This window comes from Carya illinoinensis, chromosome 11 (assembly GCF_018687715.1).
Source record: "Carya illinoinensis cultivar Pawnee chromosome 11, C.illinoinensisPawnee_v1, whole genome shotgun sequence".
In the NCBI taxonomy this organism is placed as follows: domain Eukaryota; kingdom Viridiplantae; phylum Streptophyta; class Magnoliopsida; order Fagales; family Juglandaceae; genus Carya; species Carya illinoinensis.
In genome coordinates, this window is record NC_056762.1 from 41,687,348 (window position 1) to 41,756,765 (window position 69,418).

General features: G+C 35.6%; 7 protein-coding genes, 1 long non-coding RNA gene and 1 other non-coding gene across 20 annotated transcripts; 4 read left to right on the forward strand and 5 right to left on the reverse strand.

Moving 5' to 3' along the window:
* Nucleotides 1–2,837: 2,837 nt before the first annotated feature.
* On the forward strand, nucleotides 2,838–4,762 carry LOC122281490. Its single transcript, XM_043093005.1, has 2 exons — nucleotides 2,838–3,654; nucleotides 3,991–4,762. Exons 1-2 carry the CDS (start codon nucleotides 3,030–3,032, stop codon nucleotides 4,368–4,370), a joined length of 1,005 nt encoding a protein of 334 aa, XP_042948939.1. The 5' UTR covers nucleotides 2,838–3,029; the 3' UTR covers nucleotides 4,371–4,762.
* A 397-nt stretch (nucleotides 4,763–5,159) lies between these two features.
* LOC122281489 (cytochrome c-type biogenesis ccda-like chloroplastic protein) lies at nucleotides 5,160–11,113 on the reverse strand. Of its 6 annotated transcripts, XM_043093004.1 has the most exons (13): nucleotides 10,818–10,865; nucleotides 10,596–10,686; nucleotides 9,764–9,910; nucleotides 9,073–9,128; nucleotides 8,257–8,387; nucleotides 8,076–8,161; nucleotides 7,935–7,966; nucleotides 7,490–7,651; nucleotides 7,126–7,198; nucleotides 6,923–7,023; nucleotides 6,119–6,211; nucleotides 5,741–5,787; nucleotides 5,160–5,335 (listed from the first exon to the last, which is right to left on the reverse strand). In XM_043093004.1, exons 1-13 carry the CDS (start codon nucleotides 10,848–10,850, stop codon nucleotides 5,263–5,265), a joined length of 1,125 nt encoding a protein of 374 aa, XP_042948938.1. In that variant the 5' UTR covers nucleotides 10,851–10,865; the 3' UTR covers nucleotides 5,160–5,262. The 6 variants fall into 6 exon arrangements, with proteins under 6 accessions (XP_042948938.1, XP_042948934.1, XP_042948933.1 ...); XM_043093000.1 differs by lacking the exons at nucleotides 5,160–5,335; nucleotides 5,741–5,787 and adding an exon at nucleotides 5,795–6,024 and having other exon boundaries at nucleotides 10,833–10,865; XM_043092999.1 differs by lacking the exons at nucleotides 5,160–5,335; nucleotides 5,741–5,787 and adding an exon at nucleotides 5,795–6,024.
* A 3,252-nt stretch (nucleotides 11,114–14,365) lies between these two features.
* On the reverse strand, nucleotides 14,366–15,972 carry LOC122280691. The gene is made up of 3 exons (XM_043091672.1): nucleotides 15,809–15,972; nucleotides 15,624–15,678; nucleotides 14,366–14,825 (listed from the first exon to the last, which is right to left on the reverse strand). Exons 1-3 carry the CDS (start codon nucleotides 15,891–15,893, stop codon nucleotides 14,666–14,668), a joined length of 300 nt encoding a protein of 99 aa, XP_042947606.1. The 5' UTR covers nucleotides 15,894–15,972; the 3' UTR covers nucleotides 14,366–14,665.
* Nucleotides 15,973–22,642: 6,670 nt separating this feature from the next.
* Nucleotides 22,643–36,488, forward strand: LOC122281022 (myosin-2). Of its 2 annotated transcripts, XM_043092213.1 has the most exons (25): nucleotides 22,643–23,238; nucleotides 23,364–23,923; nucleotides 24,659–24,754; nucleotides 24,856–24,999; nucleotides 25,092–25,242; nucleotides 25,351–25,378; nucleotides 25,538–25,712; nucleotides 25,909–25,972; nucleotides 26,108–26,121; nucleotides 26,203–26,287; nucleotides 26,383–26,486; nucleotides 26,587–26,725; nucleotides 27,534–27,652; nucleotides 27,789–27,941; nucleotides 28,021–28,110; nucleotides 28,710–28,787; nucleotides 28,908–29,066; nucleotides 30,487–30,687; nucleotides 30,924–31,129; nucleotides 31,211–31,346; nucleotides 33,029–33,155; nucleotides 33,472–33,582; nucleotides 33,662–33,777; nucleotides 34,728–34,940; nucleotides 35,629–36,488. In XM_043092213.1, the coding sequence occupies exons 2-25, from the start codon at nucleotides 23,492–23,494 to the stop codon at nucleotides 36,097–36,099; spliced, it is 3,612 nt and encodes a 1,203-aa protein (XP_042948147.1). In that variant the 5' UTR covers nucleotides 22,643–23,238; nucleotides 23,364–23,491; the 3' UTR covers nucleotides 36,100–36,488. The 2 variants fall into 2 exon arrangements, with proteins under 2 accessions (XP_042948147.1, XP_042948146.1); XM_043092212.1 differs by having other exon boundaries at nucleotides 22,643–23,923.
* A 382-nt stretch (nucleotides 36,489–36,870) lies between these two features.
* On the reverse strand, nucleotides 36,871–38,328 carry LOC122280854 (chlorophyll a-b binding protein 13, chloroplastic). The gene is given in 4 exon segments (XM_043091920.1): nucleotides 36,871–37,500; nucleotides 37,819–37,980; nucleotides 38,063–38,143; nucleotides 38,146–38,328. Coding segments are annotated over 4 exon segments (825 nt in total). The 5' UTR covers nucleotides 38,218–38,328; the 3' UTR covers nucleotides 36,871–36,990.
* Nucleotides 38,329–38,643: 315 nt separating this feature from the next.
* On the reverse strand, nucleotides 38,644–38,716 carry TRNAF-GAA. The gene has a single exon. It is a non-coding gene; the product is annotated as a tRNA-Phe (tRNA).
* Nucleotides 38,717–39,803: 1,087 nt separating this feature from the next.
* Nucleotides 39,804–44,239, forward strand: LOC122281290. Of its 3 annotated transcripts, none has more exons than XM_043092661.1 (6): nucleotides 39,804–40,066; nucleotides 41,370–41,434; nucleotides 41,545–41,574; nucleotides 41,676–42,552; nucleotides 42,879–43,118; nucleotides 43,931–44,239. In XM_043092661.1, exons 1-6 carry the CDS (start codon nucleotides 40,028–40,030, stop codon nucleotides 43,997–43,999), a joined length of 1,320 nt encoding a protein of 439 aa, XP_042948595.1. In that variant the 5' UTR covers nucleotides 39,804–40,027; the 3' UTR covers nucleotides 44,000–44,239. The 3 variants fall into 3 exon arrangements, with proteins under 3 accessions (XP_042948595.1, XP_042948593.1, XP_042948594.1); XM_043092659.1 differs by having other exon boundaries at nucleotides 39,806–40,066; nucleotides 42,858–43,118; XM_043092660.1 differs by having other exon boundaries at nucleotides 39,806–40,066; nucleotides 42,858–43,112.
* Nucleotides 44,240–44,351: 112 nt separating this feature from the next.
* Nucleotides 44,352–55,055, reverse strand: LOC122281288 (double-strand break repair protein MRE11). 4 transcript variants are annotated; one of them, XM_043092656.1, is made up of 23 exons: nucleotides 54,967–55,055; nucleotides 54,379–54,454; nucleotides 53,268–53,403; nucleotides 52,570–52,727; nucleotides 51,620–51,710; nucleotides 50,921–51,040; nucleotides 50,743–50,811; nucleotides 50,558–50,649; nucleotides 50,275–50,377; nucleotides 50,081–50,188; nucleotides 49,926–49,988; nucleotides 49,783–49,854; nucleotides 49,555–49,632; nucleotides 48,873–48,935; nucleotides 48,714–48,774; nucleotides 47,696–47,778; nucleotides 47,246–47,359; nucleotides 46,934–47,011; nucleotides 46,292–46,363; nucleotides 45,918–46,165; nucleotides 45,472–45,592; nucleotides 44,991–45,191; nucleotides 44,352–44,720 (listed from the first exon to the last, which is right to left on the reverse strand). In XM_043092656.1, exons 2-23 carry the CDS (start codon nucleotides 54,399–54,401, stop codon nucleotides 44,688–44,690), a joined length of 2,187 nt encoding a protein of 728 aa, XP_042948590.1. In that variant the 5' UTR covers nucleotides 54,402–54,454; nucleotides 54,967–55,055; the 3' UTR covers nucleotides 44,352–44,687. The 4 variants fall into 4 exon arrangements, 3 of the variants coding, with proteins under 3 accessions (XP_042948590.1, XP_042948591.1, XP_042948592.1); XM_043092657.1 differs by having other exon boundaries at nucleotides 54,930–55,001; XM_043092658.1 differs by lacking the exon at nucleotides 54,967–55,055 and adding an exon at nucleotides 54,820–54,841.
* LOC122281291 lies at nucleotides 45,524–47,387 on the forward strand. The gene is made up of 2 exons (XR_006230193.1): nucleotides 45,524–45,664; nucleotides 45,776–47,387. It is a non-coding gene; the product is annotated as an uncharacterized LOC122281291 (long non-coding RNA).
* Nucleotides 55,056–69,418: the final 14,363 nt, after the last annotated feature.

Genomic DNA, 69,418 nt, shown 5'->3' on the forward strand with positions numbered 1-69,418 from the left:
AATTTTTTTAAATTCTCATATAAAATATAATAAATAATTTAATTTTTTTAAATTTTAATATAAAATTAATATTAAAAAATTATATTATAATAATATTTTATTCATTATTATTTAAAACATTCCATCTGTGTAACCAAATGAGACTTTAAATCTCATGCGTAACACTTATCCAAGCAGTAAATGAATTGTAATATTTTTCTTAATATTGATTGCATTCTGCATTTTTTTTCCCTGGTCACGTGTTTATTTGGCCTAACACGTTTGAAACATATTCATAATAACTAATGTATCTTCAAGCCTTTAAAGTAGAATTTTCCTTCCGGTAGGCGACCCCCATAGTCCACGTGTCCAGGCTCCCTGCCAATTGAATCTGAGCTTCGGCTTGTTCGTTGGTCTACTCTGGATTGAAGTTAGGCACAAATTATTGGAGCTGGACCTTGGAAGAGAGTCGGAAAAAAAAAAAAAAAAAAAGAACAAATCGAAGTGTCGTTTTGGATAAGTAAAAAGAACAAGTGAATGACCCAGAATTGGCAACTGGTGGCAGGCTTTGACTAGTAACCGGTAGGAAGGTGTGACTGCTTATGTGTCACCAATCCCTCCATTAGGCGGTTTTATCTGATCGTACGTTAAAACTATGTTTGGACTGTCGTATGATTAATTGTACCTAATGCTTACCTAAATAACATTGCTGTCATTGTAAAATAAATAAAACCAATGAAAAACCACCACGACTTGACCTTCCACATTTACTTGCCTGGGGTAGTGGGCGGGTGCTGAAGTCAAATTTGGCGAGTAAAGTGGACCCAGTACCTCTAGTTTTTAGACAATTTCTGAACATATTAGATGTTATATTGTAATTTTTTATGATCTAAAATACGAAGCATCACATTAAATTTTTTAATATATATATATATTTTTTTTGTAAATCTAATACTTCTAATTATTGAAGCCTTAATTTGTTAGTTCTTGGAGGAATAAAAATGATTTTTAAGCAGGAAAAGCATAGTTGCGATTGTAAGATTATGACTGATCTTTCCATGAGCAACTGACTACAAGAATAGAAGAACTCAGTTAAATTTATTTTGTTCTTCGTATAATATTTGCAAAGGGTGTGATGCAATCTCCTCGCGTCGAAAGGGACTACTGAAACATAGCACCTTTTAGCTTTTTATCAATTTTCTAAAAACTTGGAAAATTTATTTTACAATATAGATTTATCATAGTTTTCCTAATTTACATCCTAAAGTAATTAAAATGTCAACTTCTATTATAAACTACTAAATAAGGATAATTTAGACTTAGTTTAGATACAGAAATATGGTTTCATCTCATCTCATCTTATCATTATAATTTTCTTATATTTTTACATAAAATATAATAAATAATTTAACTTTTTCAAATTTTAAAATAATAATAATATTAATTTTTTTACAAGTATAGTAATATTTTTTTTAATTTTTATTTAAACCTACTTGATCTCATCTCGTTATTCAAACTATACTTAAAACTCTATATTATGATTTGATTGATCAAATTGATGAAGTAACACAAGGTGATACAAATTTTCCTAATTTTGAAAGTTCCATGAGAATGGTTGGCGGAAAAGGTCTTAATAAACATAATTGAAAGGGTCATTTCATTTCGTGTGGTAATCCTATTTGGAAAATGAAAATCAAGTCGGCTTGCTCTCTCAATTTCCACGGCCCACAATATTTGTACCGAAATTATAATGAAAGCAAACAAAATGGGAAACAATCTATGAAATGAAATTTTGGTCTATTCCGTCTTCTATTTGATATTTGTTAATGTCTTCTCGTTTTGAGTATTTATCTTTAACTCAATTAACTCGGCTTACAAATATAACAACTTACGACTCTCAACGTTTCAAATGTATGACTTGGGAGAAGCAGAAATGACTTCGACTGTATCAGGAAAAAAAGAAAAAAAGAATTAGAAAGGGGGAGTAGCAGTGTACGTTCTTATCCAAAACCTCAGAGTAAATTCTATAAACATTTCGTTAAGAGAGACTGTTGCTGTTACCACAACTCGTGACTTAGAAGCCGCCACATGTGCATATATGTATATGCATGTAGATCCGTCGCCTACAAGCAAAAATCAGCCACCATCCAATCCATGTATTACTGTCTAATGCGTGCTCGTGTGGCTCGTCTTTTCTGTCAAATACCTCCCGAAAGTCGAAAGTAAAGGCAAACTTGGTGGTATTAGGGTGGTCGGTCTTTTTAGGATTAAGACAATGGTGACGGCTATAAAAAGGGAACCTTCTTTTTACTAATATTTTTTTAAAATTTAATTAAAGAAAAAAAACACAACGTCATTAAAAAATATTTTCTTAATTATTAAATTAAAAAAATCGAAATCCAAACATAGGACTCCACATTTTTCTTTCACGGTATATGAATGAAACATCATTTTTTATCCAATGACTCGATTCGATAATTCTTTCATAAAACACAATTCTTAATTGTTTCACGTTTTGGTCGGTTTTTTTTCATCTTTTCTTGTTTAGAATTTTGTCGCGAGTGTCGTCGGCTAGGTGTGCAGCCTCTACGGTGAAGGCAAGTGGGGAGCCATTGGCTGTGGGAATCGAGGATCCTGATACAGCTCCCGGAGTTGACGGTCAAATAATATAGCCGTTTGAGAAATCAGGTTTGTTTTAAAAATAAAGAATTCAAAATAGCTTTCGCGTTCTGACAACATCCCACTGAACTTTGCTCCAGGTGGACTATTCTTCCACGTGGAAACCCTCTCGGGCCGCACCTGCCTCCCTCAACCCACTGGTCCACGATCTCATTATAAAATGCCTTCACCCGAAGTAATCGAATCCGTCCACACCTTCTATTAAATAATTTAAATGTCTTTTCTCCTTGATCTGATGGCCGAAATTTCACCACGTCTTCTCTGGCCGCTCCTTTATAAATATCCCCTCATATCCTTAGCACTGTCAAGCTCTCTCACTCTTTGATTTCCAGGAAAAAAAAAAAAAAAAAAAAAGAATCTCACTGGTTCAAATGGCATACGTCCCAGCAAATTCGAGCAATAACTGGATCCTCTCTCTGAAGCTTGTTTTGATCTCGACCGGCGTGTTATCCCTGGCTGTGATGTTGAAGTTCTCGCTTCCAGTGGTATCTGATTTCATTGCCTATGAAATCCCTTCCATCTGGAGCTTCTTGCTGTCGTGGTTGAGGCCTCCGTACCTCTACATCGTAATTAACTTCATCATTATCAGTATCGTTGCCTCCTCCAAGATGCAACAGAAAACGGACTATCCGGAGCCTGAGATGCCGGTGGTTCAACCGCCGCACGAGGAGGTCTCCAGGGACGTGCAGGAGGACTCTGTTGTCTACGGAGACGGAGTCATTTTCGGGGGCCCAGATTACGACATGGCAAAGGTTTCGGTGCCTGAGGTGCAGGTTGTGGATTCGGAAGGAGCGTGCGAAGGAGTGGAGAAGAAGGCCGTGAGCGACGTGTTGTTGATGAACGGTAGTGAGGAGGCCGTGTTAACGAGGTCAGCGTGGACTGGGGGTCTGCAGAGGAAAGATTCTTTGGAGGTCTTTCTTTCGAATAATGAGAATGAGAAACCACCGGTTTCTGTGAGATTCGCTCATCGAAGACCTTTGAAAGCCAGCCCCGAAGGTACTCCCTCTCTCTCTCTCTCACGCGTTTTCAAAGAGTCTCTTCTGCTTCGGCGCATGTTATCAAATGTGAATATGACCGTCGTATTCACTGAGGTAACGGGTGCGATTCAATCGAACTTTTACTGGGAAATAATTACACTAGCTGTGGTCCTGTGGAATTGTTTCAATTTAAATATGCGAATACAAAATTCGAAAAGTCGAACTCGACGTCGCCAAATGTCGAGATTACCCTCATCTTTTCAGCTAGTTTGAAATTGCCCCCAACTTTTCTGGTAGGTAATGGCAGAAGGGTGGGTAAGTTGAATTTGGTTTTTACGTTTGGTTCATAATGCAGCCTTGAGAGTGTCGAAGCCAAAGCGGCAGGAGACGCTGGAGAACACGTGGAAGACGATAACCGACGGCCGTTCAATGCCGTTAACAAGGCACCTGAAGAAGTCCGACACGTGGGAATCACACATGCGGCACAACCAGCCGACGGACGAGAACACCCCTCCCAGGATGAAGAAATCCGAGACGTTTAGCGACCGCAGCGCCAACTCGTCGCTGAGTCCGTCGCCTGTCTCGGGGCGACTGAGGAAGGAACCATCACTGGGTCAGGACGAGTTGAACCGGCGAGTGGAGGCGTTCATCAAGAAGTTTAACGAGGAAATGAGGTTGCAGAGACAGGAATCCTTGAATCAGTACCATGAGATGATCCGCCGTGGCGCCCACTAGAAACTTCGAGAGGCCACAGTCTGTTATTTTTTTTTCCTGGGCAATTCGGTAGGTTTGCCCGCATTCTCTCCTTTGGGGTGTCGTATTTGATGATAATTTGGAGTAAGGTTTGTAAAGGTGGAAATTTTTAGAAATTGTTATCGTCCCAAATTTTCATTGGGAGGAAAAATTAAAGGGCTTTGGAATGGCAAGAAACCAGTAAGGTTTTGTTTTTGAAGTTGGTCGGTTGCATTTGTTGGAATTGGCTAACGATTTTAGCCTTGATAAATGACTTGTGATGTAATGAATGTAAGCATCTCGTCGTCAATACTAGGAATGATTAGCAGACGACAATATTTTTGAGTTGTGAAAGTAATAAGAAAGGAACAGCCACTCGTGGGTAATTGAATTTTGATTTTTGTCCGTTCTAATAAACATTTATCCCATTGCAAGGTAACTCTTTTCAAGCTGAAGACTTGGAGGAGCGGGGAGTGTCATTTTCTTCCAAGACCAACTTTTGCTTGTTAGAATTATGGCTCTCTCCATTATATATAAAAATCATTACCTTTTATCCCGAAGGAAGTTAAACTCTTTTCAAGCTGAAGAGACTTGGAGGAGTGGGGAGTGTCATTGTTTTCAAAAACCAACTTTTGCTTGTTAGAATTATGGCTCTCTCCATTTTATAAAAATCATCACGTTTTTCTTAAGCATTCCTACCCTATATTATAATGCTAGTGCGTTAGATTCCACTTTTTTCATACTGACTATTATTCCTACTTATAATTATTTCTTGACAAAAACCAATAATAATGTCACTGTAAGAATTATTATTTTTTATTAACGTGACGATGTCCTCACATTACTACTATACTTAATTTCCTTTACTTTTTCCCATACATCAACAAGCAACTCTTTACATTGCCATCGTTACTGGAAAAAGCCTATCCAAGAAAGTATAAACACCCCCTCCTAACAGAAGGGCGCCACTGCAAAAACAATCAATACAAAGCTGTATTAGAAGCACGGAAACGGCAACAAATCTGAGCAACGTATGAGAAGACAGCCAATGGAATATGCATGTGATGGTCATGCATAATCGTAATGTGCTGATAGAAGCATGCTGATAGTGATCGATACGAGCCACAGATCAAGTCTAACCACTCTCGTGATCAATGACTAATGACAAAGGTGAAGAGAAGTGCTAAAGCTACAAAGATATCCCACAAGTAAACTCGTAAATTTACATAATTTCATACGATACATTATATCTATTTTACAATAAAAATAGATTTTGTGAGAGCTCTTCATGACTAAGCATTTCTCAATGTTGAATGACGAGTATTACCCATTTGGAGAATGCACACACATATAAGATCTTTTCAATTAACTACCTGATTGGGTTGATCCATGCTGAGAACTTGCGAAACGAAAGCAGGCTCTGCAAATATCTAAGCATTAATATTTGTTGCGAAAATTTTCGAGCAGAATGCAATATGTTTTGTCGACTTTAATAATCCAAAAAATGAAGTAGAGAGCAGCAATCTGTTGTAACTATGGTTTGAGCCAGTTGCCAGAATTTCCAGAGTGTACACTTCATAAATTTGCAAACCGTGACACAAATGCAAGTCACCATGATTTGGGGCCAGACCGTGGCATGTGCAGTTGGGCATGATATCTATGCCAGAAAGCAAATGGAAGCTTTTGTTTGTTCTCCCACCCTTGCACTAACAGAAATAATACAACCTGTACCATAAAAGAACCATATATACCTGCAATGCTCCAGCGAAAGAAGCAGCAAGAAGTAGAGGAGCAACATAGCCAGTTGTGTATGTCAACAGTAGGCTGCCCCCTATAACTGGATCCTGTTATATATAGTGAAGGAGTCCTGTTATTCTGTTTGTTAATCTTGACTATAAGTGTAAAAACTGCAAAGGAGTCCTGTTATCCGTTAGTTAATCTTGACTACAAGTGTAAAAAATGCAATCCATGTTGACCACACCTAAAGACTGATGATTAATAGTCCAAAGCATCAATGTGCATATAGTCCCCTATTGAGTAAGGTCTTTGTTCTTTTCTTTTCTTTCTTTTTTTCTCTGACATATTTGTAATGTTTGTATGACGTTACATTCAAGAGATATTTCCCGAAAGCTCTTTTTTGAACTCTGTGAAATGATTAAAAATGTCAGTAAGAATCAGTCTAAAATAGTAAATGTTTATATTCCATAATTTCTGTGATATAAACTCTATCCAGAGAGAGGGCGAGCTTGAAAAAAAAAAGGAACTTAATAACCTCCACCAAATAAAGATGTTCACTCAAAGAACAAAAAGACCTATAATAATCTACTCATTAGCATAATTTGGTTTCCCCAAGCAATAGTGAAGCACTTGGATTAAGTCCTAATTTTGCAATATCTGGGAGGTAGTGAGTCCTAATCCAGTTCTAAATGCATGGTGACATAATATATAAACAAAAAGAATGCTTAGGGACTAACCACTAGCTTCTTCTCTGTCTGGAGTGGAGAGAACATATACCAACCAAAAAAAATTATAGAACAATAAGCATTTGAAAGTACCTTGGATGTAGCTACATATCCTAGCAGAGTGGCTAATACAGGTGTGCTGCAAGGTGAGGCAGCTAAAGCAAACGTAAGCCCGGCTAGATATGCTTGCACGCCTAAGATGTCACATTTATTCAATTTGAAAACTTGTAAGAGCATTTAGACAATCAGTTTAATGAGTACCCAATAATCTAGGATAAAAGTAAAGAGCCAATTACTTGAAGGGAAGTTAGCAGCCGCAGCACGGGGATCAAAATTGTCAAAAAATGAAGGGAGTTGTAATTCAATTATCTGAAAAAAGGCCATCAGATTATCAATGTAGTACTAGGAAAGAGAAAAATCAGACAAAGTCTTCTAAGTGGTTAAACTATCAAATTCTGTACAAATGCATTTCAAAAATATTGAAGCCTTTGTTCAGGCTTATTTCCAAAACCTGGTCACCATTTGCACTCGAAAATACATAACCCCCTAAACTGACAATTAAATACATCTTTTAAAGACTAAAGCAGTTAAATAAACAACCCAGTTAAGCCAATAGATCTTATGAAGAAGAAGGCAAAAAGATGTTACATGAACACATACCTCAAGGAGATTTAGACCCATAAGAACAGCTAACCCAGAAGCAGCCACAGGTAATCCCTGCCCTATCTGTCCATATGCCTTTCCAGCAAATGAGGCAGCTATGCCTAGGACCGCTAGTGTAGTTGCCAATCCCAATGCAAATGCAATTGAATCCCCAATGACCTGACCAGGAAAAAAATGTCTAGTAATGAGAGAAGGGGAACAGAGCTGCAGCCACATAAGTAGGTGACTAATACATATAACTAAAACAAGTAAGAAAACATGCAATATGGAGAAACATAAAGTGTCAAAGGACAAGCACATAATGATTAAAAAGCTCCAACAACTCAAAGATTCAGCAATGAACAAAGATTCTACAATGTAAAACTAGAACGGAGTAATAAGAGGATATATATGAATCAAGTTGGAAATATGTATCGAGTTGACTCATTTTGCAAGTCATTACCTCCGCTCTACTTTTCCCAGAACCAAATGCTCCTGCACGATTCCAATCAATCAGGAAGCATGCATATGAAGAGATGCAAAACCATGACAATGCATTTTTCAAGGAAGAATTGCCACCATATCTCCAATATAAAATGCTCACCAATGTAACCTAGAGTCAGTGGCAAGACACTTAGTGTACAAGGAGAAAGGCTGGTCACAAGCCCAGCCCCAAAGATAACTGCCAAACTACAAGGAATGAGTAGCAAATTCAGATCAGATACAGAATGGGGAGTGAAATCTCCCAAAACACCAACACAAATTTGTAATATGTAGGACTGAACCTAGTAAAACTGAGAGCCGATAACTGGTCTTGGACAGCTTCATTAGCCTGCTGTCCAGCTGAATATAGGAAACCTCCAAACAAATCTCCAAGACCTCCATCAGCCAAATTATAAACAGAAGCGACTCCTTCCTGAGATTAAGGAAAAATTCAAGTAGATTATTTATAAGAAGCATAACTAGGATGCAAACCTTGAAAGATAGCATGATCTATAACATTCAGAGCAATATTTAAAACCCTGAGAAATTATCGTAAGTATTTATATCAAAATGAGATAGATTACTACCAAAAAAGGAAGAAAAAAAAAGGCAAAGCACACAGGATACCAAGTGTGACTCATATGAATACAGGCTTATCAAGTAATCTGAGGTAAATCTCAGCGTGTGGCAATTTGAAGCACAAATCCTCCCCTAAAGTAAAGTAGCGGAGGACACTAGGGAGTATCTCTTGCACTTATCCTGTGTTTCATATATGTTATACACTAGGAAGTATCTCTTGCACTTATCCTGTGTTTCGTATATGTTATACAACATAAATTTCCAAGGGATATCAAAGTATATAAATATGCTTTGAGAAATTTATTTGGGCAAATAAAATTGTAACGGTTTTTCTCCCCACAAGTATAGTTAGCAAAGAAAAATGCATTGAAACTTTCTTTTAACTTCTTTCGGTTCAACCTATATGGAATATCCAGAACATCTACAATGTAAAAATAAATGGAGCATCCATAAATAAATGTGCTTAAGGAAGAGGAGGAGAGGGCAGGAACTCATAAGGTTAGAGGACACTATTGAATACATAGACAGCATATTCTCACCGATATATTCTTTTCACTTACAGCCCCTGCCGTGTTGGTTCCAACCAAATTCATCGCTGGAAACATCAGAAATAGAAAGCAACGTTCACTGATGCTACCAAGTAGACCAAACAACTATTTGTGAAGGCCATAATTAATCAGAAGTGTGAAAGGAAAAGAGCAAGGGAAACTAAACTATGCAAATCCAATATACATGACCTAATTAATTTTTCCATCCAATATTATAGACACTTCTATGGGTAAAAGAAATTTGACAATGTACTCTGCTTAATCTCATCATACTATGCATCATGCTAATATAATAACTCGCCCACACTGTTTCAATTGTTGAGGTTATTATATTCTCGATTACATAGACAGCTTTTTTGGGCAGAGTTTACATAGGCATTTGGTGGGTCATAAACGACACTCTCCACCTCTTACTTATAAGGGAAGAGAGAAGGGGGAAAGGGGGGGGGGGGGGGGGGGGGGGGGGGGGGGGGGAGATTACTTGGACGATTGAGTCACACAAAAACATAGACAAAAAGAAAATTAAAAAATTAGCGACACTCTCCTCATAATATATCAATCTTTCAGTTGATGCAATGGTGACAGAAATGAAAATACATCTCTATTAAAAAAGTAAAAAGAGTGAAAAACTAATTGTAAAAGGAAAAAAAAAAAAAAAAAAGCGATGCGTAGAAGCCATTACCAGCTATGGCACTTATAAATGTCTTAGCTTGAAAGCTACTGCTTCCAACATTCTTCGACAACAACACATCATCTTTGAGACTGTCCTCGCTCTCAACCCCAGGAGCTCTCTTAAGCATCTTGATTGGCACCATGTATCTGCCTTTACCTTGAAATACATGATTAAGAGGTTCGTATGTTAAATTGTATATTTGTATCAATATTAAAATAAAACAAACATTTTATTGGCAAATACAGATATTGTTCTTAGCATCTATGTTCTGCCAAAAAGGAAATTAGGTCTCGTCTCCTTCACTGTATTCAAAAGCAAGCATAAAACGTTGGCAATCTATCATGACTCCAAAATCCATACATGGTATAAACACACATTAAACAACTATGTAAAAATATACTTCAGATATTACTTTTTTTTTTTTAATAATTAATATGAGATTTATTACCAAGAATATAGCCCAAGTAAGTGTTCCCACTTTACTACTTCAGATATTAAGTTCGGTGAATTATGGCATTGAAATGGTTCACAAGGCCACTGTGGTACCGAAAACTTTTTATGTGCCCATATTGAATGGTCTTAAAGCGATCTTTAGTTGATTTCAAGTATTCTGCTGCTTTAGGAAGATTCAAGAGTCTTTTGTGCCCTCTTTTAGGTGTCTAGACTCCTTTCCCTAAGAATCCCTAACTTTGCACTGTAAAAGGTTCTTCGGAGTCCTAAAACAGCACCTATAGTTCCGTCCAGGATTTGATATGCGTTTGAAGAAACATTAGCAATATAAACCCTTTGTTCAAGCTACAAACACAGAGGAAAAGGAGAAAAAGAGTCGTAATTGGCTCACCATGAATGCTGCTTTTGCTGGCAAGCTTGCAGCTTGAAACTCCGCAAGAGTTGGTACCATAGCTACCGGAGTGGTTTATAACAAAGCTCATCTGCACAGTTTTCAAGGTTAGTCTGCAATTTAGGAGCAAGAAGCGAAAACAAAAAGAGGAGAAGGAACTAAAAGATAAGCTATGTTTGACATAGCCAGGGTGAGGTCTTAATAAATGATAACATAACTAACAAACAAAGACGGGACCGAAAATTTTCTTGACATTTTACACAGTTTTCTCGCCGACCAAACAGAGGACAGAAGAATTTGATGAGTTGAGAGAGCGAGAGAGAGCTCTACCTTGGAGTACCTTAAGCAGAAAAAACAAGCGACGATGCGAATGAGATAACGTCTAAAACGTCCTCAACGAATTTTTAGCTGTCTTTTTGGAGTTCTTTTTCGTAGATCAGAGATTTTTCTTTTTTCTATTTTTTTTTTTCGGATTAAGACAGAGATACGTAAGAGAAAGATCTCGACGTCTATTTCGAATTTTAAGTATGTATTATCTATCTTCGAGTTTAGGTTTATTCAAATAAAAATTGAGCCTTTACATCGTAGTGTAGACAGTTATTTGTAAGGATTAGATAATTCAGACTGAGGGAGCACGCGTGCTACACCCTCGCCATATAAATTCTCCCGAGAATTTCAAATGCTTTTCTTTTATATCTTTAAAAATTTTCAAAATAATCTATAATATCATTAAAAAATATTTATTTAATTATAAAATTTAAAAAAAAAAAAAAAAAGATTAAAAAAAATCTCAAGACCACCTCTCAGTAGCCCAAGCATTTTCTTAGATCTTAATATAGGAAACACTCAGAAACAACACGTGTTAGACACAGAACTAAAATTGTAAAAATAAATCATTCATTTAAATTAAAAATACATGACAAAAATTACAAAACTATCTTTCACTCAAATCACTGCAAGTTTTAAAAAAAAAAAACTAAATAAAATTATAAAACTAAATTATTCACTAGAATTGGTATAAGTTAAAAAAAAATATGGTGCCCAATCAAGATGGTAAGAGTTCGTGGGGTTGAGAGCGATGTATTTTGATGTATTGTATTTTTTCATAGAGATGTATTGTCATATCTGTCACCATTGCATCAACTGAAATATTGATGTGTTGTGAGGAGAGTTTCCCTTATACGTAAGAGGTGGAGAGTGTCGTTTATGACCCACCAAGTGCCTATGTAACATAATCTGCCCAAAGAGAAGGAAACAATTTAGCACATCTGTTAGCAAAGAGTGGTATACAGAGGGATGAGGAACTTTACTGGATGGAAGATGTTCCTGCTGAGTTATTACTTTTTGTAGCAAAGGAGAAACCTTGTAATGAGCCATGCTCAGTTATCACTCAATGAAATGAAATCAGAGTTTGTTTGATCAAAAAAAAAAAAAAAAAAAAAACACATACTCTGCCCCAAAAAGCTGAAAACAAAAGGAGAAAAAATTGTCAATGTAATTGAGAATATAATATAACCTCAACTCTGATTTTTCAGTGATTAAAAATCCATCAACAATGATTAAAAACATAAAATCTACAAATTAAAAAATTAAAAATCAGATTCGAATCAGATTCGGGTGGGCTAATTGCATGTTATTATATTATAGTATTATATGTTATTATATATTAGTCTTTATATATTAGTATTACATGTTATTATAAATTTATACATTAATGTTTATACATTAGTATTATATGTTATTATAAACTTATACACTAGTGTTTGTACATAAGACATTAGTATTAAATATTATTATACGTTAGTTATTATGTATAGTATTACATATTATTATATATTAGTGTTTATACATAAGTATTACATGTTATTATACATTAATGTTACATGTTAGAAATAGTATGGTGTTTATATATACTAAACTATTATTACTCAATTTAGTCTATCTATATTATAGGATAAGCATACTATTTAATAATACTTTACTCATACTAGTATATTATTGAATTTAACTAATTATATAAGTTATAATTGTATAAAATATACATGATTAATATATAAAAAATACATATATATTTTTTTATAAAATATGTACAATATTGAAATTGGAGTCAAAAGACAAAGTCAGAGTCGAATTTTCAAATTTTTACTCAACCTTACTCATATCTCTATCTATTTTTGGATGGGAAACAAGGAGTATAAATGGGATCTAAATTATAGTATTATAAGAATGAATTTTTGTTTTTCCTTTGCCTTAAGCCTTCACCTTGGCTTTGTTCTTGACTATGCTTGACAAGGGATTCACATTTGAGTTTCTTCTTTTTTCTTTTATTATTTCTTTCTCTCTTTGCTTTTTTTTTAAAAATTTTTTTTTAACAATAATGGGCAAAGATTTTTGGGGATGTTTGGGAAAAGAGGGAAGATGAAAAATCTGTAGATAATAATAAAATAATTTGTGAATACGAAATTGTTTTAGTTGAGGTGTTTTATTGGATTTTGAGAAATTAAAGAGAAAAAATTGAATAAAAATATTATGAAATTAAAATGATATTAGAATATTATTTTTATTTTGAAATTTGAAAATGCTAAATTGAAAATTATAATAATTAGATGAAAAAGTTGAAGATTTGAAATTGAAAAATATTTATGTTTGAATGATGTTTGAAAAAGAAATTATGAGAATTTTTAATATGAGATGAGATGTAATGTGTTTCCAAACAATCCCTTAAATTTTTGAAATTGGTTTCTTTTTTCTTTTTTAAAGAAGGGTAGTGATAGGGTTACTACCCATCTACTACTTATGTGTATTTCAGATTTTTTATTTTTATTTTTTTTCATTTTCTTTTAAGGATTTTTTTAACATCCTTAATTATTAAGAAAAAATTAAAAAAATATATAACTTTACTACTATTCACTTTCTTAATCATTAAGTAAAATAAAAAATTATAAAAAAAATTAAATAAAAAAAGAGTAATAAATAAGTAGTAATGGAATGGTAATGCTATCATTTTCCTTAGAAGGGCTGTGTACCCATAGTTTAGCATATGGATAAGCCCCTCTCTACACGTGAATGGGGATTATGCAACTAGACCTAAATTACAAGTTGAAGTTAAACAAGTAGGTAGTACTAATTTCTCAAATTTTAATATGTCCATTACCGTATCAACTAATTTTTGAAATGCCATTGCCACAACAATGGTGATCGACACAGTTTAATAAAAATCTCTCCAGACTTGAGTCAATTCAAAGGAAAATACTTTTTTTTTTTTTTGATAAATTCAAAGGAAAAATACTTTAGACATAAAAAAATAAATTTTGTTAAAGTCAAATACTAATCTGCATCCTAATACTAATTCATTTATATTCAAAATTTAAATTAATAATGTTTTCAATAAAATTTATTTTTTAACAAATCACATTAAATTGGTACATATATTAGTGTATAATTGTACTTGCAACTAGATTTTTTCTAAAAAAAATATACAAAAGTAAATTTACAAACTGATATAACTTAATATGATACGTTAGATTGTAAAGTTACTTTTATTGTAAAATAAAACTAATGAATCTTATGAAATCACATTAATTTGTATATTTGTTTTTATGTAATCTCTTTATTTCAAAAGGGAGTACTATGTAGTGTCTACAGAAAGCATGCCTGCTACAGTTGTCGGGAATGAGGCAGCTAGTCCTAGAAGCCAAGTGGACTTCCCACAGCGCTTTTTTTGCATTTTATAACTGACAATAAATTCAAGAAGAAATAGAGGCACCGGCTTCAGGATTGTAAACTTTTTTTGGTTGAAAAAAAAGGAACAATTTTTATTATTCCATGAGATAAAATACCACGAACCACTGACATATTGACTACAATGAAAATGAAATTCTCATAAGCTGAACTAAAACATACTACCAGTAACCACTCCCAAAAAAACCACTCTAAAGCTAAGACAATAACGTAATATTAACTACCCTGTTGTAATCGAAAATATACCAAAACTGATGCAGAGATCACAGGAAGGATCTGATGATTCTAAGCCACTTCTATAATGCCCATTAGATTGGGATCCTCATTCTTCAGTCATACAGATTTTTGGCGGACTGCGTTCTTGACTTTTTGTTTTCATGCTTCAAGTTTTTCTCAACGTACATCTCATTTTTAGATATGGCTTTTTCTATGGATTTGGTCTTTCGGACATTTTTCGATCTCTTCATTGGTCTCCCCTTCTTCACCTTTCTGTTAAGAAAATAAGTTTATGAATGCAGGAGGCAGAAAGAGAAGAAATTGAAGATTCAAGTAGCAACTACATTTGAAACCAAATAAAAAGAAACTTAAAAGTACATTTTAATCAGGAAAAAGAACAGCCAATGCCAATGGATAGAATAAAACTCATAAAGGTGAATGGAATTGTTGTCGACAGATTTTAAATTTAGCTGTACTTCTAATTAATCAAAGAAAAGTTATGGAATACAAACACCCGTTGAAAGGCAGGAAACAATAATCAGATAGGCAGAAACACACAACTAATTCAAACCTAGCGATTCAAAAGATACATACCCATATCAGACCATAGACTACATAAGGCCAGAATAAAGGAATAGCAGCCCACGCATCTAGAATTTAATTCATCTCCTAAGGTCTTTTCAACACCAGAACTACATTTAGTGTGAATCTTTAATTCATGGCTCCCCTCCCCAATATGCAACTTGAATTATGTTTATGATATCTCTGTCGTTTACACTACCACATATAGCAGTTAAATACACAAACATAATTGAAAAAATAAATATATAAGCATAAAAATTTTAGTGGGGGCACGTTAGGCGGCCCCCAAAGGTAAATTCATGAGCCTGATACTGTTACTAGCATTGTGATGTAAACAGCCTAAATCGTCAGAAACAAGAACGGAACTCCATGCATACAAGCACAGGTACAATGTACACACGCATATGATAAGAAAAAACACATAATTTAGACCGACAAGGGATCCTTCACAAATTTTCACCGTGATTGGGTTGGATGGTGAATACTTACTTAATTGCAGCACCAGAAGCGGGATTCTGAGCTCCAGACTCTAACGTGTCCATTGCTGCATAAAACAATGAAAAAGGCATATAATTAATTCTAAAACGATCACAAAAATTCGCAATCAAAACAAAAAGAAATATAGCAATGATAGTACAAATACCACTTGTATAATACAGACTTAAAAGGAGTACCTTGAGGTAGATCTGCAACAGTCTCTTCGGATATATCCATTGAAACGTCAGCTTTTCGCTTCTTCTTGTTCCTGTTCTTCGCCATCGCCGAGTTTGAGAGACAGACGGACTCTCTCTCTCTCTCGCTCGCTCTGCGTCGAGGTTTATTGAAGGCAAGAGCCCTAGCTCAAATGAAAGCGCTACTCTCTAGGGAAGGAATGGGCCGAGGCCCGCGTTTATTCGGTTGTATTTTAGTAACTCGGGCCGGGCTCAGGGTTTCGTAATTTGCAAAAGACCGAAACAACAACAAAAATATTGCATCACATTCGGCAAACAATGAACAGAAATACTGCACGCTTTTCCATGTACACAACAAACATTCCCAACACACCATTAAATTGAATGTCGTACCTCGTAGAGTTCCAATGATGCACCGAGAATTAATAGTGGCCCATTGTTACCATTTTTAGGCACTCATTGAAACCTGGACCCAACCTCTGTCTAACAGAGAGTCCATATATCCCACCTGTGCAGGTGCATTTATGGTGTCCAATCTAATTCTAATTTGCATGCTCATCAATCGTGCCCCTGCTTTTAGCATTAAGTAATGGCCAAACCAGATATTGGTGTCCCATCGTCTAAATAAATGATTGTCATGCACAAACAGCAGCTCCTTCCAATATTGTTTGGGGTTTTTCTTCTTGGCAACATCCGGCTAGCTACTTCTTGGGGACCCATTTAATTGCCAGGTGTCGATCTTTGGCAACTAAAATCAATAGTTCAAATCTTCTTTGCCGGGTATCAAACTCAAATGTATGTTTATTATTGACAATATGTATGTTTAAGGGACAATAAATATTTGTTTTTACCATACAGTTAGAGGTGAATATGGAGAAATGTCAAAGGGGAGACCACAAATCCATTACCTTTTTTATAGACGCTTACCAATCTTAATATTAAAAAAAAAAAAAAAAAAAAAAAGAACTCGGTTACATGAACCAAAGGGTTCACAGTGGGCCCCATGACCAACTACAGAGCATGTTTCTCAATAGTTAGTTGCTGTGAAGTGGTAACCTATTGTTCATCTAACAGGCTTGTGTTAGAAGTGTCGAGGGATGGGACCATTGTTACAAAGAATTAACTTTGTGTCAGTTTGGGTATGTTCAAATGAATGGGATTGTGACTTGGTTGTAAGCCTCTTTAGTTGAAGGCCCACTCATGTTATGTCACACGTCGTTACTAAGAGAATTTTTCAGTAATAATTTAATGCAATTATATATATATATATATATTTTTAGATTTTTTTAAAATTTCTAATATATTAATTGACGTGTTATATTTAAGTGGGTTTTATTTATTTATTTAAATAATAAATTTAAAATATACTAAGTTAATAAATATAATTGATAATAATAAAATAAGATGAAGATTGCAGGTATCCTTGACTTGGGTTCTACTCAAACAGAAAGAAAGAAGTAGAAACATTGAATACATCTTTTCAGAACAACTGACACAAGGCCAGTGCAGACTGTCAGAACATTCATCCTTCTCAGTATGATGTTCAATGATTGTGAGGTATCTTAGCACATGGCAATTAAAAAGGGCAGGCAATCTAATGGGCATTTTACAATGAACTGGTGTCAAAGTGATTCGGAGTCCATTCCTTTGAGGGGATTTGTATTTCAATCAAAATCCCCAGCTGCCAGCTTTACCAAAAGCATCGATCCTGAACACAACACAAGAGAGTTTGAGATTTGAGAGACCGTGATGCTCACCAAACCAAATTGACGTGAATATTACAGTGAATTAGTCAACAATTAATTGATCACAGATTAAAAGCAGGAGCATATGCAGTAATCATTAGATCCCTTTTGGAAGCGGAATGATTACGTCCCACAAATATATTTTTCCAAGCCTTTTTTTTTTTTTTTTATAACTTCCGGGAATAACGGTAAACTGGTTATTGTATTCCAGACAACATTGGCGTGGAGTTCCATTTGAATATTGAATCGCTTCAATTTCTTTTTTAAAGATCTTGCTAATCCAGAGGTATATCGTGCATGGCATGATTAAGTTTATCAAAGCTCAGCTGCCGATTGATTCATGAGTGAGAGAGAGAGAGAGAGAGAGAGAGAGAGAGAGAGAGAGAGAGAGAGAGAGAGAGAGAGAGGTTCCTCATCAATCAGGCAAAAACTCTAAAAATTGATGATTCACCTCACTTGGGAGTCCTGGGCTTTGAACTTCATAAGATCAAACCAGTTTTGTCATTTAAGGGAAAAAAAAATACCTTTTAAGCCTTCTTATGGTTAAGAATATAATACATTATTCTTATTTTTTACAATTAAAAACATAATATAATTAATAAAATCTACATCTTTCTATCAATTTAATTTTTTAAAAATAAGTAATGATTTTATATAATATCATAATCAGATTTTGAGTTCAAACTGGAACTCTATATTTTACTTAATTTAATTAAATAATTCACATATTGAGCTCATTCATTAAGTAAGTCTGATCCACATGTGAGTATTAAAAATCTAATAAAAATAATAAAATTTACATATTTTTATCAATTTAAACTTTTAGACTAAAAAGTGATTTTAAAATTATTATTAAACCAACCCAAAGGTTGATAATATAAAGGCCTTTTAAATGTATATTAGTAAATACAAAGAATTTTGAGTGTTTGTTTGAACTGGTTGTTAGTTAATACAAATGAGCAGAACTCGGGCATTAATTGTCTATCAGGAATAAAGTTGTAAGCATGCAATCATGTCAAGCGTTTGGTAACAACCGAATGGGTCCGCTTTATGTTCACTTTTCCGAACAGACGATCAAATGGGGTCGGAATATCACAGGCAACCAAAAGTTACGAAATTTGGACAAAAGAGGAGAAAAAGAACAAGCATTAATTTCCAATACCCTCGGGGAATTAGGTGGTCTTTGCTGGCTCAGACCAACCCATAGAAAAAATATATATGGTTTTGTTCGTTCCTAATGTGTTGAAACTTGTTATGGACTTATCCATTTGTTGTGCCTTTTTCTTCGCCCCATAATTTGTGGGGCCACGTTAAATTTTCTGATAAATTCCCCCCTCCACTTGAATTATAAATTCATACAATCATAAATATGATCAGAGTTAGGTACAAATTAGATGATTATCCTTTGAATCTTTTTATTCAGCTACTACTACATCGCTCGTCACTGTTATTTTAATTTTTTTATCCTCACTATGTTAATAGAATTCTTATATTTATGGTCCCTACACCATATACATAATAAGAAAAGTAAATAAAAGTAAGTGTGTAGTATAAGATTAATGATGAGTAGAAATTAGAATCATTCTTATCATTTTTTTTAGAATAAAATCATTCAAACTTAAACACGGAAAGACTTTTGTTGTTGAAATTCACTGTCGTTGGTCTCATTCGAACTTGGACATGGAGCATACAAAGGATGCAATTACATGCACATGGAATCAAATGAATGCCTATGATAGCCACCACACATGCAACCTAAATACGGCATATGTCTACGATAATAGCTAGATTAATTAGACTAATGATGGCAAAAAGGGGTTCTCTTCAATATTATATATCTATAAGAAAGTATGCCATGAATTTGAAAATTTTGTAAACGCGCCATACTTCAAAATTGTCGGAACAATGCTCATATAAGTAATAATTTTTAACGAGATGGTACTAGGCCTGTGCAATAAATCTAATGGGCCGATCAACCGCGAGACCCTATTGAATATGACTCAATAAAGTCGGGTTGACATTAAAATCGATTTCGACACCATTTGACCGAATGAATGTCGGGCCATTATTTGGAACCCATATTTTAAAACTCTTTTTTAATCTTCTATTCCACTTAAGCATCAAACCCTAGCCCCTACCCCTACCTTCTCCTTATCGCTCATGCTCTCTATAGGTCTCTCACCTTGCCTCCTAATAACATTGAAGCATGAAACAAACAAGCAAAGCACCTTATCGACATTGAGGAGTGTATCAAAAGCTTCGTGGCGGCTAGGTTCCATAGCGAAATTGCCAACGAGAGAGGTTGGAGGGGGAGAGGGAGTTCCGGGGTGCTCCGGTGTCGAGAAGGATATTGACAACGTGGGTGCGGCCGTGCTTGGACACGTGCATGATCGAAGTGAGGCCTTGACTGTCAAAATAGGATATGTTCGCTCTGGACTTGATCAGACCTTTCAACTCCTTTAGGTGGGTGCCACTCTTCGCTACCTTGCATAGTTGTTCACCTAATTGGTCCATGTTTTGCACGATTGAGTATGATACCTATGCTCACACACTATCAATAATATATTATTGATGTTTTCCCCTTATGTTTCTAATACTAGACTTTCTTCCATGTATGTTTTTTTCTTTTGTGTCTTGTTGGAGAATATTGACTGAATTTTTTTGGATTTTACTTTCTCTATTTGTTGGGACAGTTATGCATAGAATGGAATTATATTTTTTCTTTCTTGTAGTAGTACTAAAGATGTTTCATTTTCATTTGTTGTTCTTTTAGCCTTCATTTTTCTTGCATCTAATTACTTTTCTTTTCATTTGATTTCTCATTGGAATATGGTGGCGTGCGAGAAAATCTAATCGTTTTGCTGTATTGGGGCACTTATGAAGATGAGATACTGTGGTTCTTGCTCTCTCGTTGGCTTTCACACTCTGTGGAGTATTCTATTGTGCACGTACACTCTTTCAGGAAAATACTCTATGTTGAGAGAGATTCTCACCACGTTTATGTTTAGGAGCTTAATCTTTGCTCAAAAACTCTTATTGTTGGAGAATCGTTCTCTAACTTAAAAAAGAAAAGACAAAGCAAAAGCTAAACTTGAGTCGGATCGGTTGGCATGCTTTTGCTAGCAGGACCGGGTCGAGCCTAAACTCGACTTGAGCTAGTCGGGTTGCAAGCCTACATGGTACCTATAAAAGCATAGATTGTCCATATTCAAAATTTATATCATTATTATTTACTCATTTTATATTTATCAAATAAAATATGAATATGACATACGACACACGACATATGTTTTCCCACCACGTTCCCATTTTCATATACATTTTTTCTATTTTAAGTATCTTTAATATGCCTAAATACGGGTCTTAGTCGGTAGTTAAAACGTCAATCATTTTTTTTGATAAAAAAAAAACGTCAGTAATTATGTGCGCCCAACTTGATGGACATGATTTATAAAATTATAACACTAATTTCACTTCATTTTTTAGGAAAATAAATCTCTAATTAGTTTTGTATTTATTTAGACGAATCCAATTGAGTTTACTTGGATCGCCGCAACAATTTATTTATGATTCAACTGTCAAAAAGGTATTCGTGCACATTCATTTGGTCAAAAAAATAACTAGAATAAAGGAAGCTAATCAATATTTAATTAGTGCAATCAACTTTAATCGTTATTAAAAAAATACAAAAAACTCTCTTAATCAAGGGGTATTATTGTCCATTAGTTGCCAATATTTCGAAGTTCCCTCCCAATATCACCCTTTCCCGATCTTCCCGTTCATGGAATTTTGAAACTTTTTGGTAGATTTCTCCATGTCCCAATCTCAACTCCTATTCGTGTCTTTATAAAAAACTCCAAAAACATATATAATTTTGTAGCATAAATTATAAACAAATCAGAGAGGCTCTCAGCGACCAAAAGGCATGTTCTTATCCGTATGGGCACGTTGAAGAGCCTTTTTGAGATAAGAGTCACTTGCTACAACTCATTTTTTGAATAACGCATAAATGCCCTTATTCTATAATATATTTACGAATGCGCCGGATTGTGGTCACCCTAGCCTAAGATTCATGATATCCTAAGTATTTAATTCAGATGGTCCATATTGCCCTATTAGAGGTGGACCTCAAAACTTTACATAGCGAAGAAAATGAACTTAGAAATAAAAACTACAAAATATCACACTTCAAACACGTGGAAAATAAGATAAAAGAATAATTTAATCTTATTTAGTTTAACTTGATTATTTGAGATTCAATCCTAACTTTTATTCCTCTTCATCTTGTATGATAGGAACAATTACCTCATTTCAAACATAAGTTGTACCTATTTCCTTGGCACAGCAGCTTCGTGTCTTACCTTCCAAAAGACATAATTCTAATTCTTCAAAAAAAGAAAAAAAGAAAAAAGAAAAAAAAAAAGAAAGATGCTAAATTGTTGATTCTAAGTCTTTAAGAGTTTACCAAATGGGCTTTGCTACACGCAGTCGGGAAACGCAGTCGGCGTGCAGTCGGCTGTACGGAATGAATAAAAAAAAATTATAAAAAAATTATTTTATATTCAGGGGGACCTGCATGAATTATAAAAAGCTATAAAAATAATTTTTTTTTTTTCATGTAGGTCATGTATTAATTTTTTTTTTACAGTCAACTGCACGCCAACTGCATTTCCCGACTGCACAAATCATTTCTGTTACCAAATTGTTGATTTCAACTGTTCAAATAAGATGCTGTCAAACAACCAATAACATGTTACATGTGATTAAAGATTATTAAAAGAAAAATTTTATTCATCATTTCTATATAATATATATTATATATAATTTTTTAATTTTTTTTATTAAATATGTGATATATGAATAATAAGTAAAAGAATTTAATTAATCTTAAAAAAATAAAATTAAATAAATTCAAAAAATAAATTTTAAACAATAAAAATAAATATAGGGTAGTATCGGTAAAGACGATGAGTTGGAATTTTGGAAAGCTGCTGCTCAAAACAAACTACAGCACGAAATGGATCGGCTAGAGATAATACCAAAACTGTAAATTTAGACAAATATACAGGGTAATATTAAAACCAGGCTTTTCAGGTCCGACCTCCCATGTGTCTGTCGAAACTCCAGACTGTCCCTCTCTATCTCTGTGTTAGTCCTATCCGGCCCAGGTCCGCTGGTCGTCGTCTTCTACCTCTGAACTGTTGCTTCGGACTCTCCCATTCTTTATTTTCAAGTACAAAGAATATTTTATCCCTTTCCAGATCCAAACGGTTTTCTCAAGAAACCAAAAACCGAAAAAAAGAATAGAAAAGAAACAGGTCAGCAAAGCCCCACCCACCTGAAAAAACTTTTTGAATTTCTTCTCAAAACCTTGAAGCAACAACAACTATGGAGACATATCCCTCTTCAAAGTAAGCTCCTCCTAAAATTTCGTATTTGTTTTCGAAACACAGAGAACGACGTCGACGTCTTTGTCTTGTTTTTGTTACTCTTTTACTCTCTCCCTTTCTCTATCTTTCTTCCCCTCTCACGACTCACGAGGTAATTTGTTTTTCGAGAACATTCTTAATCTGCTCTCCCTACCTGCCTGCCTACGCTCCGTTAACCTCGTAAAATACGCTTCGCACTAGGGAAACTAGCTTACCGTTCTGGATGATTTAGCCAAATGCGCTTTTGGAGCTTGTTTCTGTAAGTGTTTTTTGGGAAAAACAACAACAACGAGGAAACGGTTTCCTTATTTGGCAACGTTTCCACGTCGCAATTCCAGCTTATCATTCTTTGGACCACGCTTCTAATACTCTGATCGGAATTAGGGCTTTTCCAGGCTCTTGTCTACGACAATGCAGGGTTCGAATTCGTACAGGAGTGGTGGAATTTGAGCTTGTGAGAGCCAAATTCGGATTTGAATTTGTGAAAATTTCCGGGGTCAAGAGGGAAAGTGATGATATCAACGACGACGATGTTGGCGCGGAGCTCGCTGGAGGAGATGCTGGACTCACTTCGCCGGAGAGACGAGTGTGACAAGCCCAAGGACTTGCCGCCGGCACTTCCGGCTCGGCCGACGTCGAGGGCTCGGCTACCGTCAGCGCGCCGCTCTTTACCGACTAACTTCGAGGTCGGCGATGGTGGTGCGCCGAGTGAATGTAATGGAAAAGAAGAGGGAAAGAGGAAAGAAATCGATTTGGGGTTGAAGAGAGGCAATTTCGGGAGCAAGAAGCTGAGGAAAGATCAGAATACGGAGTCGCCATATTCTGTGGAGACGGAGGGTAAAAATGAGCTAACCAAGGGTTTGGATTCGGATCGTGGGTCTGCCACGCCGCTGAAGATGAGAGAATTGGATTGGGACGACAACATCGATTATTTCATCAGAAAGGTAATTTCGAAGGAAAATAACTATAATAATCTTCACTTCTGGTTGTCTCTTCGTTGTTCTACTTATCTTGGTAAGGCGTGTTAATGACAATCTTTGAATGAGGGATTTTTATAATAAATCCCCAGAACGTTGCATTAGGCCTCATACTAGAAAAAGGGATCAAGTAAATGAGGAATATCGTTTTTGCATTAAGCTAATTGCGAAGTTCGGGTTGATTCTTTTTTGTTTTATTGCTCTTGGTAAGGTGTGTTTGTTGTACTTAAAATTGGTAAGAGGATCAGGCCCGTATAATTAATTGCAAGAACAAAGCTGTTTCTTTTATGGTATTGTGTTCGGTTATTAAGTTTCTGGGTCTCGCGGTGAGCAAGAAAATATGGAATTTTCTTTATCATTATTTATAATGGTAAGATGGCCCTCGTGCGATGGAAGATAGATTTTGGAAATGTCATTTGCTTTTAATGGACTGGTTAATGCACCTATTGCAATGAAAATACAATTAGATGTTTTTATAAATGGAAGTGAAATAACGGTTGCAATGTTGTCTGGAAGCCAGGGATTTTTACTTTCAAGGTGTATCATCTGTTTGATATTCTGGACCACCACTGAGCTTGTTCCTCCATCTGTTGAGAAATTAAGGATGGAATAGTTTTCTGTAAATTCTACCCATGGTTAAATTTGTAGGCTCGGAAGAATTATTTCTGAAATGTATACATTGAGAGTAAATTTTCTAAGCAGAAACTCCGTGTTTGGTGTTGGCTAACAAAGTGGGAGTCTGGAACAATACAATCAACTTCAAGGGAGGAAGCACTTGTTTCACTCTCTTGTGGAAATGTAAGTTTCATAACCTTTGGCCATTTCTGAATTCTGTATAATCAATCGTGAGTACTTTTGCTGGTGGTTAGTACTTGCGCTTACATTGTGTATGACTATAGGTTATGAAGATTCCCAGAGGAGAGCTCTTACCAGCTAACCCAGATGTATTAGATGGTGCTGATGATCTTATACAGCTTAGTTATTTGAATGAGCCATCAGTTCTTCACAATCTTCGGTATAGATATATACTGGATAAAATTTATGTAAGTTTGATATGGTCCTCTACTCGTGCCTGTGAGTCATACTCATGCCTCCTTTTCACTCCTTGACAATTTTTTGTGTTTTCTATCTGCAGAGTAAAGCAGGTCCAGTTTTAATAGCAGTTAATCCCTTCAAAGATGTAGAGATATATGGAAAAGATTTTGTCACAGCTTATAGGCAGAAACTTATGGACAGCCCTCATGTTTATGCCATTTCAGACGCTGCTTATAATGAAATGATGAGAGGTGGTCAAGTCCATTTGTTTTCTTTAGACTATGAAAAAAAAAAAAAGACAATAAGATTTATTTCTTCCTTCTGAAGCCTTTTCTTTTTGCCATAAATTTATTTTGCAGATGGAGTAAATCAGTCCATAATCATAAGGTTTGAATTTCTTCAATTAACTTTTCTGCTAACTAGGAGCTCAGTTATGGACATTTTCCTTATGTTTTGACTGCTGTAATACTATATTTTTCTCTGAGCTCATTCTGTATATTTGATTGCTACTCAGCATACAGATTCATCTTTAGTTTTTTCTTTCAGTGGGGAAAGTGGAGCTGGGAAAACTGAGACAGCTAAAATTGCAATGCAATATTTGACCGCTCTAGGTGGTGGTGGTGGGAGGTTTGGGATAGAATATCAAATCCTTCAGACCAATTATATACTGGAAGCATTTGGGAATGCGAAAACATCTAGGAATGATAACTCTAGCCGATTTGTGAGTTTCTTTCTTTTTTCTTTTCTTCTTTGCTGAAGGCACTCCTAGGTTATCACGGTTCATAGCTTAGATATTTTTGTAGTTGTGATTGCAAAAGTTCTGTAAAGATGATTATGAATACCCTCTGTTTTTGCCTTTTGCGAACGGGATCTTAAGACTTGCCAGTTTTATTTACATATAGTCTGATTTTGTGCAGGGAAAGTTGATTGAAATTCATTTTAGTTCTCTGGGGAAGATATGTGGTGCTAAAATCCAAACCAGTAAGCATGTTTAAACTGGAATAAATTGCTGTCATGTTATGCTGTTCTGTTATATATCAATGATATAGCTGACTTGATTGTCTTTCAACCTGACGCCTGTATCAAATGACAATTTACCTGCATAACTGTGGACAGTTCTGTTAGAAAAGGTAACCTGTTGCCCCATCTGAAGTGCCTGGAGGTTGTATATTATCATGTTTCATTTCTGAAATTATTTCTCCTTTGAGCAGTCAAGAGTGGTTCAACTGGTCAACGGTGAAAGGTCATACCACATATTTTATCAACTTTGTGCTGGTGCTTCATCAGTTCTTAGAGGTTTGTCATTCATTATTATTTTTTCACACCATTCATACAGGCTGCAGATAAGCTATTTTGTGATTCTTGGAATTAATTCGTGTTTCTCGTTGCAGAGAGGCTGAACCTAAGAATCGCTAGTGAGTTCAAGTATCTTAATCAGAGTGATTGCTTGGCAATTCATGGTGTTGATGATGCTCAGAAATTTCATACGTTCATGGTAAGTTTACATCTAGTTGTTTCCCCCACCATCACGGTGCAACCACTTTTCATCTCATTTCTGTCTCCCATTATCCTTATTTTTTTTCTTATTACTTCAGGAAGCCCTAGACATTGTTCGAATTTGCAAAGAAGATCAAGAGCGCACATTTGCATTGCTTGCTGCAGTACTATGGTTGGGGAACATATCATTTCAAGTAATTGACAATGGGAATTATGTAGAGGTGTTAGTTGATGAAGGTAAGTTTTATGTGTTTTGCGTCATGTCCTTCTTGATGGATTTCTTGCACCACATGCTGTTTCTATGTTGTTAGTGATGATAGATTAAATTCTAGTTTAAACTATCTAAAATTCTTTTCAACAGTATTTTTTAATAGCAATTTTTTAGGCTTAGGATCTATATGGGAGTATTGTGAACTATGATAAAATCTTTGGCACACAATTTGTTGAGGGGATATGATTATTGTGTCAGTAGCAGGTCATCTGTTCTCAGAACCAAGTGTACACTTGCACAAGTTTTTACATTTTTTTTTGGTTGTTATAGCAGGCCAACGGAAAATTTTATATAAGTGAATGAAGCATATATTTTCGGCTATGCTGCTAGAAATGTTGGGAGAACTAGTGTATATGATTATAAGCTTATGAAGGAAAAAATATGTCTTCTTATGCCAGTAAATGTGATCAGAATAATTATAGAATAGATTCCCTTTGCTTAGACCTTAATTTGATGTGTATAGATGTGTCATGTTTGAGTTGTAACTCTTGCTTTGGAAAATATAGGAAGGTACTGAAACTTCTAATATAGAATATCCTATATCTGAAGTCTTCTATGAGTCGTAACTCTATGTATTCCCTCTGACATAGGCACACCTGTTAACATTGTCTGTTTATTCTTTTATTCCTACAATTATTATTTAACGTTATGGAATTTTATCTAGAGGTTGGTTTAATCCGTCTACTTTTCCTCGGTGCTTGCATAATATTATATCTTCTTTAAATTCTATAAATCTACTTTGAAGTTGCTTATACTTCCTTTTCCTTTTGGCAGCTGTAACCAATGCTGCCAGGCTGATGGGTTGCACTTCCCAGGAACTAATGCTAGTTTTATCTACCCATAGAATCCAAGCTGGGAAGGACACTATTGCAAAAGGATTGACATTGCAGCAGGTGTGTTTAGTGGTCACTTGACAAACAAGGCTTCCAAGCAGCTCTCAGATGCACTCTTTTGTGTTCCAATTAGTTTCTAAATATGATAAATCACTCTTTTAATGTAACATAAGAGCCCCTTTTTCCTCTGATTTAGGCAATTGACACAAGAGATGCCTTGGCAAAATTTATATATGCGAGCATGTTTGACTGGGTTGTAGAGCAAATCAATAAGTCACTCCAAGGGGGCAAACAACATACTGGGAGATCCATAAGCATCCTTGATATATATGGATTTGAGTCTTTTCAGGTACATGTTTTTAATTCAGTGGTGTTTTCAGCACAATATAGTTGCATACTTGGTGCTGATATCATCTCGTCATTTTCAGAGGAATGGCTTCGAACAATTTTGTATAAATTATGCTAATGAGAGGCTACAACAACATTTCAACCGCCATCTTTTTAAACTTGAGCAGGAGGTAAGCAATATAAAATCCATTGCATCCTTTGAATTTCAGTGCAATGCATCTTTTGAAAGTTCTATTTTAATAACATGATGATTTGAAGAGTCACAATAATGTATCTTGTCTTTTACTCGGAGACCTATTCTCTAGGTGGCTTTTGCATGCATATAGTGTGTTGGGTTTTATGAAGGAATAGACTAGAAAGAAGAACTGGATTATGAGGGAGTGGAATATAAAAGATTTATTGGATCTTTAAGACAATAAATGAACATGGAAAGGAAAAGTAATTATGGCAAATGACTATTATATCCTTCTCTTTGATTGTATTCTATAGTTAAGTTGTTGGCACTGTTTCTCTCTTCCCTTTAGTTGTGGGGTTGCATTGCACTTGGTAGGGACAATAGCTAGTGTGTTTTTATAAGAATTGTGAGGTGGGAGCTGCAAAGCAGTGGATATCTTTTCTCTTGCTTTTTTATTTTTGAAATTTATCCATCTTGGCTGCTTTTGGTGGACGTCTTGTCTCTTGCAATTGCTTCAGTAGAATTTCTCGATTAACCAGATATGATATGAATTATTATGAATTGCACCGTCACAGTTTCCTTGTTTTATTTCAGGACTATGAATTGGATGGGATTGATTGGACAAAGGTTGAATTTGAAGACAATCAGAAGTGCTTGGATGTCTTTGAGAAGGTATTTATATGGCTTCAATCTTGTTATCATCCATGTGATACCCCATATACACATTTATTTATTCTGCTCATTTCTCTGTTGTTCTATCACTTACTTTTTATTTCATGGTGGATTGTGCAGAAACCTTTAGGTCTGATGTCATTGTTGGATGAGGAATCGAATTTGCCAAAGGCCACTGATCTGACATTCACCAGTAAGCTTAAACAGCACTTAAATTCAAATTCTTGCTTTAGAGGAGAAAGAGGCAGAGCTTTCCGAATACGTCACTATGCTGGAGAGGTTAGTTATTGCTCAGTTTTCAAGGAGGTTCCAATACACTGGTTTTAATGATTTACCCTGCACTATCTAAATTTGATGAGTGAAATTTGTCAGTTGTATGACTCATCTGAGCTTTGTGCGTGGTTCAAGGTAGCAGAGATGAAAATAGTGTCTAGAAAGGAGTTAAGTATCCTATACTTAAGAGAATCTATATATGAGGAGTGCTTGGAAACCCTTATAACTGGTTCTGGTTCTTGAAAAATCCTAAATGAATAGTAGTGACCGGGACTTATATTCTTATTATCTAAACCACTTGGTAATCATGTTTTAGCTAATAATGGAAATATGTTGCAGTACATTTAGTATTCATAAATAGCAGATTAAGAACCACGATTTACCAACGTGGACAAACTTAAAATTGTTATTATTATTTTTTCACAACTGGCCAGTTTATTAGTTCAAGAATCCCCATAGTTTAGTAACGACCACTGTGATATCTTTCAAAAGACATATGAGATAATCTCCTTCCATATCTTTATTTTGTCATTTTTCTTGAAGCAATATCTTGTAACTAATTATCATTTAGATATTATGTTGATAAGTAATCAAGAATTTATTGAACTCAAAAGGCATAGCCCCAGTAGACAACACATACACAAGAGAAACTTCTAATTGGAAATAACAAAAAGGAAACAAGAAAATCATGAAAACTCTGCCCATTAGACTCTATAACAGTTGTCTGAAAAAACAAGTTACTGAATAAATAAGTTTTTAGCTCTTCACCATCGTCCCTCCAAATACACACTAAACAAAGTATTGGACACTTTTTTTTTTTAAATTTTTTTGCTGAATATTGCAAACACAATTACTTTGACAGCATCCCATCTATGCTATAGCCATATTTTGAGACTTATTTCAGAAGTCAGAAGTTTGCGCCATATTTTGAGACTTATTTTAGAAGCCAAAAGTTTGCTAGTCTTTTCACTATTGAAATGATGGGCCAAAGTGTACGTTATATCCGAAACTTTAAACTTTTTATTTTCCATTGCACTTGGATCTTGACAATGAGTATTAGGTTACAAACTTTCATCTACAGTAGCACTGTTTTTTTTAATCCTCATATATGGTAGTTGCTCATTCCTTGCCCCAGATATAAATAATTATTTAGTTATCAAGAGATTAGGTACATAATATAATTAAGTATTTGGTAGCAAATGATGTTGAAATACGTACCCTCGATAATGATGTGTTTGGTAAGATCTTCCCAGCTTTATTTGAGTTTGATGGTATTATAGTTACAAAGAAGGCCGGAGCTTTGTAAAGTATTCCAGCAACTATTCAGTAGTATTGATGTAACTGTTATTAAATCTAAGATAATGAATCATTGAAGTCCCTTCTCCCAACATGCTTATGGTTCCACTAACATCTGGAGTTTTATTAGGTTCTCTATGATACAAATGGCTTCCTGGAAAAGAACAGAGACCTGCTCCACCCCGATTCCATTCAACTCCTCTCATCATGCAGTTGTCAACCATTACAGTTATTTGCCTCCAAAGTGCTTGACCAATCCCTGAAATCAGCAAACCATTTGGCCCAAACAGCATTGGCATCCCCAAATCAGAGTGTTTGTACAAAGTTTAAGGTAAGTATACTTGTTGCATTTTTTTCCCAATTGTATAGCTGTAGCATACTTAAAATAGGAGCCAAAGATATGGATTTTATGACAGTTGTATGTGACCATATGACATGATTTTGGAGTTCCTCTCAAGAAAATTACAGTATTTTCAGGAGTATGAAAAGTAGAGGATTTTCTGGTCCTCTTGAGATGTAGCTGAAATTTATTTTACAAAATTCAAAGAATCTCTTGGATTCTTGTAGGGTCAACTATTCAAACTAATGCAACAAATGGAGAACACCACGCCTCACTTCATTCGCTGCATAAAGCCAAATAGCAAGCAGCTTCCTGGAATATATGAAGAGGACTTTGTCTTACAACAGCTCATGTGTTGTGGAGTTTTGGAAGTTGTTAGGATTTCAAAATTGGGATATCCTACTAGAATGACACATCAAGAGTTTGCAGGAAGGTAGAGGGTGTAACTTCCCATTAGTTAATGGTTGTTTTTTAAAAATAAAAGATGGTTTAATTCTTCTCGTGATATATTCAGGTATGGGTTCCTACTTTCCGATACAAATGTATCTCACGATCCATTAAGCATATCAGTTGCAGTTCTAAAGCAATTTGATGTCCACCCTGAAATGTACCAAGTTGGTTATACCAAATTGTATCTCAGAACAGGGCAGGTAATTTCTTGTGTGTGTGCGCACGCGCGCATGTGCGTGCGTGCATGCATTTGTGTCTGTGTGTGTGTAACTAAGACATGCATGTATATAATAAAATGTATTTATTCTGCATAAACACGGACGTAAAACTCTAAACAAATACAAATTGAAATTTGGGGAAATCACACTTCTCATCCACAAACTACCATTGATTTTACATTTTGCACCACAAAGTACCAAATAATATAGTTTGGTTAAGATCTAATTGTGAAGACGAACAAAATATTGGCCATGAGTTACAATTTTTAATGGCCAAATCTTAACCTAGAGTGCAAATTGAAAAATATAGGTAGATTAGAGTGTAAATTGAAACTTTTGATAGTACAAGGTGCAAAATGATATATGGGTGGTAGTTTGTGGGTGAAAAATGTAAATTTTCACTTTTGATTTTGATTTGCATCTGGCACTAGCAATTATCTCCCATGCTATCATTCCCATTTTTTTAAACTGTTGCTAGGATCTCTAAAACATTTGCAAGAGATAGCCATCTCCACATTTTGTATACAAATAGTGGGAACCATATGTAAAGACTTGTAGTTTCCTAGTCCGTGAAGACTAAAGAGTTTGTGGTAAAATTTACCCCTCCACACTGATCTAACAAAAATTGCAACTGTTTTCTATCCATGTCAGTCAGAATAATTGACCATTGCTTTTTTCACAAAAACTTCCAAGATCTTCTCCATTGCTCTTAGTTACAACCAAGCGCCAAGAAGCTTTTCTTAGTTTGTTGAATAACTGCACTGATATCCACACACTAAACATGAGTTAAAGCACCCAGAAATTCTGGATTAGCTAAAGTGGTCTACGATGCAAGCTTAAATGGTGTATATTTTGAATAAATGATAATGTGTCTGCAATAATAATTGAACACAGTACTGTGTTGATTTGATCACTACAAGAACCGTCCTAGTTTTAGTGATGTTGCCCCAATATTCAGTTGTCTTTATGGGACCCTAAGGGTAAGTGTAACACCCCAATGGTTAATTATTAAAAAAAACAAAAAAAGTATAACGCCTCAATAAAAGGCCCAAACCACATGGTTTATATTCCAAAAGGATTGGTCAATGATATAATTGGAATCCCGTTAGAACATTATAAAGAGTAAGAACTTCTCTGTCCCAAGTATGTGGGGTTCTATACACTACGTACCCTTACACATCATATGGGGTATCAAAATCTCCCTCCCTTAAAATCTCAACGTCCTTGTCGAGCCTGTCCTTCGTAGGTGGCACGGCTCAAGTCACATTTCTGGTTGGAATAGGCTTTGATAGAATTTGTAACGCCCCAATGGAAGGCCTAAAGCACATGATATATACTCCAAAAGGAATAGTCAATTATACAATTGGAGCCCCATTGGAACATTATAAAGAGCAAGGATTTCTCTTTCCCAAACAATGTGGGATCCCATATATCACTTACCCTTACACACCATATGGGGTATCACAATAAGAATTTCAATGAGAAGGAAAATTGAAAAAAGGTAAGAGTAGGAAAACAAGGAACGTAAAAAAGAAAAGAAAGGGTGAAGGGATTAACACTTTGGGGCTGAGTTCATTGCTAAACTGACTGTTTTCTTTCTGGTTTAATTGCCTTTATTTTCTGTAATGGTTCATCTGATGCTGTTATGTCTTACTGATTTACAGGTCGGTGTGTTGGAGAATAGGAGGAATCGAGTTCTGCAAGGTATACTTGGTGTTCAGAAATGCTTCCGTGGTCACCAGGCTCGCCGTTTCTTCCATGAAGTCAAGGGGGTGATAACATTACAATCATGTAGTGCATCCATATCTATTTGAAATCCATTCTTTGTTCTATAACCTTGTTCATGTTAAATTTATTCAGCCTGTTTTTCACTGTTATATACAATTGGATGTTTTTATCAAAAGAGATTCTGCTTTAAATTTTTCTCCAGGACTTCATTATTTTGTAGGCCTCACAGATTTTTACGCTGTGAAGTGCCTAAATCACTGAATTTGTGGCTTAAAGGCTGAACTGATTTTAGGGATTTCATTAATTGTTTTGGATCTCAAATGAGTTTTTTTTTTCTAATTTTTTAACAATGGCTTGATCATTGTTGGAATAAATCCAGTTGTTCGTGGTGAAAATACTAGAAGGAAGTATAATATTATGGTGAGGTGCTGGACCGTTGGTGTTCCAAAAACCCTTAATGAGCTGCAAGCTGCTTTGTATTTGCAATCTGGTAAAAATTATTTTGTTTATTGGTTTTGTGGCTGTTCATTTGCAAACAGTTTTCTTACTGTTCATATATGTAATTGTAGTAATCCGTGGATGGCTTGTTCGAAGGCATGTCAATGGCATGCGTAAATTGAAGAAGTTACATGCTGAGAACTCAAAATCCAAGCAGAAGCGAAGCAGGAGGATTTCTGAAATGAAGGTACTTTCTGTAGCCCACTTATCAGCTTGCAATAATTTTGTTCTCCTGTTCTTCCCTCCTTTGTTAAATAGTGTCTATGGGTACTATATCCACTGGAATAACAAGAGAACTCTTGCATCTATTTTGGTCCCTTCACTCTTGCATCTATTTGGGTACTTTCTGTTGTTTATCAAGCGGTGTTTTTCTTTTAAATCATTTCTCCCCATGAAGGTTGCTGGGAGTTTCGAACTGTTAGATTCTCATCATGCCAAAGTTTTTCAGTGCTTGAAATCAAATTCAAAATTAGATTTAATTTTCCTAATATTGAGAAGTTTTCCTTGTACTTTGTCAGGAAAAAAAAACGTTAGCTAATTATTTTTCTGACCTTAAAAAAAAAACAGCCTAGCCAAAAGAGACAAAACACATCCATTAGCATTATTAGCAATCAAAATTTATTAATCAGCTATTTTCATTTATTTTTCCCTGGACATGAAATAATTTTGTTCAATTGAGATTGTTTCATTGATTAAGATTGCTCCAAGTGTCAACGAAATGCATGTAGTAACATAATTACCTTTCAGACTGCATATATTGAACAGCTGCCTGTATGGTCTAGACTACCGGTACGGCCTTTCCCTTGGCTTGCATTGGCCACTTTCCAAACTGTAAAGTTTTCACATGGAATGATAGAATGCTGCAGATGTATAATATGTTTTGTATATGGAGAATTGCACAAGAGTTGAGGTTCCTTCTTCAAGAATAAGATGTTAGCAGGCATTCTTTTAATGGATGTATTTGATATATACTCACTTCTAATTTACAAAGCATCAACTGCAAACTTAGGCATTCCTTTTAATCTACATTTTTTTTTGTGATTCATAAATGAAAGATGAAGTTTGTTTTCTGTTTTGGTTCCATGTTAAATTTTATCAAGTTGGATGACTAAACCGTCACTTTTCTTGTCTGAGCAGGAGATACCACCAGAGCAGGTTCAGGCTCTGCCTTCAGTTTTGGCTGAGCTTCAAATGCGGGTACTTAAAGCAGAAGCAGCTCTGGAACAGAAGGAAGAGGAAAATACTGCACTGCGAGAGCAACTACAGCAGAATGAGACGAGATGGTCAGAATATGAGGCAAAGATGAAATCAATGGAGGAGCTGTGGCAAAAGCAGATGGCTTCTTTGCAAGTGAGTTTTGTGTATTCATACATAAGTTTGATTCAAGTAATGATTGAGGTTGACGAAAGAAAAAAGGGGCTTAAGGCAGTCCGATATTGTGAAGAAAAGATGCAATCTGGACATCTAAATCTATTATGTTTCTCTGTCGAACGTTATTAATAACATGTCAGTCCCACATAGAGTGGGTAGGTTATAATGGTAGTAATGGGTGCCAAGTCCCACATTGGCTACTTGCTAAGTGATTCTGTGGAAACCTCAAATTGACTGGTCTTTTTGGAGTTGTGTGACTAACACCTTCTCTGAATCCTTACATAAGCTATTAGAGCCACCTAGTAAGGCTAGCCGTGTGAATGGAGCACTTGTGACATGGCCCTATCAAGGAAATTAGAAATTGAAGAGGGTGAGTTTGTAACACCTCAGACTCACATTGGAAATAAGAATCGCACAAATAGGTTAATAAAGATGGTCATGGGCACTAAGTCTTACATTGGCTACTTGCTAGATGAGACTGGATTTTATAAGTGATTCTAGGGACGCTTTATATTTATTAGTCTTTTTGGGATGTACTGCAGATATGGCTAGTGTTTTCCTTGGTTCTTACATAATTTGTCTATATACTTTTTTGATGATGTAAGCGTTGCGCCCTTACTAATTGGATGACTCGTGCCTGAGAGTTTAATTGGTAATCTTAATGCAGATGAGTCTTGCCACAGCTAGAAAGACCCTAGTTGCAGACAATGGTTCAGGTCAACTTGGAAAACTTGATGTTTCTTCAATTCCTCACTATTATGACTCGGATAACACATCCATGGGATCTCGAACTCCTGGTGGAAGTACACCTATAAAATTGTCTGGTACCACTCATGATGTTGGAGTAGGGCGAGACACCAATGGTACTTTGAGTGCAGTGAGCAATCTGGTAAAGGAGTTTGAGCTGCGTAGACAGACTTTTGATGAGGATGCCAGAGCTCTGGTAGAGATCAAATCAGGGCAGTCGGCTTCCATCGTAAATCCCGATGATGAACTTCGGAAACTCAAGCTTGGTTTTGAAGTATGGAAAAAAGAATACAAAATTAAGTTACGGGAGACGAAGGTAAAGCTTCATAGATTGGGGCATTCAGAAGGTCGTCGGACATGGTGGGGGAAACGAAGCTCAAGAGCATCATAGCCTGGACAGATAAATATAGTGACAGAATGATGGAGAAAGAAATGCTGCCAAGATTCTGCCTCGTTGCTTTTTCTGGAGCCGGTTTCTGTTTATATATGGTGATAGATATGGGTGTTATCAGTAGTGTGAGGCAGAGAAGGAGATAAATTGTATATCTTCCAATTTTTGTTACCTGGTAGAAGTGTTCATACACTTATGCATAGCCAACTAGGGATTTGTTGAGGGACTGCAAACACTTCATAAATATAGTTTAGTGTATTTGTCTATAATCCGTTGTCATGATGTAATTTCAGAATGTCTAGTTCTTAGAACTGAAAACATGGAAGGAAAAGTGTTCATATGGCCCATCCTTGTGTATCAAGTGCTCGTGGCACACTATTTGGTCATAATCATCGCGCAATGTCTCTCTCTAACGGATTTAGCAAATAGTTATTCTATCGTCAAGTTAATGTGTAGAGTACATGATATATATAATTTAAATGATAAGATTTGATTTGTGATATTGAAATTTTAAAATTTTTATTTCAAATCAAATTATACTATGTAAGTAATTATTATGTGTTATCTACCCCGCTTATAAATATATATATATATATATATATATTGGCAACAATGATTGCTTGTGGGTATGTCTTCTTATCTTCGGTTCTGTAATTTTGTTGCTTTTGCATTTGACTTTTCTTATACAATAGATATTTTTCCAGTTATATTGCTTCATCATATTTAGTAATACCATCCCTCTTGCTTTGCTAACCGGAGAAGACCAACACAACCGGAAAATCAATAGCCATTGTTGGATCACACAAATACAAATTTGAAGTTTTTTAAGTCTTAAAACTTCCAATTCTATCTCAACCACATGAAGCAAGATTTAAGGGACTCAAATTCGATTTAAGATCCGGGCACGAACTTGGTGGCATAGACCCAAAAATTATTGGCAACAGGATTGTCAAGATGATCCAAGAGGTTCTCCAGGGGGCCCTTGCCGGTGACAATAGCTTGGACAAAGAAACTGAACATGGAGAACATGGCTAGCCGGTCGTTCTTGATTTCCTTCCCCTTGAGCTCAGCGAATGTGACAGGGTCATCGGCAAGGCTGAGAGGGTCGAAGTATTGGCCACCCGGGTAGAGGTCATTGCCTTCTCCAACTCCAGGAAGACCATTGATACGGAACCCCTCAACCAGACCCATGAGAATGACTTGGAAACCTAGCACTGCTAGGATGCTTTGGGCATGAACAAGGTTGGGGTTACCCAGGTAGTCGAGGCCACCTTCTGACAAAATTTGAGCTCCAGCTTTGAACCATACTGGTTCTTTGAAGTCTACTCCGACCCATTTCTCCAGAACTTCAGGGGTGATGCAGCCAAGTGCTCCAAGCATAGCCCATCGACCAGGGATCACCTAATTTTCCACAACAGCTTAGTACTGGAAAATAATACAGCTTGTAACTAAAAAATAATAATAACTTGAGGTACTTCCTAGTTTCTTAAAGATGTCACCATACTTCATGAGAAAATATTTTCTGCCTTAAGGAGTCTTAATACCGATCCAAGTATTCCATCCTGGCTTTATTCACTTGGAAAGATGCCAAATAAGACATAGGCTTACATTTTGAATCTGAATACTGACATGTACATCAGATTTTGCCAATATATGCATTGCCAACTAGTATGAACTTTTTTTTTTTTCTTTTGGCCAAGACCCATAAAATTTGATTACCTCAAGAGCCCTGTTCTTAGCAAAGGCTTCGGGGTCAGCAGATAATCCAGCAGTGTCCTAGCCATAATCACCAGGAAATTCTCCAGTCAAATATGAAGGAGTCTGAGCTGAAAAGGGTCCCAAGCACTTCACCCTGTCGGTTCCATACCACAATTCATTGCCCTATTGATGTCACATGCAAAATGAAAACCCCACAATGTTAGCACCCAACAAACTTGAAAATTCAGAGTGAGAGAGATAGAGCAGTGAAAAAGTACCATAGTCTATTCCCAGATCCCATAGGCACAACATCTCTAAGGAGTTTAGCGTTAACTTGGCTCCCCTGCTTTGGCCAAGAAATGGAGTTGGCCTGAGAACAGTACTGGAGCTAGCAGTTGCTGCCATTGCCATTGCAGCCATAATTCCAACCTTCCCAGTTATTTTACTGCTGAAACTGACCTTAGAATAAGTTCGTGAATTGTAAGTGGAATTGTGTAGAAGAGGAGGGTGAGTGTGCAATATTATGTGCAGAGAATAGGACAAGCATAGAGATGGGTGGTCATGAATGCAGGAGTGGGAAAGTGTGGTGGGGAAATGTGAGGTTTGAATCAACCAATCAGAAGGCTTCAAAAGATTTTTAGCATCTTCAACTCATACATTTTATCTTGTCCTTCACAGGTAGTTATTTGTCCGGAAATTTTTAATCTGCAACACATGAAATATTAGGGATATGGTACTTTCACGTTGACGGATTTCACAGATTGCTGGGGCTTCTTTCTACGCATCCAAAAACAATGCATGATAAGTGTACGATTTCGGAGGATTGCGGAGGAAGGAAAAAGAAAATGCGGTGAGCGTGGATCGAACACGCGACCTTCAGATCTTCAGTCTGACGCTCTCCCAACTGAGCTATCCCCGCTATGCCTTTTGTTACCCGATGTTTTATATAAATCTAGTAACTTAATCGAGTAACTTTTGCATATTCTATTCGCATATGCTCCAAATAATATCATTGGAATTTGTTATAAACTCGAGCAAAATGACCCACACATTAATCTATTACTCAACAAGCATCAATTTAAAACAAAAAGGAAACCATTGTCTCTCTTCACAACTTACAAGAAAGTGTATGGAATTTGTGAGTTGATAATAATATCAGGAAGTCGTTTTTCTTTGAATTTATTTCACTTCACTTTTTATTTTCCAAACGATATGGACAACTCCTAAAAGGGAGGAAAGCTCATTCAATATTTGATCAATAAGGTCTAAACGATTCAAGCATTTGCAAAAGACGAGAGTTGAGAGGGAAGGAGTTAAGAACTTGGGAGTTGTTCAGTGGGATTTGACAATTTGACTAGTTTGAGCATGATGGGGATTTGATTATTTGAATTGGCATGAAGTAAAAAGAAAGGGATCGGGACCCTTTATTTCTAATTTGGACATTTTTTAATTTTTTTTAATCACTTGAAAAGAGATGGACATAATTATCGTTATTCGTGCATAATGTAGACCTTAATCTCAAAAAGAAATAATCTATCCACAAAATAATTACATAAAAATAATTTCACAAACTGATATGGTTTGATGTAGTTTGTTAGATTGTAAATAAACTTCTATTATAAAATAGATATGAAGGATCACATAAATTTATGTCAGTTTGTAAAATTACTTTTGTGTAATTCTTTTGTGGTTGTAGCACTTCTCAAAAAATATATTCTTTATTAGTGATACCTAATTTTTTACAAAAAATTTATCTATTTAATACTTGTTTCTATCATTACTTTTTTAGTTTAAGCCCAAGTTATTTCGTTAATATGCATAGACATGGCTTGTCATTCATGTCCGTAACATTTTGAATTTCTTCAACGGTCGAATTCCTAGAAGGTCGCACTCTCCCATTAATAACGTCCCAAATACTTGCATATATACCCATCTTATATCTGGCAACCAATCTCAACCGTCAATTCTTGGGTAGCGCTTTATAAAGACAGTCCTTGCAACAGAAAAAGTCCACTGAAAGGACGGTGCTCTCGACGCCAAACAGGCTCTCGACCTTATAAATTGTTGTTCCAGTAGTGGAGCCAAAGAACCAAACCATAAGATGGGAATGGAGGATATTACAAAGCCTCTCAGGCCCTCCAGCAAACACGGGGATCGTTAACTTCGCTAGAAGATTCAAAGCTCTTTTGGGGAATGCTCTGTGTCACAGAAAGTTGGAAGAAACACGACAATGGCTCTCAAAAAGGCTAACGATCACTGGACTTTTCTGGTTCTCTCTTCTTCTTTAAAGCATTTGATTGTTTTGGAATCTGATTTTTGGATTTTTTTCTCAAATTTTCTCCTGTTTCTACGGTGTTTTTTTGAACTTCTTGAAGTTTCTTCTGTTCTTATTTTAATTGATAATTGCATATTGTTTTAAGTCTTTATTACAGATTTAATTGAACTCATTTTCTTCAATTAAATCTGTAATTAGCCCAGTTATGTTAGTTTTTCTTTTTTCTACATGCGGGAAAATGTATATAAACAGAGGACCTCACTGTAATCAACCCAAGAAATGCAATAAGAAATTTCTCTCAAGAATCTCTCTCTCAAAGTTTTCACTCGCTTCAGTCTTTATCCGGATTTTGGGTATTTGACAAGGTCCTATCATTTTTAATGCCTGGCTCTGGTTTGAAAGTTTTTGACTTCTCGGGTGGGGAGTAAGAGGTTTTGGGATTCTTGAATTTGCTCCATTGGTGCTAAATTTACGTGGGCATTGTGTAAGTTTGTCCCACTGCATCAGTTTTGGACTGGGTTGAAAATATAGGAATTAGGGTCTTTTACTCTTTTCGTTTAGGTACTTTTTGGTTTAGTGTTTAGTCTGGGGATCCTTTGGATTATTTTATTTTTCTTCAGTCTCTGCGTTTTATCGTTTCCTGGGTATTTTATCAGTTTGATTCTGGTTTCTAGGCTCTAAGATTGGGAGTAGCATATACTGATTGTAGCGTTAGTATTATCTTTTTCATATATTTAATTATAGTAATTTATCCTTTTGTATCTGGCTACTTCATCCGGATCTATTTGGCTATGTTTGGATGCTGAGAAAATGTAGAAAAATAAACATATTGAAGTTTCAAACCTTAAACAATCTCTGTTTTTTTTTTTTTTATTTAATTTTCATCGTTTGAGTCACTGAAGAATATGAAACACAAAACCCGCAGCATGTCATTCGATTTCTCGTTTTCTCCATTGGATCTTGGGAAGAATGAGGTCACGAGCGATAAAAAGTGTAAAAATCTAACCAAGAAAAGGCAATAAAGTTCCTTTGCTTTCTCATTCCACTTTTTGAGGCCCTAAACAGAGCTTCTTTTATTTTTCATTAAGTAGGCCCCAAAAGGCCCCTTAGAGACCAAAATGGAGAGGTCTTTTACAATAGGAGGAAGAAATGCAGTGATTTTACAGGAAGAAATTGGCCCCCATTTTTTCTGTTCGTTCAGGGGTGAAATATTGTCCTTTTGGTCTGTTCTGATATCCCTCATTTTTCATTCTCGGACGCCATTCAGTTGCTTTTTACTTGGCTTATTATTGTTCAGGAAGAAATTGAAGCTCCTATGTGGGTGGATCTTACTCTAGAAGTAAAAATTAGCAACCAAGACACGTGAGTTTTATATCATTGCTTTTAAGGGTTCCACTTTTTATTTCCTTAGGTTTATGGTCAAATTTCAAATTTGTAATTCCAATTGTATCATCCTCCTTGTTACATTGCAGCCATGATGAGTGGTTCCACACAAGTCATCTGTATGTATCCTTTTTCCTTCACTCACTCGTTTACGCTGTCTTGCTATATTCCAATTAACTGTTTGGATTCCTGCTGATTGCTGAATTGATTTGATTTTCAGCTTCCACCAGCGTTCTTCTCACCAGTTGAAGTCTGCTTTTTCTTGTTGCGGGGAGAGTACTTTGACCTCAGACTTTGAATCGGTTTCAACTTCACCAAAACTTCCATCCTCCGTCTCAAGATCTAGAGGCAAAGACTACAGGAGTAAGAAATGGAGAGCAGAAAACTACGAGTCCTTACATAAGCAGCATCCACTCAAGGTTTTAAGTGGGACATCTTCTTGTCTGGATTTACGATTTGGTGAGGAATTAAAATCCAAATCAATAAATCTCAAAGGAACTACCAGGTCAAAATCAACTTTGGTTTGTAAAAGCAGTCTAACCGGAAATGCTATCCCTAGTTCCTCTAAACCTGCTGTATCTACTTTTGAGGACCAAGCTAATGGGTCTAGTTCTATGGGAAACAGGACTTGTGAAAGCAATACAAGAAGCACCGTTACATCTCAGAGCAGTCAGCAACGAGAGCTGAAGTGCATAGAGGTATCAACTCAACCATTTGATCCAAGTGGGCTCTTATCAAATCAGAGGATAAGTCATAGGAAAGACTGTGTTACAAGACAAGCATCAAGGGTGGAGATCAATCATGATAAAAGGCTTTCGAGAGGCTACAGATCATCATCTGGCAAGTCCAGTGTAGGGTCATCATCAAACATTCTTTATGATGTTAAGAGCTTAACATCTACATCAATAGGTCACAAAGAAATAACCCCGACTAGCAGAAATGTAGCCAGGACAAGTTATGTGGCGAAGAACAAAGTAAAAACTTCTAATGTCTCCAAGGCATCGACTATTAAAATTGAAGAACGGAGCTCCAATTCTAGAAGAGGAGTTAAAATCAGCGTTTTAAAGCCGGATCACGAGGAAGCTACAAAACCAAAGGTGAGAGAAGGCGTGCAAATTTGGACACCCATGTGATTAGGATTTTCAAGTTAATAAACATATGAAAGATAGATTTATGATCAAGTATAATCCAATTTTATCACATCGTTGATGCACCAACAGTTAGTTTTATTGAGAAATTTCCTCAACATTGAGATTGATAGAAAACAAGTATGGGATAATATTCCCTCATGATTTTCTCTCAAATTATTGATTTATGCCCAAAATTGTCCTGTAGATGGATGATTTTCAAGTTCTAAATTTGTCATCAACAGTACTACATGAATTTACTCATGTTCTTCCAGGTTCAACATCAAACTTTGCAGCCACTTAGAGTTAATGAGCGAGAGTTGTCTATGGCTGCAATAAAATCAAAGGAGAAATTGAGAGCAATCAAGCCTAACAGATCAGTAGGTGCTGGAAAAGAGAATGCTACAGGGAGAATGATTATCAATCAGAAATGCATTGGAAAAGGCACTTCTGCTTTAGCCATGGTTAGGGGTCAGAAAGGAACAAAACAGTTTGGACAAAGGGGTGGAGGAGGATTAGTCGGTTCAAAGGTAAAGGTAATATTCAGTTATTAATCTTTTCAAAAGCATCCAGAGTTTTGCTCTCTTGTTCAGATTGTTGTTGTTTGTGGAAGATTTCCCTCTTTTTAACATTACTTTCAAAGCTACATTTAAACGGAGCTTGTGCAAATACTTGATAGTATCTCTGCAAATGCCAACTAGGTTAAGATAATAAGAACTCTCAAAATCATGACATCTCCTTTTGGTGATTACTGGTTTATGTTCTAATCCTCTACTGCATAAATATTGGGTTGAGTGACCAACTTTGTTTGTTTCTTATTCATGCAACTTCTGGTGGTTTGGAAGATTGGGATTGAAAGTGCCATCAATTATATTTATGGCTTTAATTGTTTGTGATTGAGATGGGATTGAAAGTGTCAGGGCCTAGCTTTGAAGTACCTGTAATATGGCCATGTAAAATCCACAGCTCCCTCTTTTTGTGCACATTTTAGTTATAGAAAATATGACTTTCCATACGACTATCATAGGGAATCAGATACCTGTTCTTGGGCTATGGATTTTGTTTGATATTGCTGTTCTTCCTAAAATCTACACGAGCAATTTTGCTTGCTTTTAGTACTGGCAATATGATGAAATATGTTAGTTGTTGTGTTAAAGCAAGTGGATAGATTTTATTGAATTACACTCTCCACCCGGTGGCTATAAAATCATGTTATGTCCCCCGAATCCCTGATCAAGTTAGCATAGACCGAGTAATTGCAGATTGTATCTTAACTATTTTAGGGACTATTTGCATATGTATTCATCACATTCTCTCTCTTTTTATATCTATTAACTTTTTTGTGCAGGTAAAAGTCACTGATCGGTTTGAAAAGAATAAGGCCGCGAATGTGAACCAGAGGGTCTGCCTTCGATGAGAGGGCAATGCATCATTCTGGGGGTTGTGTATATAGTACAAACCTAACATCTTTTTTTACACTGGGAGATGAAGCGCAACAACAAAAGTTGCCTTCCTTTTATATTGGATTTGAGTGTAAGTTTTGGTTCTTTAGGCTAAATTTCACTGGCGTCTTTGACCCAGATGAAACTGTCCCCAGGCTTTTTGTGAATGCTTCTCTTTTATTCGCCATAATTAGCCCTTCGTGTTGCAGCTTTTAGTTCTTCTGATTCTATTCCTTTCTGCTTTTGATTGTCATCTTCAGATTTGAGCCTGTTTACATTCCAACTATCTTTTGACAATCAATCAATTTTTGATAATTTTGCCATCCATTAAAATCCAACCTATTTTCTTAAAATTAAATATAACCTTGCACAATAACAACATTACCTGCCAATCATAAGCTTAAATCTGTACAACATGTCAACATAAGCTGGTACCATAGTATGTATCGGCCAATCAATCATTGCAATTCACAAGATGGACGAATATTTCCGTTGAAGACATTGAACTCTGAACATTTATCCTGCCTCTTTGTAATATATAGCTCATCCCACATTTCAACTGAGATTTCTTCCTGGCAGATTATACAGCAGAACATTTTCCCGTATCACTATGACTAGTACAAAACAAACACATCTGGACAACTGGGATCTTGCGATGTGATTCTACCTTCTTAAAGCACCGTAGTTTCTTGTTACCTTCAAACAAAAAGAACAGTCAGGTCCAACTAAGTAATCCCAGTAGAGGGAGAAAAACTATACAACTATAAGATGCTATCATTGCTACGAGTAAAAATAGCCTTCGGAATGAGAGCAAAGGCATTTCCATCAGCCAAACTTCTCTCATTCCATCTCAGGTTGCTTGAACCCTTCTGGCTACTCCATGTAAATATGGGCAATAACTGTTTTTTAAAACACATGCAGAAGTCAGCACTCGCTAAAAAAAATGAAAGTAAAAAGAAAACCAACCCGAGGTTGAGATTTATTTAATCTCTTTGCCATACTGTCGTCGTCGTCTTCTTCGTCATCGTCATCTTTGCTCATGAACATTTTATGAATAGTAGAGTTGTCAGTTTTCCTTCCCCGTTTAGAGGATTGCTTTGAGCCTCCACCTCTTCCCCTAGGAGCAGCCCTTTTGCGTCCTTTGCCTCGTACACTTGCATCATTTTCCTTTTCAAAAAATAAAAAATCAAAGACATGAACACATGGTCTAAATTTGAACAAGTATATTAAGAAGTTAGCAGTGTCTAATATATTTTACTCAAGGAAAACTGGAACTGAGTTTTGCAAGTGTTGGTGGAGCAGGGCAATGTTCAAATGGAAGTGCCCTCACTAATTCAGGATAGAGACAAGGAGAGAAACTTGAATGATTTTCATCCATGATCAAGATTAGGAAAGGACAAAAGATACTGCAGACCACATTTATCAAGTATAAGCGAAGAGTCCATACCAAACTGTCATCAACCTCATCAATTCCATATTTCCCAGCTTCTTCACTTGAAGCAGAATCTACATTATCCTCATCATCAGCAATACTTTGGACAGCAGCTGTTGCAGAAACTGATGCAGATCTGCAGTAATAATCTTACTTAAGATGATTCACTAGCAACGAGTAAACTTTTTGATGCAACATATATCAGAAGGTGCAGTAGGGTTCTAATTGCATAGATTCAACAGTTCATACTTCATTTGGTAGACTTCCTATTCTCTCTCTCTTTCTCTCTCTCATATTGTGGTTGTTTCTCATTGTTCAGGCTTATGATTCACCTCACTCATCAACTCTAAGGTAGAGAAAATGGAAGTGACAAGGAGAAAAGCAAAATACATAGAAAAGAATAACTCCATATTACATGTAGATCAGTACTTATATCATCAAAATTCAGGGCCAACAGTGACCTTTCAGAACGACGGAACCCCAGAGCTGCATCAAGAGTTGACTGCTTCAAGTTACTGGTACCTCTGCCCCTACCTCTTCCTCTTGCAGAAGTCCTACTTTTTCCAAGTTCATAAGCACCACGAGATGACCTAGATGACCCTCTCCGACCTCTTGCACAAGTTCTTGAGCCAGATATTTGTGTTGTGTCTTCATCATCACTAAAGGAAACCGCATTTCCTGTTCCAGCAGCAGTTCTACTTGTTGGATCCTGCATGAAATTGAAAACACAAGCTCAGAAAGCAGATAATTAGACACATATGCAACCAAAAAAACACAGGCCTAAAAGGTTCCTGGCACATGGATAAGTAATGCAAGGTCAACAATGAATTATTACCTCTGAAGACTTGGCAGGAGACATAAATTGTGAAGTATCTTTAGGGCGAGTAGACCTTTCCTTGACACGTTCCTGAAAAATAATAATAGCAATAATAATAAATAAATAAACATTTATAAACAATCACGACATGAAATTTTGCATGCATGGTAAGGAATATAGGAAGTGAGCCCTCCTTAAAAGCCAATGTGATGCGTCAACAACACTTAGGTGAAAGAAGTAAACACTGTTTTACAATACATATAAATGAAGACATATTTGTTCCAATCCATGTATACCAACTATAACCATGGCAATAGTTGTGTAAACGCCAAAAGGACCCAAGGGCCCGAAGGTGGCTGGTAAGCCTTCTGCAGTAGTCACTCCGTTAGGCCACAGACAAATTTGCTCTCCTCGCATTGATAAAGCAGTCTTGCTTAGGTGGCACTTTGACTAAAGTTATAAAACTTGACTATTACTTCTTTTCTGGTGAGTAAGATTAAAATTTTATTGAATCAAGTAAATAGGCATAGCCCAAGTATACAGGAAGTATACAAAAGTGAACACCTAATCACAATTGAGGAACTAGAAGAACATACAAGAAAATCATTTTGACCATTACTGTAATGATAAAGACAAATACGATGAACTTAAGCTTCTTACCTCCATGCACTCTCCTACTTTAAGAATTAAGTCTTCCTCTTCAAACTTCAGAGTATCTGCATCCTTGGCAATTTTGTGCTATAGAAGAATTATAAGAAAGAAACCAATCAAAATGAAAATAGAACAGAAATGAGAAGAAAACAAATTAATCATTTTTATATGATACAATAACTCAAAACTACGTTTAAAATTCTTATATGCAATTATGATAGCAACACAAGACCTCTGTACATACATCCAGTATATCTAAAGTCAACTCCGTCTCTATTTTCGATGTAAGATGCAGGTGTAAGAATAATAGAGGCTACTTACTCGTGTTTCTTCAAGATTGTATTGCAGACAAGAATAGAAAGCCATTTTGTCATCCTTGTTAACAAAATTGTGTAATGCAACATCCAAATCATTGACGGGAAGGATTTCCATTTTCTGCACAATCATAAACTATACAGGTTTAGATTTGTGACTAAATAAGACCCATCGTGCAACTCAAAAAATATTTCTGCTCTCATTTCCACTTTTGAAATTAGTTGAGATCTTGTTCTGCAGGTTCCATTTAGCCTACTGACTTAAAAAAGAACATTTGATACACAATAGAGCTTTTTTCTACAGAAACAGTAAACCATACTCATGGAGTAGAACTGGAACCCGTTCCTGTATTTCAGTAAAAATCATGCGATTTCAGGGAACAAATTATGTATGCAATAATATATTTATCCATGCCAAAAGCAACGAAAAGGTTAATAAAATTCGACGCTTCAGTACCAGATTATTTTCAGCAACTAGAGCCTCTATATTCTGCTGGTTTAGTTCTTCTGGACGAAGACGCTCAGAATCACCAATTTTAGCTACATCCCAAAAAGAAACTAAGATTATGGACAAGCATGCAAGTCTAAAAAAGAAAACACAAAACAACTACATCATATCTGATATCAATAATATTTAACAACAATTTGAAACTTATAAGATTCAATGTCAAGATAATGCCATAAGCGTCAGGACCCAAGTTATCAAACAAAGTTTTTTTGTAAAAAAGATCAACTGTATAGCCCGATGCAGTTCAAGTAGTTCGATGCCCTAGTTTCATTGGTGTTGAACTTGTTACATCAGAAACATAGCCACACTGACCTGCAGCCAGTACAGACGACCTATACTAGTTGAGCAATCTGCAGTACCAAAGTGTCTTCATTGAGGACGGGAATGCAGAAATACTATTAACACTTTTTAACTTCCAGGTTTTAGGCACGAGATGATGAAATCCTACCCACCCCCCCCCCCCCCCCCCCCCCCCCCCCCCGGCGAAAACACAAAAAAAAAAGATCCAGGTTTCATAAGGTTCTGACTTTTATCCATTGTATATTTGGGAATGTTTAAAAAATTTTGTAACATCCCAAATCACTTTACTGCCGTACCCATGTTGAATGTTGCTGACATGGGTAAGGTTTTGGGCAACTAGACAATCAAGATCGTGAAAATATTTAGAAGAAAGAAATAAAAAAACAAACTTATTAGCCTTCATTTCTGGCGCCTGTCAGTTATTTTCCTTGTTACTCTTTTTCCTTGTAACTTGTCAACACCATTCTCCATTTTCTTCTTGAAGAGGTTACCCACATCAAAGATTTGAAGATAAACTGAATCTCTTGATTTATGGAGGATTTTTTTTTTAATCAGTAAATAAGAATTTTATTAAAAATGGAGGATGCTTATAATGGATTCTTTTTAGTAACAGCCCCTAATCAAATCTTTTCTATTAAAACCCCATGGTATAGGTGATTTGAATTACCTTCACGCTGACCCTTTCTTGAAGCCTTTGAGAAGATTAGAATGTCTTGGGGATTTGCAACCTAGTAGAACCTAAGAAAAATTAATACTCTCTCAAATATGTTGCTTAAGAAAAATGAGCGCTAGTTTTCTAGTTCGACATGGCAGTGACTCAAGGTACCTTGCCCACATACTTCTGCCCAAATCTTTGAGGATTTATTGTCATAAATCCAGAGTAATCTACCTGCCAAACACAAAATGATAATGAAAACAGAGCTAACTATGAATTTTGCTATGCAGTAAATATCCATTATCCTCCATGAAAGAACTGAAGTGGAATTAAGATAATGAGATTAAATAAGAAATATACAACAATTGCAAAAGGTGGTTGAGGGAAATTTTTTCAAGATCGCTCTAAGGCTCGCATGCTAAAAGACCCACAATATAGGGGGAACTGGGTGCGGGTCCAATGAGGATGCTAAGAAAGATTTTTTTTGATAAGTAGAATGCTAAGAAAGATGAGTAGCCCTGATAGTAAAAGTTTAAAAAGAGGAAACTAATGCATCTCTTAAAAGATAAAAGTTGGCATCAATCGCAGTAAAATGAGACAAAGAAAGCTCTAGATAAAGCTCAACAGCAAAACAAATATTCATGCACCTACTCCATAAAGGGGGCAGTCAAGGCTTCCATTAGAACAAAGGCTAGTAGAAACACTTAAAATCAGGAGAATGACATATGCAGGCCAAGCTTGCTCCAAAGGTCAAAAGTGAGATGCCCCAAAAATTCATAGCAGAACAAGTGGTGCTGAGACATGATGATCATCACTAATTGCAGTATCATTTGAAAACAAATTCAGAAAGTACCTTTATGCGAACCAATGGAAGTTTGAGCTCTGATCTGTTAACAGCCTTTTTACTGGATTTCTCTATCAGATTTCTCACCTAAAAATTCAAACTTTAAATTAAGTTGCTATCAAACAAAAACAGAACCCTGACACACCAAAACAAGAAAACACTTTCATAACAACTAAAAGGAAAGAAGGAAACTGAAAAGGCACAAATTAATTGCCAATGTGATGTATCAATACATACCACTTTATCCAAGTGTTCAAGAATTGAGTTTTGGTCATTGGGATCAATGTCAGGTTCATCCTTTAATATGACCTACATTAAAAATAGTAATCACTAAGAATCATTACCAGTATGAAAAAAAAAAAATTATAGCACTAACCTACCTCTGTATACTCAAAAGGCCTCACTGACGTTAAAGGTATCTTAGTCGGACGATACTGGTTCCCCTATATTATAATGCATGAATATCAAACACAATTCGAATTTAAAATGACCAATAATACTGCTTTGTGAAAAAAGTATTAAATTAGTGGGCAACCTTAATTTCTAAAAGAAGTACATGTTTTGGCTTTGACTCTCCATCAATAAGTGATGTTGCAACTGAAGAACCTGGTTGTGTAACATGAAACCCCATCCCGGGAACTTCCTGCAGAAATCAAAATCCACATTTTATTTGTTGAGAGAGATAGAGAGACCAATCTGTGGGGAAAAACGATACTCTTTCAGAAGTACCTGAGGATCCACGAGACATTCATGTTCATGCCCCCACACTATGAAATCAAGGAATTGTGGTAAAAAGTGCTCATTTATAGCATTTTTAGGGTTTGTCTTTACTCTGCACGCCATAGTAGAAGCAAAGATTAATATTCACATACATTGGTTCCTGAGTTATATAATATTAGACCGTTTAAGCACTGAAAGGCACAAAGGTTATATGAGATTTTGAGACAAATCAACATATTTTCTTTTCATGATTATTCCAAACAATCTCTGCAGAAGAACACTCATAGACAACCTGTTCTGATGAAGTACCAAAATGTTGAACCAATCTGACAGTTGACAACCTTCTTGAGATTCAGGCCGCATCCATTGTACAGCATGTGGTGTCTGGTCAAAAAATTATAAAATGACACCTAGATGGGCATGCTTAAAAGTCATTAGTCGGAAGATGGAATGTCTATGTGCTGTTTGAAGAAGTACCTGAAACATTCTATTTAACCGTTCATCTCTAATGTTTCCTAGACCATAGAGAGCCACTGCTGTTGAACCCTGCACTTTATTAAGATTAACAAGTCATGCAACAATGATACTTAAATATCTCAAGTCTGCCACTAATGAAATCCACTGACTTATCCAAAAAATAAATAAACTGACAGACCTTTCTGAGAAGAATAGGATAGATAGTAATCTGACCAACACCAGAACCCCCAAGAACCATTTTCCCAAAATAGTTAACAAGATTGCATGCAGAGAGAATATCGACTGCAGAAAGGTTGTCCTGTAACATCCACTCGTAAGGAACATGAACTCATGGTCTAAAGAACTGAAGTAAAAAGAACAATCTTTGAATGTTGAATTAAAAAGTTACCAAACAAAACAAATAGAAGGGCAGAAAATAAAATTTGCTTAGTTCCTAGGTAAGACATTAATTTCTTTCATCATGCAACCAGGCAATATTGCCAGCTGTAGGAACTACAGCTCCATCAGCATTAATTTCAACTGCCAGTCTAAAAAGTGAAGCAGGCAAAAGTTATCCCGGTTGAAAAGCTACCAACATGTTGTAAATCAATGGTTTCAAGTTAAAACAACAAAGATCAAGGCCTAACTAAGATATTAAGAAATTCTTATACCTACCACTGGACATTGAACATGGACATACAAGAACATGGACATTTTGAACCCACCCATGGGAAGTACACCCCAAACAAACAACCCGACCACTAGAACCATGTATTAAAAAGTTCTAGATATTCTTAAAAATAAAAAACTGGCCACAACTTACAAAAAAAAAAACTTTGTGCTTAAAGCATGGAAAAAAACAAAAATAGCATGAGTCATTTTATCATAATATCCATACCACTCCAGCGGGATCATCATGATTTCCATGAATACTGAAGACTGGCAAACCAACATTGAAGTGAGGATCTTCATAATTTACATGCCCAAACCTGTTCCAAGTATATTATCATGTTGTTACGATACTTTTTTGCACATGAAAGCATGGAATAACTACACGCATGATTTATGTAACCATGTGTGCAGCTAATACAACAATCATGCTTAAGTAGGGTCAGGCAGAACCGCCGATGCCTGATGGAAAATTTTTTTTTTTTGATAGGTAAAAGTAAATTTTATTAATGAAAAAGGCATAGCCTGAGTACACTAGAGGTATACAAAGATCATGCCAAAGGGTAAGCCTGGTGGAAAATTTACTGAGCATAATGCAGCATTCATGCGAAAGGGTAAGCTAGATATTTCAGGCAGAATCCACCCTGAAGGGAACAATAAAATAAAATATATCTTAAACCCCTAGGGGTTGGCTCAAGTGGTAAAGGCCTTGGGCTTGGGGGTATACTCCCCTCAAGTCTAAGGTTCCAATTCTCTTGGGTGCAAACAATCTCTAAGAGCCATTGGACTAAGGGATTTTCTGCTTGAATTACCCGAGGTGCACTGGCAAGAAACTCCTTGCCAAGGGCCTGTGCACCCTCAGGATTAGTTGGGACGCTGTTCCTGGACACTCGATGCGAATCAAAAATAAAATATATCTTAGGCAGGTTATCATACAAAGGATATCCATGCAAGAGAGGATTGGTTAAGAACTGGAATGATTTCACATGATGGTATGATTATACTCCTAAATAAAGCACAGTAATGCTTTACACTTGCATGGCAGGAACAGGTTTAAGAAGCTCTATCAGACACACAGATGTGGGGAACAAAATAATGATAACAAGAGGTAGAAAACCCAACAATTTTTTTTATTTTTTTTTTAGCAAGAAATACTTCAAGTGCACATTAAGTCATTACGTATTTGCGAAATTCACAGTCTGGTCGCTAACGACTTGGAACTGCACTGGCTGATCGTTAAGGCAATGACGACGGAGAATCTCGATAGCTCTAACTAATGTTGACCTTGAAGGCTTATTCTCGTGGAAAAGATCACCACCAAGTAGTAAGAAATCAACCTGATAGCAAATAGGCATCAGTGCATAGTAGCATTTGATAAATATGGGCAAATAGTAAGTTATGTACTTGTTACTTATAAAAAAAAAAAAAAAAAAAAGTAAGCTATGTACTTGTTAAATATTTTTCCAGAAAACAAAACAACTTCCACTAAAGGGAGCTCTCGTAAAAATCTGTGATTCAAATTTAGAGTTTACAATAAGAGGAAGCCACCATCAACCAAAAAAAATGAAAAGCTTATACAAGAGCAGAAGTGAAAGTACAAGAATCATTTTTCATTTAATTCTGTAAGTAAAGAGGAACAGCTATAGAATGAAGTTGTTATTGGAAAGATAGACATGATATAGCAATGTTGGCCCTTCCACTACAGATCAAAGGCACCCACTTTTGGAAGGATACACAACTTAATCTGTGTAATGAATGCAAAATCAGTAGAACAAGACCTTCTCCAGATCATTAAAGAAGATTATAAATATCTATCATAGCAAAATGCTACTGCATATGAAAGACTTAGGAAAAAAAAGGATATTATTGGCTATAACCTGCTTTTGCTCTGCTATAGAGCATATCTCATCGAATGCCTGGAAAGAATCATGCCGCCGTATTTCGTCCTTCTCCATATATCCGAGATGGCAATCCGTAGCAACAAGTATCCGAAGTGTATTGCTTATCTCCTCCCTGAAGACTTATTTAGTTATCAATTCCAACAGGTATTCTCAAGCAGCAACTTAAAAGGGCCCAATTGTGTCAGATTTCTTTTTCATAAGTAAATAAGATTGTTGCCTCAGCTCTGCTACATGTAGGGTTCTCACTTTTGGACATGATAATACATTTATGGGTAAACCATATGTGTCAAAAAGGACTGCAACAGATCTATTCAACAGTTATGTCCAATGTGAGGAAGAGAATTTTTACCACATGGAGTTCCAGATGGACATATAATTTTCATAAAAGTATCAAAACCAATTAAGTTCCTATGTCACTTTGTTAAAAGGACGGTTCATCTCACACTACATAAAGAAGGAGAATCACAAGATTTAATATTTTAGAACCAAAAACATAGTTAAGCCAAAAAAAAATACCTTTAATAGACTTTGGTACATAGAGAACACGTCAGAACGCTAGGAGAAAATTGCTTTTTGTATGGCATAGAATAATATTAGAAAGTAAAGCTTCTGCTATTTATATGTAGCATGGATCTTACACTTAACCTCCAACATTTGTGTCCTTTTAACAGAAATACAAATGTCTTGCCCTTTGACATTGACGAAAGAAAATTTCATCAAATTCGTCCCTTTAACCACCATAACGTGTGATTGAGTTGGATACCCATTTAACCATTATGCCCTGTTTGTTCAAATATTAGGTTCCATAAGACAACAAAATTTCCTTGAATACTTTGAATCTTCTCTCCAACGTAATTTGGAACGCCAGAGAATAATGATGATGATAATAATAATAATAATAATAATAATAATAATAATAATAATAAAAGAACTCCTATAAACAGAATCTAGCACAACTATTTGGCTTATTTGACGCGTTTTTTTTTTAATTGTTGAGAACCAACACTACAAACGGCAAATGTTTAAACTTTACATATTTTCTTTTTCGGTTGTTTCCAAACCAAAGCGTACGGATAGCAGGTTTTACCTGGATAAGTCTGCCATGGCCATTAAGTAGCACCTCTTGAAACCCACAATTGAGTAGCACCACGAAAATGATATGGCTGACGAGGAGAATGAGATAGAGATCAACTTGAATCATTCAAATAAGCCCCAAACCTTGTGAATATATTAACACTAAGAAAAAACGAAATTGACGAGAAAAACCCTAAAAAATGTAAGATTCACAATAAATATTAATAAGTTAATGGAAACGAAAAATCAAATCTAAAAGGGAATAACATTACGAAATATAGAACCCTAAGTAGGGTTTAACGGCTTGGAAATCGTAAAAAGGAAAAGTAGGAAAGCGTGAGAGGTTAGCGTAAAAAGTGACTGCTCTAGGAACTAGTTTAAGTTGCTGATGAATTGTGAAAGAAATTAAATGCTAAAAATCACACAAAAAGGCGCTTCAACACAACCGATATACCGGTTGTCTTTCATTTTCCTATACTTTCTCGGGGCCCAAACCAAGATCAAGTGTTAGAGGCAAAGGAAACGCGTAGAGGCAACGAATAGAATGGCGTTCGTAAGCTTTACTTTGGATTCGAAGCAGTAACAGAAGGAGCTGACTCACCGAGACGCGGGGAGAAGAAGGGAGCGATGGCGCGGAAGTTTTAAAAAGAACAATGAGATGGAAAATGGTAAAGGGAAATGCATGAACAGTATCAAAAAAATTTTCAACTTTATAAATTGGATTTGAAAAAATATATATTTGGTTCACAATAATATTTTATAAAAATAAATTTTAGAAACTGATTTAATTTATTTTATATACTATATCTATTATAATATATAATTTAACGTACGTTTACGTCAATTTGTGAAATTTTTTATTATATAAAATTTGTCTGTAAATTTTGTAATTCTCTGAAGAAAAATAAAAATTATAAAAAACATTTTCTATCCGTGTGTTTATTTACATATCCAATAGAATTCTAATATTAGAATTAAAATTTTGAATACCGTGCAGAATGTCGTATTGATCAATGTACTAGAATAAAATATTTCGATATCAGTATTATAAACGTATTGTATGACCATACATAGTCATTAATTAAGACCATTAAAGTCATCAATGAAGATCAATCTTTAGCCATTAATTAAGACTATTGAGCTATTGTAATGCCCCCAAATTTTGTTTGGGATCGAACGAAAATTTTAAGCGTCGAGACATGCAACACAAGGTTACCTGCCCCCGTTCATGATATATAAGATGCAATGTTCCTAACATGCATCTAACAATATGCAATATTCGCAGCGGATAATTTTTTTTTTCTTTAGCAATACTATGCACCAAATTAAAAATATCTCAAATGCTTAAAACATACTTCATACATAAAAACCTATTGAACAACTAAAATCACAACACTAATCCAAAATAGTTATGATCCAAAAGTACTAGAGATGCAACTCTATCGTACAAGTAGTAATTTAACTACTATATTAACATTAACGACGCACCGTCGTTCAATCGACTGTGTCTAGTTAGTCAGCTCCTAATCCTCCTTCAGGTCCTGTAACAAGATCTACCATTTGGGGGGAATGGTAGTTGGGACTACCACAGTGAAATTTGATTTCAAACCTCAGCAAGTTAATAAAAAACTTCCACACATGCTAATGATGCATGGATGACAGTAAAAGCATAAATGCATAATCAAATTCATAAATAATTAAAGCATAACTTAGCGTACAACATAGCATAATTGACATAACTTAAATTGAAACATGAACTGAACTTGACTTGACATGAACTTGATCTGAAACTTGACTTAGTATGAACTTACTCTGAAACTTGAATTAACATGAAAAATACATACTCCACAGTTGTTGTGGCCCCATGTATTCTACGCAAACTTGACTTAATATGAAAAATACATACTTCACAGTTATTGTGGCCCCATGTATTCTACGTGTAAATACATACTCCACAGTTGTTGTGACCCCATGTATTCTACACATTACAATGCAGTTAAATACATACTCCACAGTTGTTGTGGCCTCATGTATTCTACGTGTAAATACATACTCTACAGTTGTTGTGGCCCCACGTATTCTACACATTACAATGCAGTTAAATACATACTCTACAGTTGTTGTGGCCCCATGTATTCTACACAAACTGAATGTACTCAAGATGAAACGTGACTGGAAAACGAAAGGACTGGAGCCCTGATGTAACATAACGTGATTTGAACATAACTTGAGATAGAAACATTTCGTAACATGGCATAACATATAATAGACAACATATTTAACATGACATACTTGTAATGTACAGTAATACATGACAGAATATATTATGTAACAGATAAAAATTGATGACAGAATAACTTCTGTATAATAGATAATTACGTGATAACTTGGCATGGCATGACATATATGATAACATACATACATGCACTGTAGTTCCTTTACTTAGCACACATACATAGTAGACTGCTAATAAGTTAAAAGCTAACTTACTTCGATCTCCGCGTTTCTTATAAAACTTCAAGTGCGATCACGAGGAACTGTAATTAGTGATTCTAAAAGTTAGAACTAAATCACTAATAATTTGAAATATGGAAAATACCAACTTAAAGAGTAAAATTTTCATTTTACTCTCTACATGTGGGAAAATGACCGTTTTACCCATAACTTAAAGATTTTGCATACTAATTCTAAAAGTTTTCAAAATTTACATTTCTTATGTAAATTTTGTCCTAAACTTAAATATCAATTCAGAAAAATTTAAAACAAAACACAACTATGGAAAACACACTATGGCCGAAACATCCATAGGCCATTTCCCTTGATTTTTTTTGTTGCAATTCTTTTCAACTTCAAAACTCATGCTTAGACCAAAATTTTGCAACAAACATCTTCCAATCCTAAGTTCAAAACCATACTTAAAACATCCATTTAGAAAAAGCTAATAATCAACACCAAACTTTTTTGTAAAAAGATCCAAGCACTTGAATCACAAGTTTTGACCTTAAATCAAAACATCTCCAAGAGTTTCAAAAATCAAATCTTACTTCTAACATATTCATAATATCATCCTAACATCAACCATACTTTAAATCATCAAACCAAAGTCACCAAAATCACAAAATAACATTTGGAATTTTTGGTTTTACACTTAGTCCAAAAATAGAAACTTTTTCCTCAACTAGTTTTGATAAAATCTCTTGATCTATAACTTATAAATATATGATCTTCAAACCAAACCATCACATGGTTTAAAAAGATGTCCTAAAATATATATAAGCTTCTAATTCAATATCACATGGTTTGAAATTAACCAAAACATAAATTTATCCAAGAATATCCACACTTTAGCTTATTTGAATATCTCTTTGCATAAAATTTCATATTTTTGAAACTAACATCAAATATTTTCAAAATAATAATATAACATGTATATAAGATACTTAGAATCCTCCAATAAAATTATTAAAGTCATTAAAATAGGTTTAGACCACCAAAGAGTTAAACTTTCTCAAAACAGAAACTGTTTTTCTTCTTCCAGTTTCTAAGTTTCTAAATCTAAGAAAATCTTTCATCAAAACCTTTAATCATGCAAAAATCCTCAACCAATAGTCACATATACATGTTAAAAATACTCCATAAAAATTTCGGACCAATATTTATCCATTAGTTTGGTCAAAAACTCCAAACTATAACATATTCTCTAGTTTATCTCCCAGAATGACATTTCTATAGTTTACAAAATATTTGACTGACCAAATGATCTTCAAATGGGGCAAATAAGATATCCATGTAAATTAGACTCAAAAAGAAACAACTTATATGAAGGAGACTTTATGATAAAACACTTACAACAACTTCGAAATGGGCATGCAAAAGAACTCCTAAAAGCTGTCCAAGAGAGAGTGTTTGATAATCTTTTATTGGAATGTGTAATTGAAGATAAGTTCATGGGTGCTGGCTGGACATATTTATGGACGAGATAAGGGAGGTGATAAGGCTGGAGTTGAGAGTTGAGTGTGGTTTTCTCCTACCCAAAATATCTATAAAAGATTATCTCATAATATTCTATCCAATAATATCTACAAAAAATCAACTTAAGATATTTTTATCTAATAATATCTATAAAAATCAACTCAAAATATTTTTACCCAATAATATTCACGAAAATTACCTCAAGATATTTCTTTTTATCCAATAATATCTACAGTTTTGAACAGACGTTTTGTCCGAAAATATGAAAAAATGTTATTGCGCCATAAGATTTTAAATAACCCTCCGAGTCTAATGGCACAAATCATAATACATTTTGACACTTCTAACTATCTCCAATAATCAAAAACACACTTCTGATACCATAGTAAATAATAACATTAACTATGTAATTAGACAAAAACCTATACGATTAATGGATTTGTGAAAACTTATGGGGTTTTCACGAGGTTCCTAAAGTTAATAGAAATTTCACAATTGAATTTCTAACTGGCTGTTACAATCTCCCCTCCTAAAAAAAAGATTTCGTCCTCGAAATCGAAATAAGTAAGAAATAACAATTCAAAAGTTAAGGAAACACATATACTTTATTGATATTCGAATAAAGAAGTACAACGTTTGATATTGTCAGTCCCGTACAAGTGAACCACAAAGTATCAATTAAGCAAAAGCCCAAAACAACTCTGCAATACTGAATTTAGCTGTCAAACAATTGGGGGTACTTGGCTCACATATCAACTTCCTTCTCCCAAGTCGCCTCTTGAATATTATGATTTTGCCAAAATACTTTGACCAATGGGATCTTACGGTTCCGCAACTCTTTATCTTTCCAGTCAAGAATTTGCATTGGCTTCTCTTCATAGATCAAGTTGGGTTGTAAAGGTATGCTATCGGGATCCACTATCATTGGTGTCTGATTCCCAAAACTCTTTTTCAAAGAAGACACGTGGAAAACATTATGAATTCCATGGAACTCAGTTGGCAATTCCAAACGATATGCAACTACTCCCACTTTCTCTACTATCTCATAGGGTCCCATATATCTCAGACTTAACTTGTTTTTAACTCCGAAACGACTTACTCCTCTCATAGGAGATACCTTCACATAGACCCAATATCCAAACTTAAAATCTATGCTCCTCCTTCGATTATCAGCGTAGCTCTTCTGTCGACTCTGTGTTGTTTTCATCATTTCTTTAATCAAGTGTACTTGGTCCTTAATCTCTTGTAAGACTTCTGGTCCAACTATTTTGCTTTCCCCTACTTCATCCCAATACAGAGGTGATCTACACTTTCTACCATACAAGGCTTCATATGGTGCCATTTGAATAGTGGCCTGGAAACTATTGTTATAAGCAAATTCTACCAAAGGTAATTGTTTCTCTCAATTCCCTTCGTAATCCAAAACACAGGCTCTTAGCATATCTTCCAAAGTTTGAATCGTCCTTTCTGTCTGTCCATCTGTTTGTGGATGGTATGCACTACTAAACCTCAGACTAGAGCCCATTGATTCTTGTAAACTTTTCCAGAAGCGTGACGTAAAACGAGGGTCTCTATCTGATACGATCGTCTTAGGCACTCCATGCAATCTGACAATCTCTGCTATATAAATTTTCGTCAATCTTTCTAGAGAATCTGTATTCTTAATGGGTATGAAGTGAGCACTTTTTGTCAGACGATCAACTATTACCCAGATAGTATTATTTTCGGCTGAGGTCCTTGGAAAGCCTACTATAAAATACATGGAAATATCCTCCCATTTCCATTCTGGGATTGGCAATGACTGCAATTTACCAGCTGGCTTTTGGTGCTCTGCTTTTACTAATCTACAGACAGAACATTTGTTCACAAATTCTGCTACGTCCTTCTTCATTCCTTCCCACCAAAAAGACTGTTTCAAATCCTGATACATTTTTGTACTACCAGGATGAGCAGTGTAAGGTGTGTTATGAGCTTCCTTTAGTACTTTTTCCTTTAACTCTTCATCTGCTGGAATGACTCTTCGGTCATTGTAATACAGAGTCTCATCCTCTCTGAGGCTAAAGTCCACTGGTCCTTTTGACTTTTCGATCTTTTTTACAACTTCTGCAAGTTTACTGTCCTTCTTTTGACGGTCTTTCAGTTCTTCCCAGTCCAATGGAATGAATTCTTGGATTGTAGTCAACATGGTTTCCTGACTACGGTTTCTAATCAACAGTTTTCTCATACTACATAAGAGGGAATTTACTTCTGATGAAGGAACTGATGAAGCTTCTTGTCTGCTCTTGCGGCTTAAAGCATCAGCTACCACGTTGGCCTTTCCAGGATGATACTTGATGTCGCACTGATAGTCGCTGATTAATTCCAGCCATCTTCTTTGCCTCATATTAAGATTCTTCTGCTCAAACAAGTACTTTAAGCTTTTGTGATCCGTGAAGACTTCACACTTCTCACCATACAAATAATGTCTCCAAATCTTAAGAGCAAAAACTACTGCAGCTAATTCCAAATCATGAGTAGGATAATTCTGTTCGTGATTCTTCAGTTGTCGTGAAGCATAAGCAACCACTTTCCCTTCTTGCATTAGCACACATCCGAGTCCTGCCTTAGATGCATCGCTATATACCACAAAAGATTTAAGAGGTTCCGGCAGTGTAAGTACCGGTGCGGTGGTAAGTCTTTTCTTCAACTCAAGAAAACTTGTTTCGCACTTATCATTCCAAGTAAATTTCACATTTTTCTTAGTCAGGGCGGTGAGTGGTCCAGACAAACGGGAGAATCCTTCCACAAATCTCCTATAGTAACCAGCCAGTCCTAAGAAACTTCGGATCTCATGCACACTGGTCGGTCTCTGCCAGTTCGTTACGGCTTCAATCTTGCTCGAGTCTACTGCTACTCCTCTACTAGAGATCACATGACCTAGAAATTTTACTTCTTCCAGCCAGAACTCACACTTACTAAGTTTGGCATAAAGTTTTTGATCCTTAAGTATAGTTAAAGCCATGCTTAGATGATGTCTGTGTTCCTCCTTGTTCTTAGAGTAGATTAAGATGTCATCAATGAATACGACAACAAAATTATCCAAATAAGGTCTGAATATTTTGTTCATCATGTCCATGAATGCGGCTGGAGCATTGGTTAACCCAAAAGGCATCACTAAAAACTCGAAGTGGCCATACCTTGTCCTAAAGGCAGTTTTCAGCACATCTTGATCCTTGACTTTTAGCTGATGATACCCGGATCTCAGGTTAATCTTTGAAAACACTGCTGCTCCTTGCAATTGATCAAACAAATCATCGATTCTGGGTAATGGGTATCTATTCTTAATCGTCACCTTATTCAACTCTCTATAGTCTATACACATCCTCATAGATCCATCTTTTTTCTTCACAAATAACACAGGTGCTCCCCACGGCGAAGAACTAGGGCGGATAAAACCCTTCTCCAAAAGTTCTTCCAATTGTAGCTTGAGCTCCTTCAACTCGGTAGGGGCCATATGATATGGCGCCTTGTGAGTCGGAGTTGTTGTCGGCTCCAACTCTATTTGGAATTCTACTTCTCTATCCGGTGGTAAACCAGGTAACTCATCAACGAAAACTTCAGGAAAGTCTTCAACCACAGGTATCCCTTGGATTCCTATAGTTTTGGTTGTCTCCTCTACAGTTATCAATAGAAACACTGAGGCTCCATCATGGATACACTTCCTAGCTTGCAACGCCGAGATCAAAGGTGGGGTGGCCTTAACTGATGTTCCTGCGTAACTCATCCTGTCTTCAGTTGGAGGTTCAAACACAACCTCTCGTTTCCGACAGTCTATCTTAGCGTAGTGCTTGAAAAGCCAGTCCATCCCCAAAATCAGGTCGAATTCCATCTGATCGAATACTAACAAGTTAGCCTTCAGTGTCCTTCCTTCTAGCTCTAACGAGTACAAGATAATGTATTCCCATCGGGAATTAATACTACAACCCGTCGTGGTAATAGTTCAGTCTGCAAACTATAAATTCGTGCAAACGCTGCAGACACAAAGGACTGCGACGCACCTGAATCGAATAGTGCACAAGCCGAGAACCTAAACAAATTAACCATTCCTAAAAAAATATATATACACCAATATTAATACTAATTCTAACACATTCATAATACCTACAACATCATAAATACTAAAAGGAAAGAAAAAAAAATATAAAATAAAAAAAATACCAGTCATGACGCCAGCTTCATCAGTTTCAGGTGCATCAACATCAAAATCACCGAGTGTTACTGCATACACTCGTGCCGGGATGTGGGGTCTTGGCTTGCGATCACCAGCTCCACTACCTTGTTTGGCGTTAGGACAATTTATAATCATATATCCTGGTTTTCCACATCGCTAACAGACTCCATATCCCTTGAAACATTCTCCAAAATGAAGCTTACCACACTTAGGGCATGGTGAATAAAAGGACGGCTTCTGTCCTCCAATCATTATTCCCTTGCCTTTCTCCGGACTAGAAAAAGACCTCTTTTTCTCAGCACTACTGCTTGTAGTAAATGGCATGGCCCTCTTTCGATCGGTCATGTTCTGGATCGCCAATTCCTTCTGCTCAGCCTCTGCTATCGTCGCTACATTTACCAATTCTTGGTAATTCTCTATTCTAAGGCAAGCTACTTGACTTCGGATTCTAGGCAGAAGTCCTGCTTGAAACTTTTGTGCCTGCATCTTTTGAGTTGAAATCAAGTGTGGTGCAAACCTTCCCAATGCCATGAATTTAGCGGCATAGTGCTCTACAGTCAAACTACCTTGTGTTAAGGACACAAATTCCAGGGCTTTCAATTGTTTGACAGAGTCTGGGAAGAATCTGTTGTCAAACTCTTCCTTGAACCTCTCCCAAGACAATGCAGCCATACTACCTAGTTCCCTAACTAGAAGTTGTCTACGTGTATCCAACCATATTCCAGCTTCTCCTTGGAATAGATATCCAGCATATAGAACCTTTTGGTCCTCAAGACATCCACAAATCTCGTACGTTCTCTCGAGATCTATAATCCATTTCTCGGCTCTCAGTGGTCCTTCATTACCAAAAAAATTTGGGTAACGGTAAAGCATAAACTTCTCATATGGACAACCCATAACTTCGGGTCTAGGTGCGTTCACTTGTTGCTGTTGCTGATGTCTAAGCACGTCAGTCAGCATACGCACAGCTTCAGCTAATCCTCCATCCATCGGGGAATCATGATTCTCCTGATTAATACCACCTTCAGGGTTTTGAGGTATTCTACCATGAGTCATTCGTCCCTTCCTGTAACACACGAGTATACATATTACAATCACATAATATCTCTCATACCTTTAAGAAATTCAAGCCTAATGACAACTAAATTTCAAACCTAATATTTGGTGCATTTCCTAAGGACATGTGGATTTACTACCCAGAGACGTATTGCTCTGACACCACCCTCTGACGCCCCCAAATTCCGTTTGGGATCGAACGGAAATTTGAAGCGTCGAGACATGCAACACAAGGTTACCTGCCCCCGTTCATGACATATAAGATGCAATGTTCCTAACATGCATCTAACAATATGCAATATTCGCAGCGGATAATTTTTTTTTTCTTTAGCAATACTATGCACCAAATTGAAAATATCCCAAATGCTTAAAACATATTTCATACATAAAAACCTATTGAACAACTAAAATCACAACACTAGTCTAAAATAGTTATGATCCAAAAGTACTGGAGATGCAACTCCATCGTACAAGTAGTAATTTAACTACTATATTAATATTAACGACGCACCGTCGTTCAATTGACTGTGTCTAGTTGGTTAGCTCATGATCCTCCTTCAGGTCCTGTAACAAGATCTACCATTCGGGGGGAATGGTAGTTGAGACTACCACAGTGAGATTTGATTTCAAACCTTAGCAAGTTAACAAAAAACTTCCACACATGCTAATGATGCATGGATGACAATAAAAGCATAAATGCATAATCAAATTCATAAATAATTAAAGCATAACTTAGCGTACAACATAGCCTAATTGACATAACTTAAATTGAAACATGAACTGAACTTGACTTGACATAAACTTGATCTGAAACTTGAATTAACATGAAAAATATATACTCCACAGTTGTTGTGGCCCCATGTATTCTACGTGTAAATACATACTCCATAGTTGTTGTGGCCCCATGTATTCTACGCAAACTTGACTTAACATGAAAAATACATACTCTACAGTTGTTGTGGCCCCATGTATTCTACGTGTAAATACATATTCCACAGTTGTTGTAGCTCCATGTATTCTACACATTACAATGCAGTTAAATACATACTCCACAGTTGTTGTGGCCCCATGTATTCTACACAAACTGAATGTACTCAAGATGAAACGTGACTGGAAAACGAAAGGACTGGAGCCCTGATGTAGCATAACGTGATTTGAACATAACTTGAGATAGAAACATTTCGTAACATGGCATAATATATAATAGACAACATATTTAACATGACATACTTGTAATGTACAGTAATACATGACAGAATATATTATGTAACAAATAAAAATTGATGACAGAATAAATTCTGTATAATAGATAATTACGTGATACCTTGGCATGGCATGACATATATGATAACATACATACATACACTGTAGTTCCTTGACTTAGCACACATACACGGTAGACTGCTAGTAAGTTAAAAGCTAACTTACCTTGATCTCCGCGTTTCTTATATAATTTCAAGTGCGATCACGAGGAACTGTAATTAGTGATTCTAAAAGTTAAAACTAAATCACTAATAATTTGAAATATGGAAAATACTAACTTAAAGAGTAAAATTTTCATTTTACTCTCTTCCAATCCTAAGTTCAAAACCATACTTAAAACATCCATTTAGAAAAAGCTAATAATCAACACCAAACTTTTTTGTAAAAAGATCCAAACACTTGAATCACAAGTTTTGACCTTAAATCAAAACATCTCCAAGAGTTTCAAAAATCAAATCTTACTTCTAACATATTCATAATATCATCCTAACATCAACCATGCTTTAAATCATCAAACCAAAGTCACCAAAATCACAAAATAACATTTGGAGTTTTTGGTTTTACACTTAGTCCAAAAACAGAAACTTTTTCCTCAACTAGTTTTGATAAATCTCTTGATCTATGACTTATAAATATATGATCTTCAAACCAAACCATCACATGGTTTAAAAAGATGTCCTAAAACATATATAAGCTTCTAATTCAAGATCACATGATTTGAAATTAACCAAAACATAAATTTAGCCAAGAATATCCACACTTTGGCTTATTTGAATATCTCTTTGCATAAAATTTCATATCTTTGAAACTAACATCAAATATTTTCAAAATAATAATATAACATGTATATAAGATACTTAGGATCCTCCAATAAAATTATTAAAGTCATTAGAATAGGTTTAGACCACCAAAGAGTTAAACTTTTTCAAAACAGAAACTATTTTTCTTCTTCCAGTTTCTAAGTTTCTAAATCTAAGAAAATCTTTCATCAAAACCTTTAATCATGCAAAAATCCTCAACCAATAGTCACATATACATGTTAACAATACTCCATAAAAATTTCGGACCAATATCTATCCATTAGCTTGGTCAAAAACTTCAAACTACAATATATTTTTAAGTTTATCTCCCAGAATGACATTTCTATAGTTTACATAATATTTGACTGACCAAATGATCTTCAAATGAGGCAAATAAGATATTCATGTAAACTAGACTAAAAAAGGAACAACTTATATGAATGCGACTTTATGATAAAATACTTACAACAACTTCGAAATGGGTATGCAAAAGAACTCCTAAAAGCTATCCGAGAGAGAGTGTTTGATAATCTTTTATTGGAAGGTGTAATTGAAGATAAGTTCATGGGTGCTGGCTGGACATATTTATGGACGAGATAAGGGAGGTGATAAGGCTGGAGTTGAGAGTTGAGTGTGGTTTTCTCCTATCCAAAATATCTATAAAAGATTATCTCATAATATTCTATCCAATAATATCTACAAAAAATTAGGGGTGTAACCGGTCCGGTTCGGTCCGGTTTTGTACAAAATTGAGGACCGAACCGGTAGGTACCGGTTTTGTATTTTTTAAAACCGATTACGCACCGATTTTCCTCTTAAACCGGTATTCCGGTTTTACCGATTTTCCGGTTTTAATAAAATATAATTTTTTTTACAAAAATTTAGTTTAAAAGAAAAAACTGATTTAAAAAATTATGTTTACCATTTATAAAAATCTGCTTTGCAAAAAAAATCTGCTATGTAAAAAAATTCTGCTATAAAAAATCTGGTTTATAAAAAAAAAAAAAAATCTGTTATATAAACAAAATTCGCTATATAAAAAACTGCTATAAAACAAAAAATAAAATAAGAAATCTAGTGTAAAAAAAAATCTGCTATAATCCTATATTAGACGATTAGTATTAGTATATATATTAGTATTAGTTATAGTTATATAATATATTGGACAATATAATAGTATTAATATTAGACTATTAGTATAGCTATATGTTAATATTAGTTTTGATGATTTAGTATAACTATATTAGTATGGGTATAACTATAATCTATATTAGAATATTAGTATTAGTATATATGTGATTATTTTTTATGTGATTAAAAATTATATATAATATAAAATATATTATATATAATATTAATATATAAATAGTACCGGTCCGGTCCGGTCCAAAACTAACCAAAACCGAAACCGGACCGGTTTCGGCCGGTTTTTCATTTATGAAAACCGGTTCCGGACCCAACCAATCCAAAACCGGCACAACCGGTCCGGTCCGGTCCGGTTTGGTCCGGGCCGGTTTTCCGGTTTGTCAGTTTTTTTTTTACACCCCTACAAAAAATCAACTTAAGATATTTTTATCTAATAATATCTATAAAAATCAACTCAAAATATTTTTACCCAATAATATTCACGAAAATTATCTCAAGATATTTCTTTTTATCCAATAATATCTACAGTTTTGAACAGATGTTTTGTTCAAAAATATGAAAAAATGTTATTGCGCCATAAGACTTTAAATAACCATCCGAGTCTAATGGCACAAATCATAATACATTTTGACACTTCTAACTATCTTCAATAATAAAAAATACACTTCTGATACCATAGTAAATAATAACACTAACTATGTAGTTAGACAAAAACCTATACGATTAATGGATTTGTGAAAACTTATGGGGTTTTCACGAGATTCCTAAAATTAATAGAAATTTCATAATTGAATTTCTAGCGGGCTGTTACAACTATACTTACTCTTTTGTCCTCCTATATATATGACCGGTGCAAAACTGCAAGTGCACAGTATCGTAGTTTTATAGTAAAGTAATAAGTAGAGTATCGTCCTCAGGGATTGGTACCTTACTCTTGCCAAATACCAAAATTTTACTAATCTCAATTTTATCTAGAGGAATCGCTAAGGTTTTTGTAGTTGCAAATAAACTTAGATCAACTCAAAGAGAAATAAGCAAAGAAAATAAAACTGACTTTCAAAGATCAAATTCAATGGGGAAGAAACCTTCTAGGAAATCGATTTCACCATAATTCTTCACTATGCTTTTCTCATCCAGCTAATTTAACTTAAACCTCTTTTGTCTATTAGCAAATCTCTAATTCATCCAAAAGCCTCTTTCGATAGTCAATTGGAATTGATTCTAGTTTATCAATTCACACAAGAGTATGCAAATTAAATAATCAAGAACGCAATAAGACCAATGATTTAATTACTACACAGGTTCATACAAGTCTTTCGATCTCTATACTTACCTATGCTGAAATATCCAAGATCTACCCTATGATTCCCTCTTTCGATAGCAAATCACAAGATTAATAATCATCTAATCAATGGCCAGTTAATTAGAAGCATTAAACTCAGAATAAATCAGATAAACAAATAGAGAATTGCATTAAATTAGCATGGACAAACAAGCATAGTTCGGAATTAGGTTACATCGTTTTCCTAGAAAGAAGAAAATTTAGCTCATGCTAGAATTGGAATTCAACATAAACGAATTCACCATAATTGTTCTGAGAAGATGGGAAGAAGAAAATAAACACTGAAAAATCCTCCTTGCAGCCTCAACTGGTCGTCAAAAGCTCAAGGGAACGATTCAACGCCTTTCTCCCGTCCGTGCTCGTGTATGAATCCAACGTACGTGCAATAAATTGGAATTTCGTCTCCAAAACAAATGATTTGAATCCCTCTAGCTATGTTTTTCTCTCCCAAAGAGTGTTCTCCAGTCAAAAACCGCGGCTCTAGAGTGAAGAATGGCCTTTTATATGGTCCCACGGCGGAAAACCTAAAATCTGTCAAAATACGATGTTCGCTCGAGCGGGGTGTCGAGCGCGCGTCGAGCGTTCGACTCTGCCTGATTTCGCTCGAGCGTCCTATCGAGCGCACATCGAGCGTTCGACTCTGCCTGATTTCGCTCGAGCGGCAAATGTCTCCGCTCGAGCGATCTTCGTTTTTCAGCAACCCGCTCGAGCTCCCTGTCGAGCGGCAGTCGAGCGTTTGAATCTGCCTGAATTCGCTCGAGCGGCCAAAAGCCTCCGCTCGAGCGAACTTGTAAAATCTGCAATATGAAATTTTGCAAGCCATCAAATACCCCCAAACTTACAACTTTGTTTGTCCTCAAACAAAAAGAAAAACAAATGATAGTTTAGGCAATATCAACTCGACCCCAAAGAGAAGTATCATCACTCACCAAGCTTTTATGAATTTAGATTTCATCTCTAGTATCTTACTCTTTTAACATCAAAGATAGCAAGAAAATCAATCAAAAATTTTGCAATTTGTCAAGCAAGAGTTAGGCGTTTACTTCAACCTAAAGCTAAGACCTTGAGTGTGTGTGTGATATAGTCAATTTAACCTCAAACCACCTGCAAACTCAGATAAAAGTAGAACAACTAAAATCAAAAGAATTCTCTTAAAACTTAACCCCATAAGTCCAATTTTCAGAAATCCTCTCCACTAATGTAGTCAACACCAAAATCAAAGATCAAAAGGTCTTTATTAAGGTTGTAATGATAGGCCACAGGG

What these genes read in the sequence shown, in the direction of transcription:
- LOC122281490 (XM_043093005.1), top strand. Translation starts at nt 3,030, where the DNA reads ATGGCATACGTCCCAGCAAATTCGAGCAATAACTGGATCCTCTCTCTG. An exon ending in TTTGAAAGCCAGCCCCGAAG is followed by an intron (nt 3,655 to 3,990) that starts GTACTCCCTCTC and finishes TTCATAATGCAG; the next exon opens with CCTTGAGAGTGTCGAAGCCA.
- LOC122281489 (XM_043092999.1), bottom strand. Translation starts at nt 10,850, where the DNA reads ATGTCAAGAAAATTTTCGGTCCCGTCTTTGTTT. An exon ending in CAGCAAAAGCAGCATTCATG is followed by an intron (nt 9,911 to 10,595) that starts GTGAGCCAATTA and finishes ATGTATTTCAAG; the next exon opens with GTAAAGGCAGATACATGGTG. An exon ending in GATATGTAGCTACATCCAAG is followed by an intron (nt 6,212 to 6,922) that starts GTACTTTCAAAT and finishes TATATATAACAG; the next exon opens with GATCCAGTTATAGGGGGCAG.
- LOC122280691 (XM_043091672.1), bottom strand. Translation starts at nt 15,893, where the DNA reads ATGGCGAAGAACAGGAACAAGAAGAAGCGAAAAGCTGACGTTTCAATG. An exon ending in TGTTGCAGATCTACCTCAAG is followed by an intron (nt 15,679 to 15,808) that starts GTACTCCTTTTA and finishes TGTTTTATGCAG; the next exon opens with CAATGGACACGTTAGAGTCT. An exon ending in GCTTCTGGTGCTGCAATTAA is followed by an intron (nt 14,826 to 15,623) that starts GTAAGTATTCAC and finishes TTTTCTTAACAG; the next exon opens with AAAGGTGAAGAAGGGGAGAC.
- LOC122281022 (XM_043092212.1), top strand. Translation starts at nt 23,492, where the DNA reads ATGATATCAACGACGACGATGTTGGCGCGGAGCTCGCTGGAGGAGATG. An exon ending in TGTATCTCAGAACAGGGCAG is followed by an intron (nt 31,347 to 33,028) that starts GTAATTTCTTGT and finishes ACTGATTTACAG; the next exon opens with GTCGGTGTGTTGGAGAATAG. An exon ending in AGCAGATGGCTTCTTTGCAA is followed by an intron (nt 34,941 to 35,628) that starts GTGAGTTTTGTG and finishes ATCTTAATGCAG; the next exon opens with ATGAGTCTTGCCACAGCTAG.
- LOC122281290 (XM_043092659.1), top strand. Translation starts at nt 40,028, where the DNA reads ATGGCTCTCAAAAAGGCTAACGATCACTGGACTTTTCTG. An exon ending in TGGTTCCACACAAGTCATCT is followed by an intron (nt 41,575 to 41,675) that starts GTATGTATCCTT and finishes TTTGATTTTCAG; the next exon opens with CTTCCACCAGCGTTCTTCTC. An exon ending in TAGTCGGTTCAAAGGTAAAG is followed by an intron (nt 43,119 to 43,930) that starts GTAATATTCAGT and finishes TTTTTTGTGCAG; the next exon opens with GTAAAAGTCACTGATCGGTT.
- LOC122281288 (XM_043092656.1), bottom strand. Translation starts at nt 54,401, where the DNA reads ATGGCCATGGCAGACTTATCCAG. An exon ending in GGTTAAATAGAATGTTTCAG is followed by an intron (nt 50,650 to 50,742) that starts GTACTTCTTCAA and finishes TTTTTTGACCAG; the next exon opens with ACACCACATGCTGTACAATG. An exon ending in TTGAACACTTGGATAAAGTG is followed by an intron (nt 49,633 to 49,782) that starts GTATGTATTGAT and finishes TTGAATTTTTAG; the next exon opens with GTGAGAAATCTGATAGAGAA.